At 37.4% G+C, this 72,089-nt stretch overlaps 1 protein-coding gene across 1 annotated transcript; it reads right to left on the bottom strand.

Annotated features, from left to right (window-relative positions):
• Positions 1 to 29,459: 29,459 nt before the first annotated feature.
• Positions 29,460 to 64,405, bottom strand: PAPSS1 (3'-phosphoadenosine 5'-phosphosulfate synthase 1). Its single transcript, XM_065736505.1, has 12 exons — positions 64,192 to 64,405; positions 57,994 to 58,108; positions 57,035 to 57,270; positions 55,612 to 55,750; positions 54,467 to 54,585; positions 48,146 to 48,259; positions 45,848 to 45,959; positions 43,911 to 44,116; positions 42,283 to 42,418; positions 40,119 to 40,387; positions 37,748 to 37,977; positions 29,460 to 30,271 (listed from the first exon to the last, which is right to left on the bottom strand). The coding sequence occupies exons 1-12, from the start codon at positions 64,249 to 64,251 to the stop codon at positions 30,133 to 30,135; spliced, it is 1,875 nt and encodes a 624-aa protein (XP_065592577.1). The 5' UTR covers positions 64,252 to 64,405; the 3' UTR covers positions 29,460 to 30,132.
• Between the last annotated feature and the right edge of the window lie 7,684 nt (positions 64,406 to 72,089).

The raw sequence follows: 72,089 nt of genomic DNA, 5'->3' as shown, positions 1-72,089 counted from the left end.
TATCAGCTTCTGAAAAAAATAGTATTTCTAGTTGCATTTCATCCTGTGAAAACAAAATGCAACAATTTCTAGGTATAGCATATTTTATCTCAGCCTCTCAAATGAGTTATGATAATATTAATAATAAAGTTTACTCCCATTTTCTGTTGCTCCTCTAAAATAAGTGAAAGCATTACCATCAGTCTCCCCTGAACTCTGTGGCTGGTGAAAAACCTCAAGAGATATCTCTAAAATTTTGTTTTTTACAACTGGTATATGGATAGTACTTTTGTGGTTATAATAAATAACTTCGCCTGAGACAGTTTTAATAAGAATGGATCTCCTTCCAAATTTATTGTGGTTAGCATATAGAAAAAAATTTCCTCATTTTATAGATTTTTTTTTATGGTGAAAACATTCAATGTTCCATGAAGAAATGAAGACATGTCCTCTCATGTTCTCATGAGCATAAAAGTTATGGAAGAATGTCCAAATAAAAAGACAAAATTATCTGTTTTTTTTCAATGACATTTATACATGCAAATGAATCCACACCAGTTGAGTTAGTAGTATATAGTGTCTAACTTAAAATGTAAAATCACTAGTATTCCAACTCAGATTTTTACCATAGCATTGAATGCAGCATCCTGCTCAACTAATCAAAAACAGAAAAGGAGCAAATATAACAGAATCACAGAACCACCTAGGCTGGAAAAGTCTTCCAAGATCATCCAGTCCAGTCATCCACCTACAACCAGTATTTCCCCACTAAAACACATCCCTTAACAACATCTACACATTTCTTGAGCATCTCCAGGGACAGTGACTCAATCACAACATATCAATGACTTACTAATGATTTCTAAGACATAACTGGCACCAAGCTTTAAACAAAAGAGTCACAACCAAAGTAATTGTCAGCTATACCTTGGAATTCATTCTTCTTTGTTTCAGAAGGTTTTGGTTCATCCTGAAACTTCTTCATCAAAAGTTTGGTCCCTCTTCCCTTCCCTGGGAAATAGGCTCACTAGCATCAATGGGTTTCTCTCACTATGCACTTGCATTAAAAAAAAAAATCTAAGAAATACATCATCTTTTCACAGAATGCAGGAAAAAGTGATAAACTTGTTTCAATTTTAAGTGTATAAGCAGAGTGTAAGAGGTTGTCTGAAAAAGAGATAATTCGGATTTTTTTTTATGTTTCACATTGAAAACTTATAGACTCTTCTAGCAAGGCATCCAAAGCCATTAGCCACTTCGAGAAATCAAAACCTCTCACACTGCACTCCTCTAGAACAACAGAAAAATTCTACAAATGAAACTAAACTGAGATGTGAAGATTGCACTTTTCAAGGTGCAACTCTCCAGTCTCACTTTTTTTTGTGGATTTTTTTCTTAAATGAGGAAGAATGCAATGGATTTTTTTCATAATTGGATTACAGTGACCTGATGAAGATTGCACAGTGGGTGTAGAATCAAGTATTTATCTGCAATTTAATTACACAGAAAAGCTATGCTTGTTTCTCTGTGTTCTAGGAGACATAACAAATTCACCCACAGGAAGAAAATGAATGAAAGTAATTTTGTGGTATTTGAATCTTTTTGGATGTTTACTTAACAGAAATAATGCTTTTTTATTTATATGCATACATCCATTTTAGTTTTGCCAGAAAAAACATTTAAAAAACAGATGGCCACAGAGAATGCTATGCCCCATTTAGCCATTATATTTCAATAATAAAGCCATAACATTCAGAGCAATAGCAACAAAATCAGTGCTCACTTAATAGCTTCATGTGGGATTGGAACAAATAAAAGTCATGGTGATACTTAATAGGCCTACTGCAAACAGACTAAATACCAAGCAACAAAATATGCCCAAACACAAGTATATATTTGCTCCTACTATTCACTGTCAGAATGCTGTTTCACTGCTGCATCTTTTTGTCTTCGTTAAATAAGGAACCTACACTGTGGAGTTCATCTCCTCTGTAGAGCCACTATTTTTGTGTACATAAACATCAATTTATCAAATTCTGCGGCCAAGAGTTACAAAAAAAAAGTCTCCAGTCCTAACTGCAAATCACATAATTCCCGCATTGTACTGTCTCTTCCCAGTCGTAATACCCTTTCATTCTTTTCTAGGCCACATTCCTATCTTTTTCCAAAGTTGCATGCAAATAAGTTCTAAGATCTCAATTTTATGCCAAACAGAATTCTAGCAAGACCTAATGAAGCCACATCTGAAGATAATGAAATTATGTGACTATTAAAGCAGAAGATACAGCAGAGTTAAGCCTGTGGCATATGGTAGTTCATTCTGTAGGTACACCAGAAAGCTGCTGGAGAGGAAGGAGGAAAAGGTTGTTAAGTTCTGCTGAAGTCATCAGACTTGTCAAATTCTCACCTCACATACAGAAATGTAAACATGAATAAGCGAATGACCTTTTATGAGACTCTCCTATGCAAAGGTGGAGATGGCTTTTGTTGCATCCCTTTTCCTTTATCAGATTCCATCAACAAGATGTCACTTACTGCACACTGCAGTCCAGTTTCAGCCTTATCACAGCCATATACCACAGAACAATGATCAAGCTCTATAGACCACACAGGGCCTTCAAAAGTCTCCACATCAGCAACAATTCAGCAGCATTTGCCTGAAATGCCACTTTGCAAAATTATTTCTAACTGTCCTCTATTTACATTCTGTGCTAGGGTTTTGAGACTTCTCTTCCACATTAAACATGTGTCTTCCTTTTCTTTGTATTTATTAGGTTTTTGTTTTATTTTTTAGTCTTTCATTTGGCAAAGACTACCATTTTCAATCTTTATTTCTCATTTCTTTGAGCCAGGAGAGCTGGCATTTCTAGCTTACTTTCACTTCAAAAAGTGTCTTCAAAAAATCCAGTAATAAGATGTTACCACATCTTTCCTAGGTCATTAAGAAATTTAAGGCCCAACAAGCTCAAAAGAAATTGGAAAATGTGACTTTTATCAATTTTTCTCCCAATTTCAATACACCAGCAATTAATCAATTCTTAAAGAGAAAGAATTAAAGAGTAAAAAAAATTAATTGGATGTTTTTCAGAGCTTACCATAGAATAACAAAGTAACTGAATTCTGAGACTTTTAAGTCATAAATTGTGCAAAACTGCAAGTCAAGACACAACATCCATGATATTATGTTCTCTTCATCCAATAATCTTGTGAATTTGTCAAAACTTTCTTAATGTAAGAAGCAGCTTGAATAACACAACTCAAATTCTGTACATCCACAACACACAACTTGAGTCAAACTGAATCTTGCAAGTAAGGGAGAGTTAATCTCACTCAATTCTATGAGTTCCACGATAATTAAAGGGAATTTTTAGGTGAACATAATTTACCACTAACACTAAGACACTGCGACACAAAGGTCACAATGTAAGACAAAGTTAGAGTAATCTCTTCACCTGAACTACACCTACTGAATACATCTGTAGAAGTGTGGGTTACAAGAAAGAAGATAGAAAGATGAAATAAAAGAATCTTCTGTAAACCTATCCACTTAGAAATTTCCTCACATTCTCTTGTATTCTAATGTTCAAACTTTTTCTGCAAGAACAAACACTCATGATGGAGACAACGGCTAAGAGGAACACATATCTTGAGTCACTACTGCCACATTTCTACTATCCACCATCCACTTCCATTTTCACAGGTAGTCTAGAATTTAGAACAAGATAATAATTCACAGTGCTCACTTGGCATGCATTCTGCTGACAGGACATCCAGCCACAGTGATGGGGAAGTGGACCAATCACATTTACTCCATCCTCTGCAGGGACTAATTCAGTCAAAGAAGAACAAGCCAATTACACTATACTGAAAATTATTATTCTATATTTTTCTACAAAGGCAAATATGAGAAGAGAAACATACATACCAGCTACACAGCACACGATCTCATTTGCAGTGCATTACAGAAAAAATGCACCAACAGCACACTATTTCAACATATGGGCCACATTGATTTTTTTTGGCTGAATATCATGAAATGCCAAATATGGGTACGCACAATAACATTTGCATCTTATTCTTCATCTAATGAAAAACATTTCCTAAAGGTACTTAAAATATAAGAATCTTAAAAAAAAAAAAAAGGATTTCTTGTGCGTTTTTTTTTTTTTTTTTTAAACAAAATCCTGAAGGGTTTGAATTCTGTCAGCAAGAAGCAAAGGAAATAAGATCAGAGGTGTTAATTCTGATTAAAGACCTCACAACTAAAGAATGCTCTAATTAAGCAATTACAAAATGTCTTTGTTGAACCCCAGATACTTTCTATGTTTTGTGATAATTTTCTACATTAATTTCCACATTAAATTTTAGTTTATGGAATGATTTTTCAAAGTTAAATGGAGGAAGCATTTCTTTAAGAAAAAGCAGCCTTCCAAGCCACTGTCAAGGTATTTAATAGGGATACCAGTAATCAAGTTTGGATCCTGACTGTAGGAAGATCCTGTTACTTGTTTCAATTTGTTTGCGTTTTCTTTACAACTGACCATAGTCAAATTACAATGTCATATTTTTATCCCTCAAATACTATCTGAGTTTTCTAAGAATCTGTGGAAGGCTCTAGCCATTCATTAACAGCATATACCTGGCTGGGGGAAAGGGAAAAAATGTCAGCAAAAGCAGTATCACAAATCTGCATTACAAATATTTATATCCGCCTTCTTCATGTGGTTCCCATTCAGCTCTTAAAATGCAACTCTGTATGGAAAAAAATTAAAGTTGCATTAAAAAGCTCTGCTGTTGCTAAACTAAGTCTCATTTGCATCTGCTGACAAAAAGTTTTATTAGCATAACAGTGGAAAGCCAATAAACCAAATAGCAGCAAAAGAGCAAATTCTCCTGACAACTTCACTTTTGTTAATGACAAACAGAAAGAGCTACGTGATCACTGTCAAACAAACTCTGGGGCTGATCCAACTCATTCTGATGTCTGCTTTTCAGCCTTTGACTTCAGGAAGGATCATTACTGGGCTGAAAGTTGGAATTGTAATACATGTCAGTGCTACAAAAATACAGGCATTCTCGGGAGACAACCCTATTGGACAGATGTATTAAAAAACAATTGGCAGTATACACAAAGTTTTCAAATAGACTTCTTCAGAACTCTGGGAGAAATATCATCTAATCCTCATTCTCAGTTAATTAAGATCTAAGTTGGGTCACAAATACGACCCAAGGGATGGAACACCTCCCTGCAGGAACAAGCTGAGAGAGCTGGGACTGTGCAGCCTGGTGAAGACTCCAGGGAGACCTGACAGTGGTCTTTCAGTATTTAAAAGAGATTGTAAGAAAGAAGGGGGCAGACTGTTCAGCAGGGTCTGCTGTGACAGGACAAGGAAAAATAGTTTCAAACTAAAAGAGGGGAGATTTAGAGTGGAAATTACCTTTTTATTATTTTTATTTTTTTACAGTGAGAGTGGTGAGGCACTGAACAGGCTGCCCAGAGAGGCGGGGCACACCCCCTTCCCTGGAGACACCCAAAATCAGGCTGGAGGGGCTCTGAGCACCTGACAGAGATATAGGTGTGCCTGCTCATTGCAGGGAAGTTGGACTAGACAGCCTTCAAGTTTCAGTATACTTTCCCCAAAACTGGAGAAACATGACAAGGTAACAGCACAAGAAGAGAGCAAGTGGATGGTTACACTGTCCCAAAGCATGCTTTCAGCTGCTCTTCAGCTGCTTCAAAAACAGTATCATCTTGGTATACTGAACTATGATCTATAGTAAAAGACAAAGATTCACTAATCCTGTTGACTAATAAAAGCAACCTGCTCAACAACCATGCCAAAATAAATTCTACCCTATATAGCTTACATGGTACAGACCACACAGGCATCGATATGACATACCTTCTTCCATATAAAGGAAGTTTAACTTCTGGTAGAAGACTGCCAACCAATGTGACAACCTAATTAAGTCTGTAATCAGAAGTCTCCAAGGAAAACGAAGGAAAAACAAAACAAATTCACAACTGCAGAAAGTTTCATAGCAGATAAAATGTTTTATGCCTCAATTGCATATTTAGCAATCTACTTGTTTAAATTGCTAACAAGAAGAAAAACATTGAAGATTATATTCATCAGGAATGTGTTCTAAATCCCACTAATAGAAATAAGTTAAAAATGATGTAGGCAAAGTTGTAAATAGTGAATTAAAACAGTAAACTAGTAGAGGACATCTGAAGAAAAAAATAATTCACAAGGCCAAAAGCCAGTAGGAAGAAGAATTTAATATAAAGAGAGTTACTGTTATTAACCAACGGCGCTTGGAAAGCCTCCTTCAGATCACAGCCCTACTGCACTGAGCATTATATAAACCAAAACAAACAAAAATAAATAAACCAGGTAGAGTTCAGTCTTCAAAGTCTCCTCTGACAGCAACAGGACTTAAAGTTGTATCACATCACGGACCAAAGATATGGCTCTCTGCTGTTAATTATATATAATGTTATAGCTGTTAATAAATACCTTGTTATTCCCTGTCCCTCACAGTTACGCTACTAGAAAAATGAAAGAAGTTTGAGAATTAAGAATAATTTGTGGTTAATTCACACTGAAAAAATGAGAGAGCTAAATAGTAAAGGTATTTTAATATTTGATATTAATAGAAGACAATTCAAAAGTTTGCAGTTAAAACTTGGGAATTTGAAGAGAAAAATAACACTTTTAAAAGGCAGAGAATAAGAAATACATTTAATATTTAAAATGAATAAAATGCTATCCTCAAGGGCAAAACTCCACAGTATCAATGTACCAAAAAGCAATTTGATTGCTTTCTCCTAGCATAGCAAGATCAACAACTCTATATTCAAGAATGAGAAACAATAACTACCAAATAGATGGCATTTCCTCATATAACATATCACTACAGCGAAAAGATCCTCAAAGTGTCAAAGAACCTCAATCTCACCTTACAGTAATGAGAAATGAGGTTCTCTTAATAGAATTCACATTTTTAGACCCACAATACACATCCTTAAGAGTATATTTATGTATATTAAAGCAAATAGCAAGAAATCTTTCTGTTAATTAAGTTTAGGCAAATGACCTAACTTTAGGATCTTTTACTCCTTTTGAAAAAGAAAGGAATTCTGGTTTTAGAATTTTGCTGGTTATAAATTTAGAAACAGAATTACAGAGAAGTGTGTATTTTGAATTTTACAGCTGTGATAGCTTTCACCCCCTTTAATCCAGGCCCTACTTTTTCTGCCAAAATGTGCAATTACTTGATAACTAGCAGAATCTGACTTAAACTTGTGTCCTCAGTGCTGACTTCCCAAGTGGCTATCACAAATAGTCTCTGGAGCGTAATTAAAATGACAAGACTGCAGCAAGCAGGAAGCTTACTTATCTTGTACTTGTCAGCATGTATATACTACAGTTGTCCTCTCTGCCAGGAGCCCCTAAAGCTCTGCAAAATTGGAACCTCCTGCTTCAGCTGATTGTTTGGCACGTCATTCTTGTGCTACAGCTGAGCACTGGTTTTCTGGCTGGAGATTTATTTTATTTAAGATTTTTGAAACACAAATCACTGTCATGAAATTTTTTAAACATGCCATTTTATTGCACTATTGGCTAGCTGAGTGTCTTTTATGCAATTCTATTCCAACAAAAAGATTGCTTTTACTCCAATAGTTTTGGATCTGAACTGAATGAAAAAAAAAAATCTTCCAAATTTCCAAAGATTTGACAACAGCTCGGTGAGGTGCATCCACTAATAGCATCTCTAATAGTATGAACGATCCAACAGAAGCTGCCATGATGCTACAAGCAAGTTATTTTAAGGAAAATCTGGTAGCTGGGCCAACTCTGAAGTCAGAGACTGTGGGGAGAGATTTTTCAATAAATGTAGAGTTCAATCAGTTGCATCTCCTGGTCTTCACTCAGAGACAAAGCTCCTAAAAACTCCAATAGAAGTTTTGTCTGAGAAAGGAGTTCAGGACTGGGCTTGTAACTGTTGTAGGAGCCACACTAGGATGTGTGGCAATTTTCTGCAGCATCTCATACTCCGACAAGCACTATGACTTTCTGGGGCTGTAGGCAGTCAGCTTTCTGAAGTTTTGTTTGTTTGTTCCTTATAACTAATTAACTTCCTGATTCATAAACAGCATTAATTTTTCATGTCCTTTTTAATACTATAAATAAGTACTTACTAGGCCAACAGATAAGCAGGCAAGTTATCTGGTATCTATTCTGATCTTGAACTACTTTGTATCACAGCATAGTAAATCATCTCTTCTACTTCATTTTCCTCTCATCCACTTCAACTGTCAAAGGTTTCTACTACTTTTAAATATGATTTTATGACTTGATCTGTCCATCTGCAAGATATAAATAATACCAAAGAAAATACATCTGATGCATTTAACAATAAACATGGTTTGGAAAAAAATAAATGTGATTTTACATACCAGTGGCTTCTAAAGGCCACCAGATGTAATAAGATGGAAAATAAGATGGGAAATATATACTGTAATAAACCCTCTATTTTTCTTAAAAACACTGAATATTCTTCTGACTGTAAGGGTTAACAGCACTGCTAACTAGATTTATATTAACTCTGATAAAGCAACAACCAAATTCATTCAGTAGAAAACCTCCAGTAAATAAAACATTGATTTCTTAAGATAGGCAAGGTTAAACACCAAAAAATTGTTTTGACACCAATACCAGTTCCACATCACTCTTTAGTAGTGCTTCAGGAGTATTAGGGAACGTCAACTGCCTAGTCTCTGGACAATGAGATGTCATTAGACAACTATAACCTGGTCCTAAGGAACATCACCTTCGGGAAAGCTGAGCATATCTTTGTTAGGGATATATAATGTTCCATATCAACAAGGCTCCCATCAGCACAGCAGCTCTGCTGCAAATTTTTTGCCAAGGGGACAAAACCAGTGCCAACTGTAGAGGCCAAAAGAAATGAGATGTGAAGAATCAACACACAATGCTTTCGGAGAGTTTTTGCACATGCAAAGCACAGGCAAGCCCAAGCTCTAGAAAGCAAGGCATGTTGTAACAATCGTGCTAATACACAGCTATTGAATTAAAGGCACAACGTTACTGTGGTACTGACATACTAATATAATTCACTAGTATATCATCACTAGTTCAAACTACATAATCGTGTCTATTGAATGTGGTGCAATTTATCCATTGAGGAGACAGGAATTATATAATAATTTATCATCTGCATCAACTTTGCCAGATGTATCTTCTAATTTCACCATACTGAATGATATTTGCATTACAGTACTCCCTAGCAGTTACAAGAGAGTGGGGTCACAGTCATGCATAAAGCTAAGCACTTAAATATGAGAAAACCCAATTTACGAGGAGTCAACGGATAGTGCAAGGCTAGAAACAAGGAAACATGTAGAAGGCAGATGCCTAAGATGAGGTGTGTTCTCCAACAAGGTAGAAGCAATAGCTGTGGTAGAATAGAACAGCGTGAGCTCTCCATCCTATGGGACATCTGCTGCTCACTCAACTAGGCACCTCTGAACATCTGGCCATAGTGCCTTGCTCCAGGTCACATGGAATTATGCAGCAAATCCATTTCCTTCAAGATCTAGCCTAGCTCTTAATCACAAGAGAGCCTTCCCTTCTGGGGTTTAATTTACTGGGTTTCGAATAAGAACAGCATACCCAGAGCACTAAGACAAGAATGACACAAGGCGTTAGGATACACATAAACACATTTTCCCTAGAAGCAGTTGCAACTTCAGTCAAAAGGTTTGCGTTTTGTTTTCTTTTTCTTGATTCTTTTAGTTTAGTTTTTGGGAGTAGGGGGTTGGGTGGGAAGGGTTTGCAGGTAGAGTGATAAACCACTGTACAAGGACAAACTATGGTAAATAGAGAACATTCACACATGGATAAAAAATATTTAGGCACTTGATATAATCTACTCAACAAGGTTAAGTGCTGTCCAATAAATGAGGTTAATGCTTCATCAATAAACATTGTACCAGTTGCACAAATAGTCTCCAAGTTACAGTTTCATAATAATACATCATGAACTATAAGCAGTATTCCCCCACACTACATGTAAAGTAATACGACGGCTCCATGCACATAATGGGGACAGTGGAAAAATAATTCTAGAAACCTTTCCAATGACTTGAAGAAGGGAGAGTGGGATAAAAAGGTTTCCTGGGAAAATATAAAAGCGAGTGGCTTGATCTCTGCTTTCATGATAGTCACGGTGGAACAAGAAAATCTTTCCAAAACAACTTAACTTCATTTACAACTATTTATCAGCACTGATCCAGAAGGCTTGTTGACATCAACCTGTACTTTACTGTCCAGGGAATTATTTACTTCTTCCTCACATTCCCTCTCTCTTCAGGTTTCTTACTTCTAAATTACATTGTAAAGTTCACCAGCATAACATCTACATTTAAATCCATCTCTATCAGCAGCATGCTATCAGTCTCAGTAAAAAGCGGCTGAAACTCTTTGCAGCAGCATTCCCAACACATTCTCCTTGGTTCCTCAGTTAATGACAGAATAACTGATAGCTGAAGTGCTATACCTTGTCTTCCCACGTAATAACAATCCAACTTCGCCTTAGTTTAGGGATGTTGAATACTCAACAGGTGGGGTTTTGATACATCATTCTATTTACTTTTTAACCCACCCAGCAAAAACTCAGCCAGGAAGATGATGGGCATGAAATATCAGACCACTGAAAATAAGGAAGCAGCAGACAAACCGAGTAAGAGTAAAATTATTCTGCAAATTCACTTAATGTAACTCCAAATTTTACGATGGCTTCAAGTTTGACCCACCACCTAACATTGTTAAAGGCTTTTTTTTTTTTTAAAGTATAAATCATCAGATATACACTAAAACAGTCCAACAGGATGGGACGAGTTCATACTTGGACTTCAGTCAAATATGTTGCAGAAGCATGAAAATGAACAAACAAATTTACCTTTTCTAGAAAGGCTTCACCACTTTCTGGAAAAAACAACAGACATAGAATCATACGTTCTCATTCCTGAAGAAACTGCTTCTAGTTCACTTGGTCACCTTCAGCAGTTGTAATCTGGATGACAAGTGGTGCCAAGATGGCAAATTTTTCCTCTGACATGAAGACTAATTATAAGTCTGCCTTCAGCTTTTGAATTCCCTGTCTGCGCACTGTAATGCAAGTCTGCTTTTCATAATAAAGAATCTTGAAGAGGTACATACAACTGAATTTGGAACTTCTGAAGTAAGCGTAAGAACTAATTAATCTACTGAAATTTTTATAAACATTCTTACCCTATAACTGAAGCATTACTCAGTCAAACTGCTCCTGTTTTAAGAGCAGTCTTCTTAAGCTAAATTCAACCTTCAGTTCTCCAGCTAAGAAAGAATTATCCAGAGGCATTATTTATCTGTTCCTGGTTGATCATAGATATGTTTCCACTTGTCTTGGAAGTGATCAATTAATCTATATCAGTAGATATAGAAGGCACTTATTAAAGCACTTATTCTTATAGAATAGTTATTGTTCAATTTTCTACTACAAAGAAAAAACAACCTATATTATTAAGCAGCAAGAAGGAACAGTAATTACGACACAGAACCAGATTCATTACTCTGAAACCAATTTCCTCCTATGTAATTTAAGGTATTAATAAGCAAGCTGGAAGTAAAACTTATTATCAACAAAACAAAAAAAAGGCAAGAGGAATATTTTCATTATTCAGTTAAAGAAAACAAAAGGTATTTCTGAGTCTTTGAAACAAACACTGCTCAAATGAGTCAGATAAACTCACATTAAGAAAATAAAATCAAATTAATACTGTTCATGGTATTTTCTTAATTGTTTTTCTATGTGAATTCTTTCCGGGTTCCACCCAACATCAGGATCTAGCTAGGATATTGAAATAAAGCCAGAAAGGACACTTTCATGCTCTTTCCAGCTCACAATAAGCTCCTGGCATGCAACTAATTCAGCTGTCTGTGGAACAAGAAGAAGAAAGTGGCAGCGAAAAGAGCATATGCATGACAGCAGTTAGTCAAAGTCAGCCACCCAACGAGGAGACAAATTATGGCATTCAAAGAAGCAAAAATAAGCGGAAAAGAAAAATACATCGGAGTGGTCATCCTTGGATGTGATCTTTCCAGGTTTGCTTTATGTTCTACAATATCAATGTGTACAAGACTTAAATCTTTGATTGTTCGTGCCACAAATGTGTTTACACTTAAACATTTTGAAGATACATTAGTAAAAGCCTACAGATCTTTTTATGAGATTGATTTTCACAATGCTGAGTGCTTCATCAGAAATCACAAATATTCAGTGCTGCTTTAGACTAGATGCTTTTAAGAAATGCAACAAGAAGATAAGGGAATTTGTTGAAAACAGGTAGTATTCTGACACGCTGTTATAACAGCTTATTAGTGGTTTCTTACTGCTCCAAGAAAAGTTTATACATACACGTTTATTTTGAATGGGCACATCTGGAAAAAAATAAAAAAAGGCCCAAAGTAAAATGAAATAAAACATTTTTTATACAGTTATTCAACACAGTTGGGCTCTGACATTAAATACACTTGATATTCATGCTCCTGTAAAAATAGTAGAGGTGAAAGGAGTTACTTCTGTTCCTTCCTTTCCTGAATACAATGAGTTTATAGTGGAAGATAAGAAGCAAAACATTCACTTTTTTGTATTTTAAATACAGGTATATAAACTCAGCCATCCAACAACAAAAGCAAATCTTCTTCTAACTCAGATTCTTTCCTTTGTCCACAGCTCAAGATTCTAAACTAATGCCCTTTTTCCTACTTCACTGAAACTGTATGCTACACCTCTTAATTATTTCTCATTTACTTAAAAAGTTAATTTAATTTTTACTATAGTCTTGAAGCTCAAATCTAGATTTTACATGAGTTGTTTGGTTTTCTTTTTGCAAATCACAGGAGGTCTAAGGCCTGTTAATTTTAAGCAAACTTTGAGCTTAAAATCTTACCCTTGCAAACTAGGAGAATGGGAAACTTTTCTTCTTAAAGTGAATGACTACAGCGAGGAAAACAACTGAGAGCCAGTATTCTTTAGTCTTTCCTGAAGTAATAGTAGTTGTTTTTTGACACCACTGGAAGATGAAGATTAAATGAAGAGACAGTAACATAGTAACTCCCATGGAACAGATGTTCTACAGAGGAGGCATGTAATACAGTACAATGATAAATACTTTTTCTTGTCTAATACAGGTGGAAAGTCATACATAGAACTTTTTCAGAACAAAGAAAAGTAATCCTTTTTATTTTCCAGAACATGCTTTGGAATAAAAGTGTCCAAATTCTTCCATGAAGAAGTTTTAACATCACAACAAGTGATCAATTTTCATCCGAGCAATCAGATATTTTTCAGTATTAAAACCTTTTGTAATTCTCTTTTCTCATCCAAGGTTCATGGAATAATTCAGGATGGAAAAGACCTCTGGAGAACAACTGATTCAACTCCTTTTTCTAAGTACTTTACTCAGTACCTAAACCGGTTGCATTTTGAATATCCCAAAGAATGGAGATTCCATCTCTTCTCTAACCAACTTTTTCTAATATTTATGTACTCTGACAGTATTTTGTCCTAATAAAAAGTCCCCTTCTTGCAAATGGCTTTGCCTCTTATTAATCGCTAAGTAGCTCCAAGAAAAGTCCGCCTCTGTCTTTTCCAAACCATCCCATTAAATAGCTGTAGAAAGAAAGACCGTCTCTATATAGTTTTTTTCCATCTTTAAGAGAACAGTCATCTCCCTCAACTTCTTCTTATATTTCATGTGTTCAATTCTCTGACAATTGTGGTGGCCCTCCCCTAGACTTGCTTCAGAATGTTAACACAAGGCCAGATCTCCTGACTCTCATTCTCCTTGTCCATCAGAAATGCCAGATCCTTTTTGGTATAGTTGTGATTTAACCCTAAATAAATAAATCAACCAACCAAAAAGAGTCTACAATATTTATAACATTAAGTAGGCATTCTGGTGAGAGATCCTAGAGTTTTGCTTTACCAATGTCTTAAAGCACTACTGGCTTTTGTCCTCCAGGGCTCAACTTTAGAAGCAGAGGTCTCAAATCATAAAGAAGATGAATGGGCTTAGAATTTACAAACTATAATTTAAGCTCTGCTATGTATATTACTTGTGCTGTGCTGCCATTGCATGATCAGTAATGAATCCAGTGTCTTTGCTCCTCAGTAAAATGTCAGATCTTAATAATCTCATTTTTATGGAAAAATGAATTGACTCAATGTGAGTAATAAATAGAAGCAATTTACAAATAGCTTTGGGTTGAAACCAAACTATTTAAACTGTTGCTTAAAAAGGTCAGCTAACCAATATTTATTATAGTCAAGGGACTCATTAGCTTACATAATACCAAGACACAGGAGGAATTTATAAAGAAACTCTTTTAAAAGAAAGGCTTTCTGGGGAAAAGGTTTCAGTTGTCCTCATCCAAATTGAAAAAAAAAAGAGAAAGTTTCCATTAGTTGTTAAAAAATTAGGAAGCCTGTACAATGTGTTTTTGAAAACATCTTAACTGTATGAAATTTATCAGAAAAAAATCACATAGTTTGCTTTTTAATTTTGCATGTAGAACAAATGTATGCTCTTCAGAACAGCTAATTAACAAAAAACCCTATGCATTTTCATAATGAAACAAATGGACCCAGCTCTGACCAGCTCACACAATGCATCAAGCATTATTTATCAAGATTAAGCAAATCATCTCCTCAGACGTCATTCCCAGGGTCAGTGACAGTTCGGTCTTCTTTCAAGCACCAAAAGACTAAAAAAAATACAAAAAGCTTATAGCACTGAAGACAGGATACCAAATGTTCTCATCATTTATTTTCCATCATAGGATGCCTTATTACCATCATATTTTCTTATCTTGCAGTATTTCGTTCTTCTATTGAACTGAAAATAGAGCTGTAAGTTCTTGGCAGACTGCTTCTGAGTTAACTCAAAACACAGAATCACAAAACGATTTGGGTTGAAAGGGACCTTACAGACTTTTCAGTTCCAGCACCCTAGTTGCCCCCCACTAGATCAAGCTGCCCAGGGCCTCATCTAACCTGGCCTCAAGCATCTCCATTGATGGGGCAGTCACAGCTCCCTAGGCAGCTTATGCCAGCATCCCACCACCCTCCGAGTAAATAATTTCTTCCTTATGTCTACTCTCTACCGTTTAAAGCTGTTATCCCTTGTCTTACTACATCTCCTGAAAAAGAGTCCTCCTTCAGCTATCCAGTAGGTTCCCCTTAGGAAGGCCTACACTATGCTCATTTCAGCAGGTATGTTCAATGTATGCCAGCAACAGAACAGACAGATTTCTGTAACTCCTATCATTTTTAACAAATTGACATAATAACAGCACCTCAAAATTTTAAATGTCATCTTCAGATGTCAGTTTAAAAGCATGAATAAATATAATACCACATACAACCTGGATGTGCATCCTAGCATATCAAACACAAAAAAGGGATATTATGTTAACATGCTTTAAAAGAATAAAATAGCTTATATCAATTTTTAGATCTTTTACATAGAGACTTCTATATTTTTATCTATATCCTAATACTCTAAGATTGCACAGAATATTTTATTATAGAATATTTTATGTAAGTTCATGACTTTTTAGAATGTATGGCACATGTGGGCAACTACATTAAACAATTAATACCAATCCAGAAAGACAATTTGTAGGCAATGATGTGATACATACATCCATTTGATGAGAATATCAATGCTATTTTGTACATACTGCATTTTCAACCAGCTCAAGATCTACTCTTCAAATAGCAACCCCGTGATTCTGAACACTTGTGCTAGTCTGAAAAGAACCACAAAGGAGCATGCTTAACTCAGACTAGTCCTTCTGAAGAAGATATAACTTAACATGAGGCAGTATAAGTAAGAACTTGCAAACCAAAAGTTTCCAGTGAGCAGCTTGCCCTGTGTTAACAATGCTTTCTGCTACCAGCTTATTAGTTTGCACCACTGACTTCTACAGAGAGTGAATCACGTTTTCTGCTGGAAGACATTTTATATACTACAAGTTGTCATTCAGCAGTCCCATTTAAAAAGATTAGTATCAAGAATATATTGAGAGGAAGCAACACACTACTTGATATAAAGGCCTTTTTTTTTTAAAGCCACAATGAGGAATAATTTGCAGTTTATGGGTAAGAACTTTCCAAAAAAGAGATGTTCCAAACCTTTCTCCAGCAACAAAAAAACATAGCATGCCAGCTGCCAGCTCTGATTGCTAAATTTCAGCTGGGTATAATTAGAAAAGCCTCACATGTGGGAACTCAGGAATTAAATCTGCTTAGCAAAAATGCAACAATTTTGCAAACACTTCTTCTCTAAGAGGTTTTAAAGTCCCTCACTACCACAGTTGTTTATTTCCATCTTCATAAACTACAAACTATTTTTTTTATTCAAGGGTTGTCTTAACATCCTGTTACAAGAAAGACTAATAGTCCCAGAATCTTTTTTTTCTCTGCAATTGCATCTTTTATGATCAAGTTTTGCAGAGAGCTTAACTAAAAGCTCCTTCTGTCTTCGTGCTGAAATCAAGGTATGCCTCTTCTGAATGCTGATCTTAATTCAATGGAGATCATCTGACATCCACTGCAAACTACTGGCAATCAGCGAAAACTGCAAGTGATTGGCTCTTTCCAGCACAAAACCAAAGCAGTCTATTAAGACCACTTTGCATGCGTTATGAATTTCCTATTTGCCAGACAAACACATAACTGATAATACCACTTAATAATATACGTATGTCCAAAATTTTAATATGCCATTAGCAACAATGGTGGGTGAACTAAAAGCTAAATTTAACAATAGTAAGCAGTACTGTCTTTTGAAATAAATTGAAAGACTTAAAATAGTTTTGGAGTTTTAATCATGAAACTGGAGTTCTCACTAGAATTGCCTGCCAAGAGAATCACAGTGCCTCAACTACTGCTGTTTATGATTTCCATATTCCAATAATTTTTCTGTAATAAAGCCACAAAACCACCAGACGTTTATTCCTATTGCCTTTTTGGAGTTTATAGATGCATCGAGCATCATCTTCAGGAAATACGTTGTTCCTCTTTGACATCGTTAGCCTACTTATGTTCCCGTCAACCTTTTAAGGAAAAAGAATTTGGTTACAGATGAATGCTTCTGCAAGTCACATTCCTCGATCACTACAATGTCAAAGCACCATATGCAACTGGGGAACTTCTTCAGAATAAACCAGAGAGCAAATAAATGTATTCTGTAGATACTCCTTCCTATCCACACAGTATAAGTCTGCACAGTCCTACCCTCCCATGTATTTCACATGGATATACCTACACCATGTACATGTAAACAAGAGAAAGAAACAATCACTTCTCTAGGTAATTTGTTCCAATCTGCAATCATGCCCACTAGAGAAACAGCTGCACATCTCATTTGAATTTCTTCAACTAGCTTTGAGTCACTAATTGTTGCCGAGTCTTTCCCTAGATCAAAGACCTCTGTTCATCCCCAACTTAAATCTAACCTGGAAATTTCCTTTCTTTTTTAATCAATCCAATGACTAATAAAACTAATTTCCTTTCCAATTCCTTTCCTTTGCAATGGACTAATGGACTAATTTCTAAATTTACTATGATACTCTTCTGATTTTTCGTATAATCTTTCTCTTTCTGTGGAAAGATAAGATAGCATTTGACGCTAATCTTCCCAGTGCTACAGAACAGAGGAACCATTCTCTCCCTCCCTCCTCTTTCCTACTGCTGCTGCTCCCCATTTACAAAAATTAGGAAATGCACCAGCCATTATAGTGCACTGTGCAACGCTATAGCATGATGGAAAGTACAGCAATAACAGTGCGGTGGCAAAGTCTTCAGCTGCAGCAAATGAGGTCAAACCCAAACACAGCAGACACAGAAACAAAGGAAAAAGTTCTACCTTTGGATGGCCTCAGGTAAGCAGGGATCTCCAGAGATACCCTCACCTCCACTGCCAGCCCTTAAGGTCTGGGAAGGGCAGGGTCCTGGCTCTACCCCTTCTGGTCACTCAGCTCATTGCATGCACCTGAGCTCCCCTGGATTGGCCCTGCCTCCCCACCATGTGCTCAATCACTGGTTCAAGCTGTAATTTAGCATTTCTGCTAAACACTGCAAATTAAGTCTCAATATTTTTCTCACTGCAACACCATCATACTTTTTAGCTTTCCCTCCCTACAGAATTTTTATCTTGTATTGGCCTTTTCACTGTTTGAACTGCAGCCCTTATGGAAAATAAATGACCAATTCCTAGTCCTACACAAAAACAAAACAAAGCAAAACAAAAGCAAGGCCTTAATGAAGGTATAAAATTTGCTGCTTATATAGTGAGCTTGGTAACTATTAGTTATGAAATAGTAAAGCCTATGGAAGTCATTTTCTGTAACCTAGCAACCTTGTATTTTGTCATTATTCTTAGTGAATGAAGGTAGACCTATTCTATTTTTCAGAAAGATAAAAATGTAATGGAGAGCTCATAATTTTGTTTATTAGATTCACCTTAAATGCTCATCTTTAAGTTATATTTAATTTATTTTGAAAGACAAAAGGCACTTCCTCTTCTCTTTCAAATCTCTCCAGGAGTTTCAAATATCTTGGTACAAATGGTCAGCTTGAAAGAGCAGTGGTGTTATTTTAAATTAAAAAAAAAAACAAAAAACCCAAACCCAAAGCCACCACACCCACCAGTCTTCAATTCCCTTCCCTATAACTTTTAGGGGTAGGAATTGAATTACTATTCTCTACTCAGCTCCATATTCCGTTGCCTTGAGCAGTACAGGTGCCCAGAATACAAATTGTACTTAAGAGATCATCCATGTTTTCAGAGGTCACGTTTTTTGGAGTTGTTCCTTTCTTCTTCCTTCAAGTAACCTACAAGATTCCTGCCTATAAATTGCTCCTTCTAGCAACCACATGCCATGATCTTGCCGGCTATTTTTATTCATTAATACCACCTGCTTCACAGTGCCTGAAAGTAACAGAAAAAATATGTATATATGTTTTAACCATATGGTAAAATCTGATGAAGGATGGCCTTTTATGTAGGATAATTCATAAGCCTGCAGTAAAATTCAGTCTTATGCAATGAACATTCAAGGACCTGCATCATTTTAAGTTTCTGAGACAAGCCCAGACATGTGAGTTTGCTCCCATGAAGTCAGCAGAGCAGAATCTATTTTCCATCATCATGGACTTTCTGATCAAGTAGGAAACAAAACTTACATTGACCTTCTGTACAGAGATAGATTTTACCATTGTGCTTGAAGATAGCAAAGCATCATGCTGCAAACCAAAACGTTCTCTTCCAACTCTGACTAGTCATGATATACTTCAGTTCCAAAACTGTTCTATTGCCACCGTTGCAAAACAAGTAATGTTCTCTCTAAGATTATCAATTTGCAAAGATTAACATACAAATAGACGTTCAAAAGGAAGGAGATAGCTGCAAAAATTATGTATTTAAATGACGTGTTGTAGTAGCCTAAAACAGCAAAACAAAATCAAGGATATTATGTACTAGCACTTCACAACGTACAGAAGACTACTTCAGCAAATACATTTTTCAATGCACATGAAAGTTTTCCCACCTCATAACTGCAGTAATTCTGAACACAGAATCGTAGAACACATCAAAACAAAATAACTCAAAAAATAGAGAGGAGTGGGGTAACAACAGAAGGTACAAAAGAGCTACTTACGGATTAAGAATATTAGAATCAGAATCTAAACTAATTCCAGGAAACTAATTCTTTTTCCAGCGGTTATTGACTACTGTAACATAAGTGTTATCTTTCCAGGATGATCTACTGCCAATTCAATTAATAGGTTATTTTTGTTACATAGCAAAAGAACAGAGTTTTTGTTCCTCCTCCCGCTCTTGTTTTTTTGTTGATGTTGTTTGTTTCTTTACGCACACTTGTGAATGTTCTTTCACAGCACTCTAGTATTCCCACTGTCCCCACTTCCTTCAGATTTTAAGTATTTTTTTCTCTAAAATACCCAATATATTCTCTAACATAAGAGAAATGGTTACTCAAGACCTGTGAAGGACTGAGCATTCATTTCTGCTGTAGCTAAATTAAAAAAGTTTAAATAGAAAAATATGTTTTTATCATCTGGAACACAACACATTCAAGATTTACCACTGTATTAAATAGGAAAAAATATGTAAACGTGAAACAAAATTGTATCCAATTGGAAGGTTAATTGTCATAGAACTCCTTAGTGATAAAGAGTAGAATTAATCTCTTAAAATGACAACAAATTCAATTTCACTAAGAGGCTATGGGAACATTAAAAGAGGATTTTTTTTTCACTATGCTCTCCATGAACACTGAGGTCATTCAAACCATGATTTCTCTATTCTGTGTATTACAAGAGAAAGAAACGTTAGATCTTTAAAAGAGCCTTTGTGAAACTGAACAGTAATAAAACCTAATAGCAGGGAGAATTTTTTCATCTTTGGCTTAACACCTAAGTATTGGTATTAACTACTCTTTCTTTGCTATTGTACATGTGCACCATTATATGAAAACCATTGTTATTATATTTGCTCTGTTAAATATTGCAAGGCCACACTGAGCATGCTTCTCTGAGTATGGAAGGTATTATGCTGAATGCTAAAAATCTTCTTTAATGTGCTATATGTAGACTTTGGAAATATCATTAGTCATTGACACAAAACACATCACTCATTAAGAACAAGTTTTTTCAGCTTTAGGTACTCAGAGATACCTAATTTTAAGATTACATTAGCCAGTTAACACCTTCTCATACAGACATCAAGAAAAAAACAATCTCCCTCCAAGGGCAATTCCAAGAAGGGTTCACAGTCTGAAATAACCACACAGAGAAGCCAGTGCATGTCTTTTGCTCTCTACTGAGGGTATAAAGGTTTGGTAGGGTACCTTTTACAAGTACGCTGAGTGACAAGAAAGTGCTTCAAACAATATCCTGTATTCTGCTTTAATCTAAAAAAAAAAAAAAAAAAAAAAATCCTACATTTTAAGTCTGAAAAAGATTCTATTTGCTCTTCCTCACTGATTTTCATACTACAGGTTTTTGATACGCAAAGCTTGGCTGCATGGCACAAATATTTTCCTAACCAACAGTAGACAAAGAATGATACAGGATCTGAAGATCACGTATTATTTTTGGCAGATGCTAAGCACCTGTCCCTTGCACAAAATAACCAGGCTAACTAACCTGAATTAACTTATTAAGAGATAGGGCAGATAGGTCATTTTTTCATATCAACACTAACCTGCAGTCCCAACAGGGATAATCATATGAATTTGCCACTGAAGAAAACACGAAAATCAGTGGAAGCATGTGTTGTGGTTAAGATACTTTCTCTGTTTTCACATATCTTTATGAATATATACATGTATTTATAAACAAAAATACTTGAATCTCTCTTGAATGTGAATATTAAAGATAAAACACACTTTCTAACTGTCACCTCGTAACCAGATTTGTTTCTTTTACAACAGTATTTTTAAAGAGCTCCTTTGCTTTTCACATAATCTAATTCCTATATTTATTTACATTTAATCCTACAGTTACTTACACTTAGTGCTAGAAATCTACAGAATTAATTACTGGCCAGAAAGGACCAGTAAGAGAAAACTCACCTCCTGATCAGAAGTTAGGAAAAATCTCATCTAGTAACACAGTTTAATTGTATTGAGTCCACTTTTCGATCACCATCAGGCAACTGGTCCTGTGGACAAAGCCTAGCATTTCTGGTGCACATTCCGTGTGAATGAAAAAATCACTACAACGTGAAAAACAAATACAAATTTAGTTTGAAATTTTTTCCTTCTAAAAATAGCTGAAAACTTACATCTGTTGTTGATGCTGATTGAACTATTTAAGCCACAAGTAAAACCATTTATGGATGATGAAGATAATAAAATTCTATGTATAAATCCAAAGAATCCAAAAATAACAAAATGACAGAAGTCAGAAGCAACAACTTCTTCTAAGGAGGGATGAAAAAAATCAATCTAACAGTAGAAAGATGAACATAAAATTAGATTATGTCCCTCATACTCTGGTAGAAAGAATTCCTTAACATGAAACAGTACTCTATAGAACTAGGTACATCAGAAAAAAAGTAAATCAGTATGCAAAAATGTTTGCTACAGAGTTACAGCGAGAGAAAGATTAATAATCCAACTCACACCATTTTCATTACAACAAAGAGTGCCTGGTGTCATTATGCTAAATGTTAGTTTCCGTCAGAAGGAAATGAACTGAGGGCCGACAAACCAAACATCAGAGGCTAGGTATCTCTCTCTTAAAAAGAAAAAATACGCAGCAGAAGGGAGCATGTTTCAGAAGTTTTACCCAAATAAATATACTTCGCAACTGTGTGCGTAATAAGAAAACTTTAATAAGCCTGTAATTAAATCCTATTTGGTTCCTGCTTTTTTATTTGGGCAAAAGATCAGAGCAAATGCAAATAAGTGTGTCACATATGAACAGCAGGAGTAGTTGGTATTTAATTTTGAGGAAGACTATTACAGCCCTACTTGTTCAGCAGAACTCTGTAAAATGAAGACTTTTATTTTTCCACGAACATTTAAGGGGAGCATTCATTCTTAGCAAGTCGGACAGAAGGAAAAAAAAAATCCCTCAACAACTACTGAGTTTTTCAGGTAATATTGCTACCAAGTCATTCTAACATATAAGAGAGCCAAGGCCTATTTCTCAGCAACAGGAAAAGAACAAGGAATGACTCCTGCAGTGAAACTGCAATGTCCTTTTTTTTAATTTACAAAATGACTTCGCCACGGATGGATTCACCCCAGAATTCAAGAGGGTGTCTGCCAGCACTGACTGCTGTAGAAAAAAGGTCCAGGTCACTTGAAAGTTTATCAAGGCAAGAATGCACTAAGCTAGCTGTTCCCACAGCAGCCCATATAGACTTTTGCACTGCACCCATTAAGTTAATCCAGAGCAAGGCAATAAGGGTACATCTGCCATTATCCCATTGGGAATAACATCTAATCCGTACAACAACAACTAGCCCAAAGAGATGCCATGAAAGAGCTCACAAACACACTTGTGTGTGATGGCTATCAGTCTGCAGGACTTAGCTTTTTATTTTCACACTGGATTTCTTTTCTGGTGACAAAGAAACTCTAAAACAATAACATTTCCACCTTCTGATTGCACTTTCCTATCCTCACAGAACTTACAAGTGTATTTAAAACAAAAGTAGCAGCTCTTAGGTAACTGAAATTCCATTTTAAAGTAAGAAATAGTGATAATTCTTATTATAAACTTGGCCTTGAAGTTTTCACATCATCAGCCCTTCAGCAAAGACCACTGCTTGACATCACTAACAGTGAAAATAACTAATTCCTGTAGCCTTTTCCTCTGTAGAAGTTTTTGTGCTCCCCCACCCCCCCTACTCATTACAGAATTTAAATGTTTCTATTTGAAAAGCAGCGGGCTTCCTTTTTGCTCTTTGCTTCTAATTAAGCCTGTAAAAAATATGCCCTTTATTTTTTACTATTTCCCAGTTTGTGCATCAGTACTGTGGATGTTGTTGTAACAGTTCTGAAAACATTTTGTAAATGAAGTGCTACCAGCTGCAGCCCTGACACACTGTAGACTTTCCTAACTACCATGTTTAATTTAAAATTCTACCTTCAAATCCTGAAGAATCATGGCCTTTTTCAAACTAGGTTTAAACACTTTGATCCATATTGCTTGTCATATAAATAGCAGAGAAAACAAAATGCAAACCTATGGAGATAGCAGGTCAAAGGATGAAGTAAGTAACATGTAAAGGGTAGTTAGCTCTTCACTTATTTCATTTCAGTTCAGAATTTCAGTTGCTTCCATGCCTCTTTTCCAATGAGAAAAGCAAGGAGTGGAACATTAATACTCAACATGTTTTCTTCTTATCACAAGGAAGTGTAACATTTTGCATTCATAAGACGAGTGTAGGCAAACATTCCAGCATATATCCCACTGGCATTTGCCTTGACTCCATCTCCACATCCATTGCATGAGAAAAGCAGTCCCAAGCTTCGGGGTCTCAGTTCCTCTTTTACTCCATTTCTTCAACCGAGTCTTCTAAGGCTTAGAAGTTTCTTGGAGCTGTCTTTGCCTTTCATTGGACACTCCCCTGTATTAGCAGTAGTGTACAAACACTGAGTGCCAATACCCATCAACTTTCTTCTAGATGATGAGTATAAATGGCCTCTGCACTAAACAAAAATATAGAAACCGCTCAGATACTGCCTATTCCACCTGTAATTCTTTTTTTTTCAATTATTTGCCTTAATCTTTCTTTGAATGCTTCTATGTTTTGTAATTTTATGTAGACAAAATTACTGACACTTTACTAGCTGTTATTCTAAAGCAATGGTTTTAAACTTGTGAGCTGCGCTTACCAGAAAAGCTCACCAACTGCTGTTAAGGGAATCTCACAAGACAACTGAACAATGAGATAATTGGCTAATACTTACTACAATTGAAGAGAAAAGCAAAAACCAACCAAACAAACAAACAAACTCATGAACCACAATGGTCTGCAAACTGAAAACAACTATGGGCCCATATTACACCAGCCCTGAATAAAACTAGGAACTCCAATGCTACAGCCCACTGCTAATCTCACAGTTTTCAAGTTTTTGATTGATGAAGGCCTAAACTGTACGAGTTCCTTTGTAAACTGTGATCATTCCCTTCTCAAGTCTAGAAAATTTTCATTCTGAAACAGAAAGGGCATACTTTTCTGAGAAATGGAAGAAAAGACACATGAGTGGAATGTACTATGAACACAAATCGTATAAAAATTGCACATGGAGATTGAGCAGACCTTGAAAATCCCACAGAAACTGGAAAGTAGATAATGAAGAGAATCCTCTACCATGCTGGAACTCTTCACAACAGTGCAGGTCTTCCAGGAGAAATACAAAAGCACAGTTCTTTGGGTTTCACTGGCAGGCCTTCTTTGACTTGTGCCAACAATTTTGTAATCCACTGGCTAAAAATCTATCATTTTTCTGTTTTGTCTATGGCCAACAGAGATTTATGTTTGTTTGAAACTTGCATTATCACATTTCAGGAAACAGTGTCTTACCCTTTCCTATCAAAAAAGAGACTGTTTTCCAAGTTTTACTCACAGATTTTAAAAGGGAGAAAAATTAGTGTAGACTTCTAATGCAATCAATATGAAGAGCATCATTCTGAGTGTCTCTAACTACCAAGTAAGGCAAAGAGATTTACAGATTTCAGGAAGTAGCAGTATTATTCCTTGTAGAAATAATGAACAAAGGAGTTATAAATAACTACCTCTAATGAAAAAGTGCCCATATTAATTTGCATTTTGTATTGTACTTTTGATGTTGACTCTGACAGTATGTTTATTGTTCTGCTGTCACATAGCACGACAGGAAATTTTTCTCATGTAATTATAACACTTTTTTTTTCCAGAGTGTGTCATAGTTTAAATATAAACTATAATGGTGGTGAGCGTTCTAGAGGAAAGTTATGTTTAAACATAACTGATCTTATCTCATGATTGCCTGGGAAAACGAATGAACTGAATGATCAAAACACTTTTTACAGGTGGCAGAATATTGTGCTCATCAGCTGAAAACAAGGCAGACCTCAATGACACATTATCAATCTTCCTCCACAGACTGAACGCAGACCTGCCTTCTACAGCAGACAGCAATTCTGAATCCAATGTTTGACCAACAAGGAGTTTCTTCTTCCAATTAAACCTTTGAGAAAACTGTTGATTAAATAAAATAGTACAAAAGCCTAAATGTTTTCTCCGAGTAGCACTCTTGAAATCACAGAAGTGTTTCCAAGTTAGAGGAGTAGATTTGTCCTTCTGAGTGAAATGTCACGTTTTTTAATAAGTCTACAGAGCGTTAACACATGCATAATGCTTTCTCTCAACTGTCTCATTACAGCTATTGCAATAAACTTAAATATCAATCATTACAGAAATAATTGATTTCGTCCACAGAAATATGGTCAAAGATCATCTTGGTGAAAAGTCTGGAGATCTGCAGGTCCTCAGAAAGAAAAAAAACCTCACAGCCTACACTGCAAGCCTTTTACTTTTAGGAGATGAAAACAAATGGACATGGCCAAAATGCTTATTTTCTTCTTATGAGGTGCTATTTAGACTGATGAGTGTGGAATTCCACAGACAAAATAACTTTGCAGCTGATAAAAGAAATGATACAATTTCCACTCCACTAAAGATTAGGATGAAAAGGATGTGGATTTTTTTTCCTCCTTTCATATACAGACAGGTAGCATTCTGACTACGGTTACACTTCAAAGTGTTATATCGTTAGATTTTAACATAAAGTTTGGGTGACAGTCCTTATCCTGAATCCAAGGCTCCTTGAGTTTTATGATATATTAACGTCTCTGCATTCTCTGTTTTAAGTTGGAGCCATTTATTGTCTAAGAATTCCAGATGTGGCTTTAAAGCACTGTTTCCTAGCTTTCAGGGTAGTTGCCTTTCCTCTTCAGCTTCAAAATTATATCAAGATGAATTTTCTAGGGCAAAAAGTTCTGGAAATGTTGAAGGAATAACTCTGGTGCATGCACATATACACCCTCCCATAATGAAAAAAGTGATTTAAATAAAAGAATAATGAAAATGGATACAGGTAAAAAAATTTCCAATATCACAAGAGCAGACAGAGATCTTCCAGGAGACACAAAGAAAACTCCTCAACAGGCACTTCAAAAGCCTGCTAAAAATCCAGCTATGTTCGTAGTCAAAAAGCTTCTCATGAAAGAAGAAAGCAAATAAAAATGAGGCCCTGCTACTCCAGCCCTCAGGCTTTCTTCAAGGTAAAACAGTACAACCAAGCAAAAACCTTAGCACTGACTTCCTCCCAATCACAGGTTTAGCCAACACCTGCTTTGCTGCTGGCAGGAACTCCCATATCCAGCAAAATGAACACAAAGTTTTAAAGTTACCCCTGGCAACCTGTCTTATATTTTTAAAATTAAATGTGAAGAAAATTGAACTAACAATTGAGTTTTGGTACATAAGTTTTCAAGATCAATTAATAAACTAGATCAGAACATTAATTTTGAGCTCCAGTTGTATTATTTGTAACATTCAATTCAGCCAATTCATCCAGTCTGTTAAGTCCATGTTACTTTGTGGGTGGTGCTGAAGGATTCTTCATCAGGTTTCAAGACTACAACACCATTCCTACACAGTTCTTATTACTGTTCAGGCGCCACGGTAAACTGTGTTCCTTTAAATGAATGAGCAGACATCCCTGCACAGAAACTGAATTTTCATTAAATTCCATTTCTTGTGGATTCTCCAACTTCAAAAGCAGCAATAGCTTTCCTTACCCTGCCTTTGGAGATGGTGCCATGGATGCACTAAATGCATCTTCAACTCAGAGAAAAACTAATTTATTACAGAAACAAGAGCTGCTTTCTGTTTTCCTACGATTCATTGACAAAAAAAAAAACCTTAAATGTTCATAAGCAGAGATGACAAAGCATATCATGTGTGTCAATGCATAGACACACATACAGCTGTCTTCAAAGCTGTCGGCTTATACTGGGAAAGGGAATACACTGATAATATTATACTGATTAGCACTTTTAAACCAACAGGAAGGGAAAAGGGATGACTGAAGTAGCTTTTATTCCTTTGTAGCACAAAAAAATCGTGACCAGCTCTAGTGTTTTCCATTTTGTATGTCTAAAGTATTACTGAGTTGTTAGTGTTAAAAGCCCCTACTGAGTAAAACCAGATAAAACTCAGAACCCTCAGTATATATCCAGTATTTTTCTACAGACTCTCAGATTCATACTTGAAAAGTCACCCTGAATGAAAATTTATACTAGTCAAACACAGGCATAAAATGCCTCGATAGGAAAACAGAAAAGAATAATCACTTTGAGACTATACAAACAGCACTGGAAAACAGACATAAATACCTGTGCAAGAGCAGCAGGTAAAGAACACTTGGAAGGTGGAAGGCAAGGGTAAATCACTTCTAGGGTAGTCCTTTCCTGTAAAGCACTACTTTCTTCCACAAGAGAGTAACATAAGAGGAAAAATTAGAATTCTGCAGTGAAAACATGCATGATGTGGGAAAAAAGTTGGACAGAGCAAGTCCACACCTGCAAATGTGACTAGATGCTCTTGTTCTTAATCAGGAATTCCTTGGGAATGCTATGGCTGTAACCTTCAAGTTAGAATAAACGTGAAAGCTTCGTTAACACAAAGCACTATAAGGAATGCTTTCCAGAAGCACTGTATAAACAGAACCTCAGCACTGAGCCAGTTGAGTATGAATACTGGATCTGCTTGTTATGACTGTACTAAGTTGCTTATTCTCACTTCTAAATTAACTTTAAAGGATGATTCACATTCATGCTCACCACTCAAGTTATTTTCCAGACTTCATATAGTTTAGGTAGCACAGCACTCATAAAATGTCTACTGCTGCACTTTTTAACCTGTGTTTGCCATTCTGCTAAAATACGCTATGATGGAAGTTATTTTTAATAAGAATCATACCTGGCAGTAAAAAGTCCAAGCTCTAACTGTCAACAGCGAATCCCATTTTAGCAGCTCATAACTTTTGTTCATCTTTGTAGTTAAGCATGAAGTTTTGCACAAACACATGCACAGAGAGGAAGTAACTTTTTCTTCTGGACTGTGCACAACCTAAAGGCCAAGTTTGAAGAAAATGTGTTTAATGATTCTAAAACAGTAATCTTTATGCTACCAAAATGCAGTCTAGATAATCATCATGGTTCACTGATAAACATGCCTCTTGTGTTTACCCAACTCTGTCTTACAGAAGCATAAATCCCCCCTAAAAGTTACTATCTACATACCTTTAAGGAGACAGAAAAGGAAAAGAGAAGGAAGACACTCCCAAAGCATTTGTCTTAAAATAACTACGAACAAGTAAATGAAGACTACAGTTAATATTCATCCTACTCATTACACAGGTCCTTTCACCACAACCTCCTACAATCCAAAAAAATTCTAAACAAACATATGCTTGACTCAGGTTCAGTACCAGGCCAATTTCAACGTTCTAAAAACAATTTTTTCATGTTTCCTCCTACATACACCTCTTAACAGAAGAGAGAGTTTCTGTGAAAAGGGTATGAGGAATTCCTTGTCAATAGCTAGGAACAGTTTGACTGTTCCTCTGATTACCTACAAGCACCAGAGAAGATACCAACAGATCAGTAGTACTGTATGCTTACTGTCTAGTGTAACGGGAACAAAGACCAGCAAATGAAATTAAATGGGATCAAACATTCCCTACTAGCATCCATTGCAACAAGTACACATTAAAATAAATATCTTAGTTTAGACATCAATTAAGAGAAAATTAAGTGTTTTCTTTTATTCGTTACTTGGTCATCTTTACAGGTCCACAGCAGAAGAAAACTACCGGACACAGCTCCAAGAACTCCAAAACTAAACAAAGAAAGCAAAAGAAGTTAATTATGCTGCATAAAGAACTCTACTTTTTGATTAAATATACTGAAAAGTTAATATTAAATTCTTCTGGAGATGCTGATGAGAATGAGATAGAGTACATTTTTATGGTAGTTTTAAAACTTATTTACTTTTTTCATTTATAGAGCATCTATCCATATAAGAGTCTAAATATTACACTTTCTCCTAAAAACTACTAAAACCAGAAAATATCCAGCAGTTTAAATAACATGAAAAAAAGCTGCATCTATTTAACAGCTGCAGAACTCAGAGGACAGAGGCAGTAAAATATATATATAAAAAAAAAAGTTAAAAATCCCACTGTAAGAATATTAACTGTAATAAAAGAAAAGACATTAAAACCAGCAGCTAGTTAGGTGCCAGGACATAATAGAACCCATAAGGACAGGCAAAGAATGATGCTAAGTTAGGGAGAAAGAGTCTGCTTTCAGAGAAGAACTTCCTGACAGACACCACAACAAAGCGACATGAACGGTGACTGTGTGGTCCCCTTCTCGTAAATAAATCAGGCGTCAAAGGTTGATCTGCAGTTAATAAGAGGCCTAAGCCTTCTCCAAGGATTTGTAGTACTCTGTCAGCACAGTCCAAGCCTTAGGAGCCATGAAGCCTTCTGGTGGGTTTTGTCCTTCTCGAGCCAGCTTGCGCATGCGGGTCCCCGATATAAAGTCAAAGTCTTCATGGCTGAGAGAATGGGATTGGGATTAAGGGGAGAGAGGGAGAGGAGCAGGTAAGGGGAAAAAAAGAAAATATTTTTAAAAAGCAGTAGGAGTTGTTCATATTTCTTCTGCCTATTTGTTTTTTGTATATTTGTTTTTGATACTTCAATGAAATTTCCACTTGGAAATATAGTTTTGGTAAGCAAACGTTATTTTCACACCTTTGTCCATCAATGACATTGCACCCTCTACGAATATACATTCTCTTCAACAAACAGCTTACGTAACTCCTGAGTTTAGCAGCTTTGTCCAACTGATCTCCTGCAGGTTGAATCAAGTCTGTGCTTTCATCTAGCCTGGCTTTCTCTCTAAGAAGAAACAAGGAAACTATGTGCTGTTTGTAGGTTATTTCAGTGCTGGCAGAAGATCATTTCAGCTCTACCAGAAAATGTAGAAGAATATGACAAAAAATTGCGTGATAGTTCACAGAACAGAAGGAGTCTAGAGGCAGGCTTTACAGTTTCAAAATAAAAGAATGGAGATTTAGAATTCTTTTTTATAGTAAAGGTAGTGAGGCACTGGCACAGGTTGCATGGAGAGGCGGTGGATGCCCCACCCCTGGAGGCAGCTAAGGTCAGGCTGGAGGGACACTGAGCACCTGATGGAGCTGTAGGTGTCCCTGTTCATTGCAGGGAGTTGGACCACGTGAGTCTCTTTCAACTCAAACAATTCTATGATTGTGTCCTATAGCTTTTGCGGCTGTGCCAGTGCAAGTCATGTAGCATGCCTGTACATATACATATATTTACACATGTAAGAAAGTACATGTGGGACATACAGATAGGAAAAAGAAAAAAAGCAGCATTATCTGGAGGAATAATAAAAATGCCTTCCCATAAAGATGTTTTTCCTAAAAAAGAACTCATTTGGACAAATAAAAAGAACTCATATGAGGATTCTTGATTATCACTATTAACGTGACAATCTAAATTAAAATTAACTTCTCAGGTATGAGGTGATAAGCAGCAAAAGCTCCATAAATTAAACACTACTCCTCATAGAAGTGAAACAGCATAACCAAGACAAGAATGCCAAAATTCCACCAAATGTTCCAAAGAAAAATGATTTATTCTTAAATTAAATATGGCAATTTCATTTACGCCATTTGCTCAATTTGCAACATGTAACCATTACGCACTCTTTACTTGTCTGTTTGAAATAAACGCCAAGTATTGATCTCAGATGCACAAGCCTTAGACAGAAACAAGAGCCAAGTGTGTGTATCAGAGGGCAGAACTTGGCTTTAAGTGCTGAGCTATGCTCAGCAGGGTATGGAAGCTAGCAAGATGCAGAAAGCATTCCACAGTTCCCTTTCACAAAACCACTAACCTCATAATTTTTTTATTTGGATTGTGTGCATCTACACAGCAGCAATGCCATACATGTTCTTTCTTACTGGCTTCAATTCAGGACTATGCATTCTTGAAGTGCAAAGAAAGGCAAAAAAAACCCTACTGTGCTTCAAGTTTGCAAAATATAAATTACACAAAAATAAAAACCTTTAATCTTACGTAAGCCTGAACAATTATGTCACTACCTTTAAGAACACCTGCAAAAGTTGTTCCTTAGTAGGGAGATGTCTAATTTTTCACTAACACTGCTTGAAGGTAAATTGATTTCTTTGAAGACAACTATTTCTACAAAATATTCACAATGAAATGTTAAGTCTGGTTATTATTCTAGCAAAAACAAAACATTAAGTCTCTGGATGAGTGGGAGAAAAAAAGTAAAGCAAACAGTATAAGAATTTTCCACTTTTTCCATGATATCAAAGTCTAAGCATGAAAAATACATTAGCTGATTTATTCACTCACTGCCTGTTTGTACATAAGACTCAGCCACCTCACATTTAGTAAGGAATAAAGCTGACAAGAAATTTACGTATGCCATGTAATTTTGCTTCACTAAGATTCCCTTTCCTTCAGCTTCCTCCTTCCTAGATGTGCAAGAAGCAGCTTTAAAAATTAGAGAGAATAAAATCTAAGTATCGTTTAAGAAATATAATAGGTTCAGTGTAACAAAAAAATTCAAAAAATGTTTCAAAAACACTATTTTAAAAAGTATAAAAGTATGAGGTGAGGCCTTATCATTGTCCTAGAATTTTTGGTCTAACTAATATTTCTACTAAACAGAAACATGACTTCTTCTCTGTTCTAATTCAGAACAACTCAGCTAGCAAACTTTCAGATGCAATTCCTAGGGGTAATTCACAGGCTTCTTTTTCTCAGGTTCATCCTTCTAAAAGTTCTACTTCTCCAACTTCATATTCCCTGCTGATCAGGATCTGTCAGGAGGTGAAATCTAACCTTATAACCACTCTTGGAAGGATTTCCACTGAACTTAATTTTGCCTTTGCAGCATCAAGTTGTGATTCGCACCATAGATTCATAGATACATTAGGTTGGAAAGGACCTACAAGATCGTCTAAGTCCAACCATGCTCCTATCACCATTCCTACCCACTGAACTACTAAATCAAATCCCTTAGCACCTCATCTAAACACTTCTTGAACAGCGCTAGGGACGGTGCCTCAACCACCTCCCTAGGCAGGCCATTCCAGTGCCTGACCACTCTTTCAGAAAAAAAATGTTTCCTCAGGTCTAATCTAAATCTTCCCCGGTGCAACTTGTGGCTATTCCCTCTTGTCCTGTCATTATTTATCAGGGAGAAGAGGCCCACCCCCTCCTCACCACAACCCCCCTTCAGGAAGCGGTAGAGTGCAATAAGGTCTCCTCTGAGCCTCCTCTTCTCCAGACTAAACAATCCCAGCTCCCTCAGCCGCTCCTCATAAGACTTGTGCTCCAGACCCCTCACCAGTTTTGTTGCCCTTCTCTGAACACGCTCCAGGGCCTCAATGTCCTTCTTGTAGTGAGGGGCCCAAAACTGAACACAGTACTCGAGGTGCGGCCATACCAGAGCTGAGTACAGGGGGACGATCACCTCCCTGCTCCTGCTGGCTACACTATTTCTAATACAGGCCAGGATGCCGTCGGCCTTCTTGGCCACCTGGCCACGCTGCCAGCTCATGTTAAGCTGAGCATCAACCAACACCCCCAGGTCCTTTTCTTCTATACAGTCTTCAAGCCATTCTGCCCCAAGCCTATAGCATTGCATGGGGTTATTGTGGCCAAAGCGCAGGACCCGGCACTTGGTCTTATTGAACCTCATCCCATTGAGCTCAGCCCAGCTGTTCAGCCTATCCAGATCCCTCTGAATCTGGATCCCTCAGGCAGATCAACACATCCTCCCAACTTGGTGTCACCATAACTACTTCAGCATCAGAACATGGTCCTTTCAGTGTCAGCCTTTGTTATGTCAGTGTTCACTTAGGTCTTGGGAACACTGTCATGCTGAGTGAACCAGCTAGTATCAGATAGGTTCCAAATCTAGCTGGCTATGATCAAACGCTGTGCGAGAGCAGAACATAACCAGAGTACTTAATACCAACATAAGGAGAGCAAATCCTTTCCCTGACATCCATTACACTTCCTCCTGACCAGAAGAAGCATTAAAATCTTTCGAGCTGCTATGTTACGTATCCTAATATATCCTAAATGATGCACTGATGTTTACTAAGAAATACAGTTTCACGTAACTATATGAAAGAGGACAATCAAATATGACTATTTCAGCCTCTTACTACCACTTTAAAAATCAGGCATCACATCAAGCAAGTATGCAAACAGTACTTACATGGTTGAAACAGCTAAGTATGACTTGACAGTATTAAAGCAGCTGTGACAACCACATTATATAGTGCATTTCCAGGACTTTTAAAGTTAGAAGTCACAATTATCCCTACCCTGGAAGATACCCATGCTTCATTCACATCTTACAAAAAGCATGAACAGTTTGCTCCAGTAACCTTATTTATGGGTTCCTTCTAGCTGAAGTGATCTCAATGGTTTTTGTCAAGAAGAAAAAAAACAAACCATTTCTTTCCAGATGTTGCTGTTATTTCCAGACTGTTCTTTAATTTTTTTTTTGCTTGTGTGTGTGCGCGCATTGGGTTTTTATTGTTAATTGCTAGACTAATTTCCTTTCTTAATTGAGTTTTTTTCTCAGCAGCAGGCTGTGGCCACATTTTTAGGACTGATCTTCTGCAGAAAACGGGGAATCTCTGCTCACCCAAACAACTATTAAGCCACCAATACCAAATTACATCTGCCTGTGGTAACTGAAAGGCCTTTTTGGCTGAAGAAACATACTGACTTCTGAAAGGATTTCAGCATTTGCTGGTAGTTTATGGGGTTTTTTTTGTTTGGTTGGTCTGGGGTTTTGTATTTTTGTTGTTGTTGTCATTTTGGTTTTTCTGTGTAATTTTTTTTTTAATGTTTTTTATGCTTAGTGGTTCTTACATCAGATATTCATTTGGAAGTTCTTCATTGTAACAATTCCTTCTGTGCACTTCTTCAAATCATGTTTGGACATTCTCAATTATTGATCCCCTTTCAGCTCCCTCTTCCGGGAGTTTCTTCTAACTCCTTTTTTTGTTCTCACAGAAGTTTCCATCTCAGAATGCCGTTGGCAGCCTTCTGACATTTGTTCCATTTATTTGTTGACACTGTGCAAGTCACACAGTGAACAGAACAATGGCAAAAATGGCAAAGAAATGACAGAACTTAAGCCTCTTGTTTGCAGTTACCAGTGCACATGCCACATGTCATCCAAAGGAAATTCCTTGGCCACCTGCTTAGCTGGTAAGTGATGTGGCCCGTTATGTACGACCGGATGACTGGTGAATGACTCCTCTGTAGTAGGCACAGTCACTAGGGGAAGGCAGCAGGGCAGCACTTTGAATTTCAAGGCATGAGCATAAATTGTTCTTGCTTGTAGGACAAGAACTATGAAACTGCAAGACTAACATCTCCCAGATCAGAATCTAGGATTTAAATATCTATAGTGGCTTTCCAGAGTTGCATCATGATATATACCTGCTGTTGTAAAATTAGGAAGTTCTAGGGGCAGCAGCTAAAACACGTACAGCTCAGTCTCAGATAAACTCATGTAATACATGCTTGACATAACCTTCCATGCCTCTGTTAGTGTTACAAATTCTTGAACTGGCAATTGGCTGTGGAGCTTCCAAGCCTCAAGCAATTGAGTAAGATGCAATAGAAATCAAGTTATCTGTTTCTAAAATAAGTCAGAGTAGTGTTTTTATGCAAACAAACTTCTTCCCCACATTTTCAAGTTGTGTTTTTCATCAGTTAAGCAGCAAGCTCAGGAAAGACTTTCATGAACATCATTACTTTACTCCTGAGGTCCTCCACCAGTACTGACACTCACATTTCCAGACAACTCTCTGTTCCCTACCATCCTCCTTACAGAGTTGAAACACTACTTGGTCCAGGAATCTGACAGGTTTTTGGCATTATGTAGACTATTCTGAAATACAGCCAGCTGCACCCACCCAAGCTCTGTCTGTAGCCTACCGCTGTGATCTGTCTATGTCGAACAGGAACAATACTGGCTTTCTCTTCAGTAACCCTGCATGCAGCTGCATTGCCATCTAGAGGACTGCTGTCACACTCCAGTCTATCCTGTAAATAACAGAAAACATCTAGAGGACAAATAGACCTGCATTCACACAGAAGAAAGGTAAAGCTTCATGCTAACAGCAGCATTAACATTTTTCCAAGATAGAGACAGAAACAGAAAAGAACTCCTGTTGTGGTTTAACCCAGCAGGTAGTTAATTACCACACAGTTACTTGCACCCTTCCTCTTTCCAGTGGGATGGGGAAGACAACCAAAAGGAAAAAAAAAAGAAAAAAAATAAGTAGAACTCACAGGTTCAGATAAAACTATTTACTAAGAGAAAAGAAAAAATATAATTATGATGGATGCATATAGATATAAAATTATATATAAATGTATATAACAAGTGATGCACAAGTAATTGCTCACCATCCCCTAACTGACACCCAGCTAGCCCCTCCCTAAGCAGCAGAAGAGAGCAAGATAAATTCCCACTTCTTCCAAAACTGCTTCTGCATGATGCCATATGATGTGGAATATCCCTTTGGCCAGTTTAAGTTAGCTGTCCTAATTCTTTTCTGTCCTAGTTCCTGTCCTTCGGTGAGATCACTGATAACCACTCTGAAAACAATTCCATCCCAGCTCAACTCCAACTCAAGGGTGCTCAGAGATATAACAAAAGAATAAGAGTGCACATTCTGCAGTCTAAGAAAAAACCTGTTACCAAAGATTTTGTTGGTTTCTGGTTTGGGGTTGGTTTTTTTTGTTTGTTTTTTAAATCATCTGGTCTGACTAATGACAGAGATACAGTTTTGCTCCCATCAATCTAAATCAAATCTGTCCTGTCAAGAGTACAGTACCAATAGTCACATAATCAATATGCTATAAAAATTTTCTGTTCCATGCAATGGGAATTCTACTGTCTCATACTTTTAATCCTATTCCAACACACTAGAAAGTGACACACCAGTTGACCTTGATTTCAATCGCACTTATCGTTCAAAACAGACATGTTGAATCGCTTGGATAACAAACAGGACAAATACCCATTGAATCTAATACAACAGCCTTTTGACTCTTAAGATATAAAGCATACAGGTTGGGACAAAACTAGCAAAATTTACGTCACAGTTTAATTACTGTGCACAGCAGTAAGGAATCCTAGATACATCTCAGGTAACAAATTGTGCACACACTTCACTCATGTTCAAGAGCTAGCTGTCTAAGAGGCAATAAACACAGTAAAAGACTTTAATGTCCTATATGCTAGAAGAATGCTTCCTTTCAACATTATTCCTCCTAATAGAAGTATCCCTATGTAGGTTGATCTGATGCTATTGCTCACAGCTTCATCTACTAAAAAAAACGTTGCTGCAGTGCTATCTAAAGAGATGATTCACTGAGGAGAGCCTCATGCTAGACTGCTGCCTAAATGGGAGTTAAGGACGAACAAACTGCAATGGCTAAATAAGCATCGTTGATTAGCTTCTATTTCAAAACATCTGCAGTACAACAAATCATCAAATTTGTAAACACCTATGAGCATTGTAGAGTAATACACAGTGAAGCTACTTTAATTCTTGTCAGGTTTCAACACATTTGCCATTGTCTTTCTACTCATCATTTCCAAGGAACGCAAGAACATCCTATAAAATTAGATTTAATTATGCAAAAGATGGTAACACTTTGCAGCTTTTAAAAACAAGATCAGATCAACTCAGGTGCTTGGAATTTAAAAATGGGAGCTTCTAGTAGCAACTAAAGGTGTATCGAGTAAGTTGTGCTGTGAAACTGTGCCCAAATCATCACTGAAGTCAAGCTGCATTAGTGGTCTAAAAATGCCTCTAAAAACTGACATATTTTAGCAATATTCATTGAATACTTTTTTTCTTTTTCCCTAGGGGAGTAAGAGCAGAAGACAGTTGTTGCTCAAAATGTCTTAAAACTAAAATACAACTTACTGCTCAGAGTCATAGTAGTCCATGGACTTCTTTTTCTTATTATAAGCTGCAACTCTGAAGGGTACAATTTCCAGTGCTCGGAGGCCTGGGGCCATTGTCAACACTTTGGCACCATGGGTTGGTTCATACAGATCTTTCCCAGTACTAGGGTGCGGCATCCCTGCTGGATCTCGCCCCACAATGTAGAAGTTAGCTCCTGCAACCATCCGTGACCTGCAGTGCCACTGAACCTAGAACACAGACAAGGTACAAAGTTCAAACAGCCAAAAATATGATCCTTAAAACATGAGCACATTGTCTTACTACCATTTTCCACTCCCTAGCCAAATTTTTTTTTTCACTACATCAGTTATGTGAATCACCAAACACACAGCTAAGACATACCATTCCTTGTTTCATCTGCACAGCAGAACGCTGTAAAAAAGACTTCACTACAGAGTTTGCAATAGCATCATCTGAGGACAGTCTAAAGCTGTCTCAACACTAAATTACTAATAATGGTTTAGTAAGAATTTTACACTATGAAATGGCTTGATTCTTACATTCTTACTTGGGAGACCAGCATACAGTTGTTCGAATCACAAGAAGACAAAATACAAAAAGGCTGTCAACGTCCCTGCAGCGAGATCCCTTCCATTTTCTTCTAGATCAGGCACCAACCTGCACCTTCTCTGCAGGGTCCTGCCCATTCATCTATGTGGAATTGAAAACCTAACATAGTCAGGTGCTTACCGAGGCTTTCAAAACTGTCTGAACTTTGGCAGGCACTCAGGAACCTATTCTGCAAAACTCTTTTCCTACAGCAATTAATCTGTATTAATTATTCTACATACTACTCCTGAATTTCATTTGCATACTAATACACTTAAAAGTTACGGAGTTTGGAATAGTACAATCAGGATGAGAATGAGAGGGTTTTACTTCACAGCTCAGATTTTCCTGACTTAGTATCCATCACAGCATTACATCAAAAACTGCTATATGCATTACATTTCCAGTGCAAGTTTTAGCTATTTCTTACATTTTCACAGGGCTGGAATGCAGCAATTGTAACTCTCTGTAATCAGGAACGAATCTAAATTGCTACAGGCAAGTTACAGCCAAGACAGAGAGCAAGGCTTTTCTGTTACATGTTTAAAGATATATTTTAAGTATTTTGGAAGTATTTTGCTTATAATTAAAAATTTTCTATACTTATTAGCCACTAGGTCTGTTGGTAAATTTCAGATATTTTCAACAGAAAGTTTGGTTGTACGGTATAAGAGAAGTAAAATAATTACTACATCATGTTAGGTAATATAGACACATCACTTCAGGAAATGTCAGTATGTTCTCAGAGTAGGAAGCATTCCACTGAAAAGAATGTTTATACCACCTATGTAGCTTAATGTTTGCCTGTGGGTACTCAGAGAGGAGTTTAAACAATCATAAATATGTAACTAATTTCTTACGTGTGCAGCCTTACCCTTCACACAAAAGGTGAAGGGCCTACTCAGTAACTACAGTGTAAAACATCTTGGCAAGTTGGACAGTAATAAATACCTGAAAAGCAATCTGGAAAACACTGGAGGGTAAAAAGGAGGGGGCAGAAGGGAAGAGAAAAATAGTTGCTGAGAGTACCTTGTAAATGGACAGATAAGCTTTCCTTTCATTTGGAAAAAAAACCCTACATCTTTACACTGCAAATAATTTATATTAAACAAAATCACCATCTTTCATATGTTGTTCTATCTTAATAAATTTTAGGCAAGAAGCTCTAAAAATGGTATATCAATGGAGAAATTAGTCTGCTACCTGTAAGTTCTATAACTAACTGTTACAAAAACATTGAGAAGGAGATGGTTTGCGATCAGTTTTAAGATTCCTATAAGCCAGTACTCCAATAATGGAATTAGGAAGCAGTCATGAGTAATGAGGGTACTGATACCAGTTTACATTTTGACCACATCCAGATGCTACATGTGATGGATTCAACTGCTATTGAAACATCTGGGTGTTATGGATGCTGACAGATGCATTAACTACCTTCATATTTATGTCACAAGCACAGAATGGACCAAACCCACAAAATGCCAACATACCATAGCAGTAGCATTTCCACAACTATCCCACCACACTTTTGAAATTTAAGTTTCATGTTGTCATTTGGGGAACAGCATACTCAGAATGGAGTTCTTAAATGATGCTGCTTGACTAACTTGAAGAAAATTTAGAGCAAAGCAAAACCACGTGTTTGAGATACAAAACTAGCAGCTTGTCCCACAAGTGTCAGGAACAACAAAAAACAAAGTATTTCAGTGCAGTATTAAAGGGGGTTTTGTTTTGGTTTTGTTTTGCCATTGTTGTTGATTTAAACTCTTGGCGTACTTACCTCAGTTGGCCCAGCGTACATCATAGGGGAAGGGAATATAGCCACTACGGTAGTTTCTGGATTCAAGATTCCCTCCTCCAGTACTGCAGCATGTTGTTTCATGCGCCACATGAGAGGAACATCATCCTCCTTTGTCCAGCCTCCGAGGGGATGCAGGAGCAAAACTGGACGCCTGTAGCCACGTTCCAAAAGCTGCTTATGAGTATCCTGCATTAAAAGTGCATGCCCATTGTGCACTGGGTTGCGTAACTGGAATGCAAAGACAGCATCTATGAAGAGGGGAAAAAAAAAAGACAAGACAAAGGATAAGGAAGATAAAGATAACTTACTCAATCAGGAGCTGTACAACCTGAGAAAAATCTTCAAATGGTACAATCCATCCCCTGATCTCCATTAAACAACAACAACAAAAAAAGTATAACAGTAGCAGTCACAGTTCATTATACTCAATAAATAAATATAATTAAAAAAATACTAAAACATTAATCAGCTTCCTTCATTTCTGACAATTCAGTAGAATTACTGTAGTTTCTCCAACAGCAATAATCTCTTCTTCAGATTTTTCAACAGCACAAACATATAACACAGAGCTAAATTAAACTGTAAGAGGAAAACAAACTATGCTACCTATCCAGTAACTAGCAGTATCCCCAGGAGGTCAGTACTCTGGAGGTCCAATCCTGTTTAATATCCTTCACTAATGAGCTGGATAATAAGGCAGAGAAAACACTCAAGTAAGCTTGCAGACAACATAAAACTGGGAAGAGTGACTAGTATGGCAGGAGAGCTGTGCTGTGATTCAGAGGGAATTCAACAGGCTGGAAAAACGGGCTTACAGCAATCTCACTAAGTTAAACAACAAGAAACACCAAGTCCTGCATTTGAACAACAGCTTGTACCAAGCTGGAAGGCCACTTTGCAAAACAGGATCTGGTGGTCCAACTGGACACCAAGTTGAATATGAGTCAGCAGAGTACTCTTACAGTAGAGGCACCTAATTGCACCCTAGGCTGCATTAGGCAAAGTATTACCAGCAGCATGAGGGAGGTGACCCCTACCCTCTCACTGCTCAACAATGATAAGGCCCTGGGTTCCCTGGTGCAAAAGAGACATGGACTGGAGCAACTCTCCTGCAAGGACAGGCTGAGACTCTTCAGCCTAGACATGGCTCAGGGATCAACATATATAAATACCTGAAGGTGCACAGAGGATGGAGAAAGACTCCTTTCAGTGGCACCTAGTGACAACAAAAATCAGCAGACACGAACTAAAACTAATGATGATCCACCTGAACAGCAGGAAACATTTTTATTGCGAGAATGAGCGAACACTGGCACAGGTTGCATGGACAGATTGCTGATCATCCCTCCAGATACTAAAAACCATCTGGATGTGGTACTAGGCAACCAGTTCTAGGTGGCTCTGCTTCAGTGAAGGGAGCAGATAAGGTGACCTCCAAAAGTCACTTACAACCTCAACCAGTCAGTGAAATCTAAATAATAGGTATTTTTTTCAAGGATCAAATATATTTATTTGGGGAACAGTCAAGACCTTGGTATATCTCAAACCTGCAGATCACAGAAATCCTGAGAATACTGAAAAAAATACAGGATTTCAAGACCGATCTCAGTTTGCATTCTTCACACATTTTTGCAATCTGCACTCTCTTTCCTCACACTTCAAGTGCATTGTAGCTGTCTGCTAGTTGCTGGAACTAGCTCGTTGTTTGTGATACATTCTACTTAATATCTTTACTTACATGGCTGTAATAAGATTTATTCCCCAGAAGCAGCATGTAGCAGAGTTAAGAACAGAAGAGCTAAAAGCTCAGCACTCAACCAAACTTCTATGGCTCTAGTCAAACCTGATGATTTTTAAATCATGTTCTACCATATTTTAACGTTAACTTTTCTTGCATTAATAATGTCGAGTGTGCATGGAAAGACCAAATTCAGAACCTTAGGGGTTACCAGCTTCTATTTTCATTTAGGCAAGGCATAGCCTGAACTTCTAAAAGTTAATACCAATAAAAGGCGAAGAACATCACCTAAAAAAAGATTCAAAATTTTTAGCCCTGAAACAAGGCGTATCCTTGCAGTACCTAGGCAGTAGCCATTTGGATAAATATTTATATGAAGAAACAAAGCAAGAAAAAGTTACCCACCAGCATTCATTTCCTTGAACTTCTGTCTTAGCTCAGTTGGAGTGAGACGGTACTGATCAAGTCCATCATTCCAATAAATACGGTCAAGGACCTGTAGATCTCCACCTACAAGCCAGTTCCCTTGCTCCATAACCATCTAGGAAAAGTAACGAAAATCAGCTTGTTCTAAGCATTTAGACTACTGCAACAGGGACAGGATCTTTAAAAGGAGAGAGAGTTGCAGGTTAATTGTATCCGACAGTCTGAAGTCAAACACCAACATTAAAAAATAGGATAAAATTATGACCTGCTAGGGTTAAGTGGTACTGTATTCAGAATACCTTTCCCAGAGTAAATGCCAAATTTCACATCTCACCTAGGAGGTAGGGGGTAGGTATGAGAAAGATGATTAAGATGAGAAACTTTGCCTCTGAAGCACCCAATGATTTCTGACTATTTCAGAAGGGCCACCAGATTTATGCACTGTCATGAAACCACAACATGCACATTTGTATGCTGTTGTAATGCTACTATACATGCCAGTATAGACATAATGGAGCATAGTTTCCCATCTTCTATGTGAGTTTCAGTAATGTCATTCTGTAATTGTTAATATATAACAACAAGTCACCCAAATCTTCTGTTTTTCTTAGCATTTCTTACTTTCATGTTACTTAAAAAAAAAAAAAAAAAGCCATCTTGCATTCATCAGCACAGAACACATCAAAGACACTCCTTCCAGAACATTCTTGCTTGTACCTAGCAGGAGATTTCCTTTCCAGGTACATTCCTAACTGTATAGTTTGTGTTGTGCAACTTCATTTAGTAAAATGATGTCATTACACACTAGTAAGAAAACCTGGTAAGACACCAAAAAAACATTTTTCACATATGTATACCTACTAGTGATATAGATGCTTTCAAAAGACATAAAAGGTTTTCTTCTTCAATAGGGAGCTCATAATTTGAGTTTTGTTTGATTTCTTTTCATCTGATTTTATGTCTTAGAGTAAACAAAAAGATACCATAGAGAGAAATGGGAAGGGAAATACACTTAGGGCTCTTCAGAGCTATAATGCAACATTTGCACCAGCTTTCAAAACTAAATGCAGTATTGCATTGAGTACAATACAATTAAAATACTTCAGTATGACATGCACATAAGGTCAAAACAGTAAAATGTATTTAACAAAATGGATGGGAAATAACTCCTCATAGAGTTAAATCATGAACTCTTCAGGAAGGGTGCCTGCTTCAAAAGAATTTAAACAAGGCAATTCTCACACGCTCCACATGAGGTGGAGTAAAGAACTTTTCTTGCCTTCACACTGCATATTAAGGCCATCTGGAGCCACAGAGGAATGGATTTCCTAGACACACGGTAGGGCAAAGTTCCCCCCTCTGCGGCACAGATTCTATATCCTAAATTCATTTCATGTGTTCATATTGTTATTGGGTTTTCACACCAAGTACAGACTCGTGCTGCACTTTACAAAAGAGCACCTCTGTTTCCACTCAAACGTTTCAGTTATTTCTCAAAGTTTTGTTCTCAAAATACACAAGTCACAGGCACCAACTTCAACTAATTTGCATCACCACAGAAAGGATCATTTGATTATCAGACTAGATTTTCAACTTCAAACACATACCTTTATGTAAGGATGTTCTTTGCATGTCGTTCCCCACTGCCTCGCACAGCGCTCCTCTTTCCTGTGCTCATAGAATTCTGGATTACGGAGAATGGCCACGCGGCGCCCCTCATACACCAACGCGATTGCCGTACTGCCGTCCAGCCTTTCTTTGTCCTCCTGTGTAGCTGTTAGCACTATAGGCACTGAAAGATTAATCACTCCCCCTACAGAGTGAAAAAAGCCATTATCCATATCATAAGTCATAGTCCAGATATCAAAACTCTTAACAAGTTACAGTTTAGGCTGTTGTGTGATAATACAACTTTATAATGTACTCCTGCATTAGACACATGCTATAAGGATGTGTAAGAACTGAGGTTTGGGAAAGAACAAAAACACTACTGAAAATGGCAAGTACTTATAATAGCTGTTCACGAGCATGTGAAAAAATTAAGAAACTGTTTCAGGGATCTCAAAACAATGAATATCTTGTTCAGGAAGCAATACAGTAAACTGAACCAGATATTTAAAACATTATTCAAGACTACTACAGCTATTATAAAACATCACCCTCAACAGCCATAATTTCAGTCTGTAAGAAAAGCTCATTGTGATGGAAGCAGCAAAACACATCTTCCTAGCTAGCATATGTAATTCAAATATTTCCAAAGGTGACTTCTGCTGCTTACTTCAACTTACATTCAGACTCAAACGTATCTACTTCAAAAGAAACTGTAGAATCACACATTTCACATAGTTTATTCATCTGAAAGCCTACCAGCTACTAACTTCCAAAAATAACCCCAAATATCTGAACTCAAATGTTATGTGGTTTTCATTTTTTAACATTTACTTCACATCCCAGAAGTGTTGTTTTTCTTGATTAAGATTTAAGAAACCAGTGGAATAAATACTGAAAGTATCAAACAGTGACTTAAAGTCTATTAAATACAGACATGAAAAAAATGCAAAACACTTTTCCAAAAGAAAAGTAATAGGCCCCTTGAAGTTAGTGGGAGTTTTGCTATTGGTTGTAATGGAGGTGAGACTAAATACAGCTGGTTTCCTCATTACTTGAGCAATGCAATTTTTTTAAAACCTTTGCTTCATCATATCTTAAGTGTGATAGGAAATTAAAACTGATGAAACTGGGTGGAATGGATAACAGAAAAAAAAACAGTCAAAGACAAGTGACAACTTTCTTCTGCCATTTGGTCTCCAGAAAGAAAATAGTGACAGGAAAGGAAATAGGACTCTTTACTATCCCTTTCATACAGAGCATGTAAAAACACAAAAAGTTGGTGTAAAACAATCTCCAAAGAAGTACAAATGAAATAAATGAATCAAATTTTAAACTCGATGATGTTATCAAGTAACTGTTTTAACTGATGTTTGCTCTTAGCCTATTGGTAACACAAAATAAAAGGCATCTGTTAGAACAGGATAGTTATTAAGGCATAGTCATTCAATTGCATGAGACAATCATCCACAGTCAAGCCCTCTTCGCAAATTCTGGTTTTATACTTGACACAGCTACAAGTACTCAAGACACTTTGTTGCCCCTTCCCTCATCACTATTAAAGAACAAATCTTTTTGCATTCTTCAACACAAAAATATACAGCAACTGAATTTCAATTTTGAGTTCTAAATCCGATTTCTTCAGCACAAATTAGAAATGTGGATTTCAGGTTTAAAAGTTTTTTAAAACTGAAAACATTTTAAAAGTATAAATTATTATTTGCACAGGCAAAAAGGCGTTGATTTTTCAAGCACAATGGTTGAAATAAAAAGAATTAAAAAAAAGTTGAAAAAGTAATGATTTTACAATTCTATCTTCTCACCTCAGGTTGTGCACTAATCTGAGAAAGCTTCACCACACCATTACTAAGCAGCAAAGCATCAGTAATATTTTAGAAGTACTATTAGCTCAGATTTACTAATGAAATTATTTTACCATCAAGGAGGCAGTCAAAGTGAAGGCACTGCAGGTATTCTCTCTCTCTCATAAAGCCATTCAGGGGTGTTGCCCAACCTTCAGCCAAAACTTGCACCCACTGCATATCCACCTTGAAAAGAAATGGAGAAATTGAGCAGATAAAAGGTGGTGCCGCTCAATAACTGACATTAGATGTCAATCATAATAGAATGTGATTTATGCAACAAATGCAATGTGAATGGAAGATTTCTTAGTGTTTTGGTCTTAATCATACAGAATTCCAAATCTCTATACATAAGAAAAATAACAACTTGCTCCTCAGTGTTTATAACTACTTTCCACTCCATACACTAGACTAGTGTTAAAAACAAATAAGCTTTACTTAGTAAACATTTGATGAAGCTTAACTTAGCGGAACTAGAGAGTTTCATTCATATTTATTTTGTAATAAAGCAAGATAAACAAGAGGTTTAAAAAAAAGACACTAACACATACAATAACCACAACACAGAATCAAGGAGAGAGACAACTAGTGGGTCTGATCTTAGTACAGATTAGTAAGGAGATATTTATTGCAGAAAGTAGTGAGAAAATACAGAACTAAAATTCTCTCAGGAAAGTATTTATTTTAGCTTAAGATGCATTGTCTTACAGGTGCATCATCTCTTCCTTAGCATTTAAACTTTCACACCATGACTGAGTGCATGACCTTTATTATTTTTGCATGTCTTTGCATTTGCCTTTGTAAAAGGACAAAGTCCACTGAGTTCACTTGCACAAATCTCTCTTACAAAGAGTATGACGAGTTTTATTACATCATTTAGTTCATGTTGAGACAAATACAGCACACATTTTCTTCCCTAGTTGATGTTACATATTTGCTTGGTAACTAAAAAATACACTAGTTAGGAATGGAGGCTGGTTTTGCTAGATAAGAAGCAATTTAGAGTGAGACACTACAGAAACTCAGTAATGGTGACCTCTGCAAAGCAGCATACAGTTTTACAGATGCATGTGAAAGGAATCTAGGAAGATGCAGTGAAAGAAGCTATCAAAATATATAAGGAGTCTAGGCAATTTTAACACTCTTTAGTGCTTGGTATGATGTCTAACTACTTCCAAAAGTCACTCACTGCACACGTTTAGTCAGGTCCCAGATATAATACTGAGGTTTTAATAGAACAGGAGTTTAGATGGAAGGAACATATGAACATCATCAAGTGCAACACCCTGACTACATTAGGGCCAAAAATGTGAAAGCATATCATCAAGGGCATTATCCAAATGCCTCCTGAACACTAACAGACACAGGATATCAACCACCTCTCTAGGAAGTTTGTTACAGTGCTTGATCACACTTACTGTTATGCAATCTGTCTCATGTACAGTCTGAACCTTATCAGCACAGTTTTGTACTGTTCTTACAGGTCCTGCACACAAAATTCAAGGTGAGGCTGCACAGACACTAAATAGAACAGGAAAATCACCTCTTTTGACCAGCTGACTATGCTGTATTAAACAGAATCCAAAATGCAGCTTGCTTTTTTGGCTGCCAGGATATACTTCTAAAACTGTTAAAAAGTCAGAATTCAGTAAAAAAAGTCAAGCACTGTATCTGTGTTTAGGCCTAGTTCTTCAGAAACAAGATGACGAGGAAGAACAGAAACAGTCAGAAGTAGCTTTGTCAAATTAAATTCCAAGCCGGAAAATAACACATTTATAACTGAAGTAAGAGCATTAAGTTGATCCATGCTTTTCCAAGTTTTTCATTAGCATGAATTCATTCCAATTAGAAAAAAATTCAGAACAAAAACTCACAAGGTAGATCTGGTCACCTCTTTGTGGATTTAAATTTGCAACTGTACAAGTCTGACAAACTAGGTTACTACTTCAACTTGAAGGTTACTAACAAGGAAAATACTTCTCAGTCACTACAATTCCAAATAAAATTATTTGCATAAGCAATCTTTTTAAAAAAAAAGAAATTCTAGAAAAAACTAAGCACATGAGTCATGCAAATAATGGTTTAGGGTTTGGATAAGGGGGAAAAAATTACCAAAGTTTTAATCTCCAGGCTCAGGATAAACTAAGTAGCACTACTGGAAATTCCAGCCAATACTTTTTAAGTCATTAGTCAATTGCTATCTCTAAAAAATGACTAAAGAAAACGAATGCTATTATGTTCCTCAAGAAAAGGAGGACAATGTGTATCAAGTACAATCAGTAACTAGCACAGGTGTTTTGACTATACATAGTTCTGCCTAACTGCAGATTGTTTTGTCAGCTTCAGTAATGAGATAAATGAACACACAGTACCTTGTTTATTTCCAAGGTTAACAGAGACTCAGCATCAGTTTTAGCCAACTGCAGTTTGTTTTCTGGCACATAAAGCTCTTTCACCTCATATGAGGCATCCACTGGAACGATGTCCTGTATAAAAGGAATAATCATAATTTTAATTAAATTTATTAAAAGAATAAATATTTAATAGCCAAGAAGTAAAATTTTCATTAACTTTTTAAAAAGCACTGGCTCAGGATTTGTATATATTACCAGGAAAGCTGCTGGCTTGAGTAGCAATAGTGAAACATTCTGACAGCTGTTTTTGAAACCCATATCCCTGTAAGATTTAGTAAGTATTTAACTACTGAATTAAGAGCAGTTTTTATGACTTACTAATACTTATGTTAGCTACAGCAGAAAGAGTTTATATTTTTATACATGCTAAAGAGGAAGACTAATATGCACTAATGTTCAGCCTCTGAAAACTCAAGTAATCAAGTATGCAACATGCATTAATAGTGGTTATATGGATATAAAACTGAAACTGATTAATACGTAAATATAAAGTGAATGTCGTACCCTAACAGCTAGGGAAATAATATCAGTGTTCTAATTATAACCTAAATATCATAGAATATCACTATTTTAAAAAAGCATTTTTCCTCTGTGGTTTTTAAACAAGGCATTCTCACTTCACAATACTCTACATCGTGAATTGCTTATAAGGACATAATTCCAAGGAAGAAAAGGGAAGAGAAAGGAAGGTCATCGTAACATGATAAAACTTCAAAGAGTCTCCTGACACAGGGTTGTATCCAATGTCAAAACCCAGTCAAATTGTTCCAGTGGTATTCCATAGGAAAATGTTCTTTTGAGAACAGGCTTTTAAAATTTTTGAAACCTTCTGTGGAGTAATACTTGGGGTGGAGGGAGGGGCTCACCCACAGGGCAAGGTATACACAGACCTATAACAATAATACGTTGGAAAAATAAAAATGACTCCTGTATTTGCAGTCCACAGTAAACAGGTGTGCCTATAGAAACACAAAGTTTGCCCAGGAGTGTTACAGCACTTAGTCAAGTGTTATCTGGTATCAGGCACCAGTTCCATGATAAGTTAAAGGAAGGCATGATGAAGGAGACACAAAACAACTTTAGTCCTGAGTGAAAAGAGCAGGTGAGGCTAGCAAACTGTTACACTATTTGTGTCTCCAAAGACAAATAAAAGAAAAATAAACAAGCACCTGGAAACTGTGTTGCATTAGGAAAAGCTGAATCCATTACATATCAGACTTTGTTTGTGAAATTTTATTACAGAGTAAAGTAGATAAAACCTATCTTGTATTCCCTCTATCTGAGTAGAAGAGTAACAGCCCAAGAGAGCCACTGCAGACTCTCCACAGCAGTAAGCTTAGGATCAAATCAAAGTGCTGCCTGCTGCCTGTAAGAATAGCAGCTTATAGAAGTGAAGTGTAATGTCTGGGTACACACTATATGACTTCACAGAAGATTCTGCTCTGGAGCCTAGCTTCTTACCACACTATAATGTTCTTATTTTACAAACCACAAAAAGTTTTAAGTAAATGTGTATATTAAAAGGCTTTCTCAATATTATCCTACTTCTAGTGTCCCACTAGTGGGCAAAACAATGGAAGTAACAAATGTTACAGAATGTGCTTTCTGTAAACAATCTCTCTACCTCACAATGAGGATGTAAACAGCCTGAAGGCAGCTCTAGGTACACTGAAAGGCAATAAATCAAGAGCAGGCAATTCAGCCCTGCTTGTAAAACAGCTCAAGCCCAACCATTACCTAAAGCATTAATCACAGAATCATGGAATTGCTCAGGTTGGAAGATCTTCAAGATCATCAAGTCCAACCACAAGCAAACCATACTACACTAACTCTAACAACCCACCACTAAATCATGCCCCTGAGCACCATATCCTAAATGATTTTAAACACATTCAGGGATGGTGACTCAACCACCTCCCTGGGGAGCCTATGCCAGGGCTTAACAACTCTTTCTGTACAGAAGTTTTTCCTGATAACCAATCTAAATCCCCCCAGTGCAACTTGAGGCCATATTAAGTAGAAAACGGTGACAACAGCCATAGCTATGCATGCCTTTGTATTTCTACCCAATTAGAGAAAACAGATACTGACATCTTCACAACATTTTTAAACTGGGATCATATAAGCTTTAAATAGGAGCTAAACATCTAGAGGATTTGTAAGATTAGTAAATCTAGATTCATCAGACAAAAAAGGTAAGTCAGAAATACTGCTTTAAATAAAACATCAGCAAGAGAAGATCACAGGTCGTTAAACTGAATGAATTTTGGATATATACTAGGCTAGTAGGCCATCTAGTGACAACTTTAACACGGTAAGTTCATTCAAAGGTTCATTCTACCAACAGACAAGTTGCACGGTACTCCTCAACACTTATAATTTTTCAGCACATTTGCATAAATAGCTACAAGATAATAAAAATTAAACTAGATGATTTACTAGAACGTGTGCCATCTTAGACTGTGGTGACAGTTCTTTGCTGATGCCAACGCCCTTCTCAGTCTCTAAAGAAAAAACCTTCAGGCAAGTTTCGAGAAGACAGGATTTCACAAGTGTCAGCTGATCTACAAGACCAGTCATTCAGTAAGGTAAGTTCACATTCATTGATGGGTGAGGCCACTAAATGATTTACATTAAGAAAAAGCAAACAGAAGTATCTGCTTGACTGTAATCACTGTTTCACACAGTCACTGCTATCAGGAACTTGCAGGGAAGTTTATCAGAATATTAAATACAGGGAAGAATGAAGAGTATAGTGACAGTTACAATCTTAAAAAAATGGGAACTAAGATTTTCTGCACAACACCTGTTTTCTTCCCATCTCTCCTATTACAATTTTAGTTCACCTGAGCCACAGAAGCACCCCTCTTGCTGTGCCAACAAGAAAAATTTCTGACCCCAGTCACTCACTACTATTTCTGTTGTGACTGTCTTTTACACATTTGTTTTAGTCAAAATGAGCACATTTAGCTTATATAGGTTATCTTACCCAAAACAAATCTTTCTGACCCCAAAACATCAAGGACATACACATATAACCCAATTAGTCAGCAAATCTAACTAGATGACGTCCAAATGGAGTCTCTGAAGCTCACATGGACTGAGTAAAAAAATTGCCTCTCCCTTTTCCCATTAAAGTTAAAAAAGAAAGCAAGTCATTTAGTAGCAACAAAATGACACCATCACTGTATCTAACTACACGATTCAATTTAACCAAGGTTTTGTTTTTCAATAATAACCACATTATGCATGCTTTTTCAAAACAAAGAAAGCACACTTCGAGCTACTGAAATCCATTTCAATAATGTGATTTCATACTATACTTCCAGTGGAAAACAGTAATAATCAAAGTACACCTGCTCCCATAGTAAGAAATCCATAACAAAATACTGTCATACTTCTCTAAGCACAAGAAGAAATCAATGTTTTATTGATATGGGAATTACTAATGTTGAATACTGAGGGTTTTTTGCTGGTTGTTTTTTTTTAATCATACTTGAAAGCTTAAGTTGTTCACAGCTCGTTGTGGATTGTGTATTTACTGCTGTGTATAAATCATCACTGCAGCAGTATAAAACTACTAGTATAGCCTTGCATATCTTTTGCACCAAGCATGTTTTTTCCCTGAATTCTCACACCAAATAACTACTAGCCTTAGCACAGAATCACAGAGGGACCTCTGCAGGTCACCTAGTCCAGTTTCCTGCTTAAAACTGAACCAATTACAAGAGGCAAATCAGAAGCATGGCCAAACAAGTTTTAAATATCTGCAAAAATGAAGCACCCACAAACTCTCAGGATGACTTGTTCTAATCACTTCCCTCGACCTACTGTTGCATTAGGGAGAGCATAGCCAAGTTCATTATTGGCCTTCTATACTGCAAGGGCAACTGGAAAAACTCTTATTTGCACCACTATACATCATTTAAAATCCCTGTGATTTGTCATGAATCCCAGAAAGTCCCACTCAATCATCTGTCACTGCAGGTATATGGTTTCAACATCATGCTCAAAAAAGTAAGAAATCACACTGATACAAATTTTCCACAGAAGTACTTTTGAAAGGAGATGGGAAACAAGGCTGCATGTAAAACAATTACTCAATGCCCAGCCAGCAGATGAGTATAATCAGACGTGACAAATACACTCTACCGACTATACACTTCATAGTTAAATAATTATGAATTGGGCTGAAGATGTGGAGAGTCTGTCCTACATAAATGTTAGATACTAAAAATACTAATCTGCCATGTTTGTAGGTTTCTCAAAAAAAATACTGGAAGATGTTTTTTGGCCTGTTGCAACCCAATTTTATAACAAAGGTGATCACATGGAATATTCTTCGTCACATTTTTTTTTATAAATGAATCAATGAGGAACTAGATAAGACTGAGAACTTTGATCCAGAATCATCATGTTACAGTGACAGCTGTAATATATAATTGGAGGAAAATACATACAGAGATTATAGAGAGCAGTAGAATCAATCTCTACATATTTTCCAGGAGATATTACTCTCCATTATTTCTATTTGTTCTGAATACACTTGCAAAGAACTGTTGGACATAGTTAGGAAATCAGTGCTTTAAAAGCCCACGCAGAGAACCTTCCTCCTCAAATACAATACCATGTCTTCAAACAGAAAGTCCCTGAACCCAGATAAGAATTCAATTCTTAGCTATAATCTGGGGGATGGGTGGTAAAAGAAAGAAGAGAGTAAAGGTTTATATCCACAATGGATTGATTTCAATAGTAATATAATAAGATTCCCCAAATTTGCGGTGTGATTTGCACTATTTGCAGAGCTGCATTAAGTTAGTCCCCAAGAATGTGACTTTTGTAGAAAAGTAGTTAAAACACACTTTTTCTCAGTATGTTGAAAGTTACATACTAGAAATGCAATACTTTCTTTATACATTTTTGCACTTCCTTCATTATAAAGGTGGCACTCCTGAGAGATGACTTATTGAGAAAATATCTCCCTGGTTAAATATTGAGCTGATTTCATTACTGCAAAATCCCAGCTTTGTTTAATGAGCTAGGTCAGCTACAATCGTTGACAGGAAAAATACAAACGGAAACAATGAAATCTCTGCAGCCAAATATCTGCACTAGGCTTGCTTGAATCCATTGGGCAGTAGCAGCAGATAAAGAGCCAAAGTTATCAAGCCTAAAGCCACACATGCATTTCTGACTTAAAAAAAAAATCATAATAATAATGGATTGAGCAAGGACTTATTTGTAAAGTATTGAAAGCAGTTAGAAAAAAAAAAAAAAGGACATTTTCATATGACTCAGACTTAGTAGCTTTAAGAGATACTCATCAGTAGCTCACATTCTAACTCCCTGAAAAAAACTCTGAAGTGTTTTATTTATTGCATTTACACGTAAAGAAACCCATCCACATGCTCCTCAAAACTGATTTACACTACACAATAACTTTCCAGATTCAACAGCTGCTTAATACTCCTGAGTGGCTACCTCCCTTTTCTTCCATAAGGAAAGAAACATTTCTGAAGAATACCGGATACATTTGTTAGAGTTCTTTGTGAATATTATGAGAAAGTTTTAAGAACTAAGTCATTCCATTTCCTATGAAATAAAAATGTTCCAAATTCTCAATATAAATCTGTGTATATCCATCTGCCTAGCTCAATGCAAGCACACAGTTCAGCTGTGTTTCAGCTCTTGAAATTCACAGATTACCAATACTGAGTGGACACAGTGTTTTTCTCAGATACTAAAACAAAATAAACATCCCAGATTATTTTTAAAGTACTTTTATTTTTAAAGCAAGAGTCTGGGGATCACCATGTTAGCACACTGGTTTCTAGAATTATAAAAATGCACTGACTTGGTCTTCTGAACAGGAGGCTCAGGGCCTCTCACAGTCAGGAACTGCCACCTCCCATAGGTCGGACTCAGGCACCTCTTTCCTTTTTCCCTCCCAAAAGCATACAAATGAGCACAAGGGTACGAGTCTAGCACTCTGTTGTGGCTTGCTGTGCTTAAAGCTGGCATTCACCATCGCTTCCAAGTTCCCCTTTACAGTTAGCATTTATGGGAATAAATATAAATTAGTTTCTACTTTTTGAGAGTTTATTTCACTTGATAATCACTGCTGTTTCAAGGCTGAGGTCAGAAAACAGGGCAATTTTAAAAATTAGAATTTAAAAATATGTACATCTAAGTCAAAAATTCTATCTGCCTTTTCCAGCATGTGCATTTGGACCTCACGCTTTGAAAAAGTTACTAGGATACACCTGCACTGCTGCTCACCCTCTCTTGAAGAAGTTCCACAACTTGTTGCACACAGTCATTCACATCACAGGAATCAGTTTTCAGCACAAGCTCTGGGGCTTCTGGCTTTTCGTACTCAGAGTCAATCCCAGTAAAGCCTACAAAACAGAAGATGAAGATCCTAAATGATGTCTTCAAAAAGATGACTGCATTTTAACATTATTTACATAACAGTTTTCTTGACATAAGCCAGACAAGAGCACAAAGCTTTAACTTTCTTAAGAAAGTATTTCATAGGGAAATCAACTGCTTTTTCCTTTATTGAGCCATTTGCTAATCCCTACCACATGACTGCAGCTAACTTCAGCATTCTGCATCAGGCATATTGTATGTCTGCTGATATTTGATTTATATTGTGAATTTAAAAGGTAGCACTCCTGAAAGAACTGTATACCTTAACACATTCAACTGTCTGACATTACTAGTTATTTCTTTTTTACTTCTTTTACTTCTTTTTTAAGGTTTTAGGTGTGCTTCTTTTTTTTTTTGCAAGTATATATTTAAACTCACACAAGCAATACCTTAAAGAGTAGGGAATTCAATCATCATTACATTTGTTTGCATTTAACGCAGCCATTTTAAGATAGCTAGTTAAAGAAAGGTAGATATCTGACATTTGTAGTTGTAAAGACTTTATTCACAGACCACATAAACAACTGACAAAAACTGTTAGAAATCTGCTTTGAAAGAGGAAATTCTAACTAACCATGTATGAGCAGAAATAAAGATATAAACCCAGTGGCAAAGCGGTCTTTATCTGAGTATGAGGGACATAAAATCATTCATGGGCACAAGTACAAAACCCTAACTTCAAAATGAAAGTTATTCTCTTCACAAGCATTCTCAACGTCAAGTCTTTACAGAGGGATGGTGACTACAATTTACTTTTTGGAAGAAGAAGACAGTAATTCTTACTAATACCATTTTTTATAGACTTAAAGAATCAGATCCTTTTTTATCTAGTCAATGGACACACAAAAAAGAAGTTGATCCCAGTTTCCTGCTCAATACTATCCCCAGTTCACCTGCTTCTGCTGCACACTCATAGACTCGAGCTTAGCCACTATGTGCAGTCCAATCACATGTCACTTATGTAGGAAGGATGAAACTACATCTAGGTTCACCTTTAATTTCTCCAGCTCTGGCTTTCTTATAGAGTCCCTTAACATCTCTTTGTTCACAGACATGCAACGGAGCATCCACAAATACTTCAAAAAAAGGCAAGCTGGCTCCTTCATGAATTCGTCTGGCATTATTACGATCCTGAAAGGAAAAAAATACCAAAAGATTGCACCTATATAATATTAATATATAATACTTTTATTGCCTTTCTGCTTTTGGACTTCATTTTAAAGATGCTGATAGTAAAATGTAAACAAATTCAAGTTTGGGGAAAAAAACAAACAGTATTTGATCAGCCCTTCTATTAGTTTTTCAGCAGTTCTTCACGTGCTAAATGTTGACGTGAAGATGAGAGAGATTCTACATGAATCAGTTTTGTTTTTTATTGACAGCTACAAAGTGCATAATTTTCTATGCCTGTGCCAGTAATATGAGTGCCAACCCCAAGAGCTGCATCTACCTCGTGCACTGAAGTCAGAGCACCCATAGCTGCAGTTATGACCAACTTTCTCTCCAGAACACCAGATTTTGTTCATTTATTGGATGGACTCATGCATTCCAAACACTTCATTTGCATGGCTTACAGATCATTGAAACAACTGGCTAATTTCATATATGGAGAGTTCAATAAAAGAACAAGAACGCTTTCCAAAAACCTACTACAACCATCTTTCATAAAATATGGCTACGTGGTTGGTTTTTTTTCACAGCTTAAGTCTTACTGCAGGATCTTGACTTCCACAAATTGTTATCTGAAGAATTGTTTGTTCTTCACTATGGCCAAAGAAATAACATCATCTCATGCTGTGTAGCTGAGCTACAGCCATTGGATTGCTCTTAAAGATACGTTGCATTCATACATTTTATTTTCCTCTGCTTACAAACCTGTCATACATTAAAAAAAGTCTTCAGAAAACAATGGGAACAAGCTACTCTGCAGCATTAGCAAAGGTCCTCTTGAAATAAAAAACTAAGAGCACTTTTTACTTAACTTGGTAAAATAGGGTTCACACCATTAATTCACTGAAGGAAGTTGCATTTGAAAAAAAAAGTTAAACAGGATTTAGGTTAAGTGCATGCCAAGTCTTTATAAATATAAGAACTGGCATCTAAATGGATCGAACAAAATATTGTAATTTTTTGCAGTATCTTTTGCTTTTATTCCTAATGGTAAATTATTAATTCTTCCTAGAGAACTGAAAAACCGTTCCAGCTTTAGGAGTAATCTTTTTTTTTTTTTAATGCTTTAGTTTAGTGTTTATGAATTTTGAATCTTTGTCTCTAGAAAGTAAAAACGTCATTTTAGAAGAAAGAAAGGAAGCATTTTGTTTTGGCAAAGTTCAGTGAGGAACTCCTAAACTCAAATTCCGAGTGACATTTTGCATTCTGTTTTCTTCACAATACCTAGAGGGCTTTCACAGTTACCTGAGCATAAGGAGAGATGAAACTAGTGATGCACACCAGACCAGCGTCTGCAAACAGTTTAGCAACCTCAGCAATGCGACGAACATTTTCTTCTCTATCTTCTGGTGTGAAACCCAGATTCTTATTAAGGCCTTGGCGGATGTTGTCACCATCCAACGTGTAGCACGGAATGCCGTGGCATACTAAATACTCCTCCACAGCCATGCTAACTGTGGTCTTCCCAGCACCAGACAGACCTAAAATATTAAATAAAATATGTCATAACGCACAGATTAGGGCAAATTGCAGTACATGTACAGTGCTGGTATGAGAAGTCCATAAAAGTGACAGCAATAATGTGTTTTTCTGTCTTCTGAAGATGCTTACCTACAATAAAAGCTAAATGCCTAATACAGACAACAGATATAGTGAGAATAAGAGAGAAAGTGAAGCGTGTAGTTTGAAAATAAAAGAGTTTGGCCTTAGAGCTGTTACTGCTCATAGAGGTAGTACCTATTTTCCAGTTGCTGGCAGTTATTTCTACCTGAGCAAACTAAATTCAGAAACCCAAAGAAAAGTTGAAGATATGTCACATTTACATCAGAAAAGGAAGATCTCGCAATCAAGTGAATTTCAGTCACCAAAAAGGGACCAAAACACACAGAGTTATTTCAACCCAAAGAGACAAGAAGAATATAAAGAGAGGAAACCTTTATAAAAGTGGTTGAGAAACAACAAGAATTAGAATTAAGCAAAGGATAAGACTAAGTAAACTTAATGTTCCTAAAGCACCAAACAAAAAGGATTCTCAAGTCATTGTCCCAAAGCAAGTTCTTGACAGTCAGCCTAAAAATAATAATAAAATTGTGTCAAGGGCTCGGATGCCACATTCAACTCTGGATGAAAAAAGGAGCTATAGCTAAGCAACTTTTTAGAAGAAAAAACAAAACACAAGGACCCTCAGAACTCCATAAATGTACCTGTTAACCAGACTGTGCATCCACGGAAACCACTTCTTGTTCCTACCACCTGGCCTCTCTTGTTTCGGCTGACGTGATGAGCTTGGTAGGTAACATTGGTTGCCCTCTGCATTCCCTGTAGAAACAGTAGTTGATTAAATCTTTACCTTCTAAAAGAGTATGCTGGCACAGAATGTATTATTCAAATATATCATTCACAGGCACAAAGAAAGATATAGAGACCTGTCAGCAGAAGTAAAAACAATACCTAATCCATCTCCTGCAGCCATTCAAAGGATGAAAGGAAGTTACAAAAGCATCGCAAACCACATACTTGGTGCTGCTTCTCTGAAGCCTGGGGTTAACCAGGTCAGCCAATTACTGATTTCACATGCAACTGGTTTAAGACCAAATTAACCAAAGAGAGATGAACTGCTACACTTGAATTCTACTGATGTCACTGAAAATCTAAGATCAAGTGGATTCATCTCACAGAAATTAAGGTTTCCATCATAAACAGACAAACATGAGCTCACTTTTAACTCACAAAAAGGCACCTTTTCACTGCAAACTGTGTGTGCAATCTACCTCTCAGTTCAGGATTCACATCTCTGAACTACACTGCCTTCACATAGACCTTGAGTCTGAAAGTAACGCCTCCCCTTTCATTACATTGCCTAAGGGCGTCAGAGAAGAATGTTGGTGATGTGGCAACAGAGGTTGAACCTTCCCACCAATATTCCTTTACATGTTGTTGCTGCATGACAGAGAGCAGCAGAGAGGCAGTCTGAAATGAAAGTGTGTATGAAGCAAAGGTGTGGAATTGAATTCTTCCATGTGGGAAAAATGGCATCCACTGACATTCCTTGATGCTTGCTGAATGCTTATGGAGACCAAACACTGGATGTAAGCACAGAGATGCGTTTCAGCAGAGGTATCACAAACAAGTCATGTTCCAGATAACCAAGCAAATTTTTACAAGCATGGCATGCAGACTTTTGTTCATTGCTTGTGATAAAAGTGAAAATGCATAGCTAATGGTGGTGACTATGCTGAAAAACAGCGTTTTTGTAGCTAAGAATTTCGTTTGTCAAATACCGTTACTGTGTTCTGCCTGTTGTAGTTTCCATGGAAATGAATAGGAGACCTCAGTTTTGGAGTGATCTGAGACAGTTATAGCATATTCTGAGTCTAAATCAAATAGTATTTCTAAATGAATTTTTAAAGAACTTACAAAGTTGGTTTTCTGACAAAATTCACTCCTAACATCTGGTTAAAGACTTTCTTAAAACCATCTAGTCACTGCAATGACCTGCCACATCATCTTACATAAGATGACAATGTTGTCAAGCACCTTTTTCTAATCTAAGCCAAAGGAACAGGAAAATCAGCCTCAGCATTCCCTCGAGCTTTGCTGGTATGAACCAAGTTCTTGTAACCAGGTACAAGATCAACACCTTAGACAACAAGACCCAGTACAAACAACCTAACAAAGATAAACAAAAGCTTCAAGAAAGAGTTGAGGGTGGGACAGTTTGCTTATGCCATGCTGCTTTGACTTCTCTTGCTTACAAACGCACTGTAAAATATTTGCATTATCTTCTCTTCCATCGTTATCAATGCTAGCTGGAAAAGATGGAAAAAAACTTACAAAAAAATTGAGGTAGGATATTAATCTAAGGAGTACTAGCAGAAAGCTGTTCATAGTTTTAAAGCCATCACAAAAGAGGGTTGAAAGAAATATGGTATCTACTTTTGACTTCGAGAAATAGTGTTGCATCATTCTTCTTTAGAACAGGTTTTCAAAATTTAGTTTATCATTATAACTTAACAGGACTGTATTTATTTGAGTGGTTGTATTTGTCCCTGCACAGCTGGGCTCATAGCTGATACAGACAGAAACTCAGGGTAGGAACAGATGTTCAGATTTTTAAATAAAACAACTCTGTAAGTCAGCAGTGACAGTCAGCACCTAAAATTAGAGGCAGACTAAATAGCAATCCATAAGAAACCACCACCTGCACAGGTTATAGCCACATAGAACATTCTACTTGCCAATTGTGTTATCTTCAAACAAATTATCAGCACAGATACTTTGGAGGTCAAGTGTGCCACTCAACAACACTTCTTCCAGCCCCTGCTCTATAAATTACAGGAGGGTTTTTGTTTTGTTTTGTTTCCCAGAACTAGGAAAGCAACAGTAAAACTGATCCAGGTATTCTTCTAGCCCCACACTTACAAAACATAGAAAACTCTGAAAAAGTTGGCAGATATGATTTGTAAAATGATAAGGACAGAAGCTTAAGTAGAAAATACAAAAAGGCATCAAGCAAGGAATTAGCAAATATGGCAAATCATAGCAATGAAAAGGACAAACACAAACAAAAAGGCACACGAGTGCAGTAGAACAGTCAGCAAGCTCAGTGATGGGACAACAATACCTGTATTGATACCTCCAAAGCAGGCATCTAAAAACTGAAATGCTCAGTCTGCGTGCATTCAGAGACACACCGTCATCCAGCAGGACAGGTGCACACACATACACACCAACTGTGCAGCTCAGTGGCAAAATCCTCCTTAACTTCCAGTAGAAAAGAGCTTCTTATGAAAGCACATTTAGCAAGTTATTCTCTGTTGCTGGAAAAAAAAATTATCATGTTTCCTAATCACAGCTACTTTCCTACGTCATCCACTACCAACACTGAACAGCAAAAGCTGAACAATTGATCACTGACAATTAATTACTGACACGTACACTTACTACAAACACTGCTGTGGCACAGAAGAGTACTTAGGAACAGAAATCAGTGGCTGAGATTGGTTGTGCTCTTAACTTACTTTGCCAGACTCCAAATTCCCGCACTTAAAATTTGATGAGTATTGATTAGAGAAATTTAATAGTCATCCAAAACATTAGCAGAAATAAAGATCATTTCATTTCATCCTCTAGCCAAGCATTGCTCACCTTGGAGAATCCTATAATCAGTGTAAAGGAAATGAAACATATTAAAGTGAGTAACTGAAAAGCTCAATGTTATGAGCATGAGCTTCTTTATTAAAAAAAAAAGTTCATTTAAACCTTTTAGCCTAATTACATTCCCTATAATAATCTCCACTGAAAACAGATACTAGACAGTTTGGGTTTTTTGTGGTTTATTTTTGTAAAGAGGCTAATGAAAAAAAAAAAGGGTATTAATCACAAAGGCCGTCTTGTTTCTTTTTTTTTTCACCCTACAACCATTAGTGATTTCATTTCTCGATTTGCTCACAAAATTCTTTTTCCCCATGTTAACCATTCAGTGCTTCTGCACTGCTTTTAAAAACACTGAGAACACAAAACACTCCTTGTTTACCAATGATAAATAACAGTAGCGCTTAAGCCCCCTGCTCTCTTCCCTCACTGTGCTAGTTTGTTTCCCACATGCAATCCTAAGTGCCCTCATGAGCTCATATTTTTGCACTTTAGATGAAAAAAAAAAAAAAAGGAGAATTAAAAGTTCCATCATGCTCCAACAGTCATCTATCAGCAAATCTTTACTTTTCACAAAGCAACACCTCTGGGGTAAGAAGCAAAGCTTCCAATGCCAAGTAGAGATTTCTCAAGCTGCAGCACCAACAGACAGCCAGCTTTTGAGGCAGGGAGCGTCAAGAAGGTTGGACTAACTCCATCTAACTTCTGCTTTAAGAAGACACTGAATACCCTAAGCTATAACTTTCCATAAGTTAACAACAGCAACACATCCACTATCTCCTCTCTAGTGCAGTCTTATCTTCAACGCCCTCCCCACTTCCCAATCATTCCAGACATTTTCAAGGCCATTTGCTTACTTGTTCACCACTCATCTCCTGTAAGACAGGGATATCCTGCTAACAGTACATTTGTACATTTATACTACTCCAGCACTCAAATCATGTTTCTTTTTCCCTCCAAGCCCTCTTCAACAGCCAAACAGCAACTTAAACAGGCAGAACAGTTCCCATTTTCTGTCTGCATACAGACAAGCAAAGGAGCACAGAAACAGCTTTAGCAAAATGGTAATAATTACAAATGCCACAGCAACTGCATTACAGCTGAGAGTCTGCTCACCTCTTCAGATGGGGTTTAAAGAGTTGTGAGCCACAAGATCTGCTAAGAACGCCTTCTGAAACTACCTTCTCAAATTCACGTTTGAAAATTCGTACTTTGGAACGAAGGATGCGTATAGAAGTGACAGCCAAACACTAAGATTTTTACCATTACCGAGAACCTTACAAATGACCAATCCATATTCTGCCACAGCCTACAGAATTCCATTTTCTCCTACTAGGATTTACAGCAAAAAAAACAAACAAAAAAAAAAAGAGGTTACTTTTATCCTGATACCTGCTCAGTGGAATATGGTTGGCTGCAGTGATCCCGGAACAGTATGTACCTAAGCACCTCAGCACATCATCACCCAATTAGCCAAAGGCATGTGCTCCTGCCACCTACGCAGACTAGACTGCCACAAGGCTGCCTTTGTCAGATGTACTAACACTGCAGTGGTTTCAAAAATCACTGTGACAGAAAGCAAGCAGAACATTCTAAAGCACTGTGGATATAAGCAACTCTGTGACAGCCAGATAACAAACGAGGAGATTATCTTTACTCACCAGCTGCTGTGACCCCCACCAGCAGCTCATTCACCAGCACTGAATCAAGTCATTAGCTGGCTGAGGGAGCTGAGCAAAACAAAGTACTAACAGCAAAAATTCCACAGCCAGAAATAAATGCTGGAGAAAATTCTCACTGCCCCATTTTGCGGGCACTTCCTAACACCTCAGGACTTGAAGCAGTACTAGGGAAAGTGTTACACAAGTTTTCCAACCAAGCCGGCCACAAATACTGACAGTGTACTGTGCTGTGTGCTGCTCTGTAACTGAGCATGCTGTGCTCGGAGGGAGGCCTGGCAAGCCCACGAACTCACACAGAGGTTATCCCAGATCAAGCGGTGATTGTGAAGAGCACCAGATGCCCAGACAAAGTTGGGACGATGCAGCTCTGCCTGCTCTCCTATGGGCTGCCAGTCCCACCAGGACATCAGAGTCTGCTGTGACCTCATTCTCAGACAAACACAGCCAGAAGTGCCAGGACATTCAAACATCTGCAGAGTGAATTGGGATTTTTTTTTTCCAGCAAAGCAAATTGGATTTAAGGGAGCACTTCAGCTGAGGCCTTCTGAAGAAAAAGGAAGAGGCAGAAGACTTCCCCTGCTTGCCACGTATCTCATGGCGCTCGCTGACATCCGATGAACTCAGCAAACAGCTAAAGTTTATTAACTTTTTTTAATACGCCCTCCCTAGTCTAGGCAAATCCATCACAATTTTGCTACAAATAAACTAAAAGATGTTGAGTAACTACAACATACTGTTTCCTCCACCCAGAATAGATTTGTTTCACTATTTTCTTCATAACGTTTCATTTCAACGTTTCCTCCTGGAAGAATGCAATTTACCAATTACTCTGTTATGTAAACAAGTTGGAGCTTGCACGCAGAATGGCACAGCTCTTAGTACAGAAACAGCTTCCCCATTTTCCTGGGGACAGCAACGATGCTTTTCTTATTCATTTAGTAAGAAAGCTGGGGCCCGTTCTGCTCGCAGCAAGCTTCAGTGACAGCTCAGATCTCAGTTGTCTGCTTCAATTCAGTGCTGTCTGAAAACAATCACGCACCTATTTCTCTCTTTTTCCTCTCTCACTTGGCTCGCATCACCAAACGTATCAAATGAGCCCAGTGAAGGCCCGCGATGTGCCTGCTAAATAGCTTCATTCTGGTCTGCGCCGTAAACCAATCTGCCCCGGTCTCGCGGACAAGAATGAATGCTTTGCTTCGGATTTTCTAAGCCTCGTCTCGGCAGTTTTCCACACAACATCGAGCACACAAAGAACCTCAGTCTCGGCCACCCGAGCTGCATGAATGCCCGCATTGTGCATCCCCTTCACTCTGCCTTCTGCCTGGCAGCGAAAGCGGCGGGGACGAAGCCCGCAGCCCTTCCCCACAGGCAGCCCGTGCTCCCCGGGGCGGGACGGTGCCCTCGGGGTGGGGTGGACCGCGGCGATGCCGCCTGAGGGACAGCGCGGCCGCCCCGGTAACGGTCCCGGCTCCCGCGCATCACTGCCCATCCCGTGCTCGAGCACGGCGGACACATCGCCTCGACCGTGTCTCCCTCCTCTCCCAGCTCCTCCGCCCGCCCGCTCACCCAGCTCGGCATCCTGTTGCTCAGCTTCGCTTTCTTGCACTGGCTCTCGGGTAACTCCATGGCCGTGGGATGACGGACGAGGAGAGGGCGGGAAGGCGAAGACGCGCGGTGCCCGCCGATGCTCGATGCGGACGAAGCTGCCGCCGCCGGATGCCGTGCCAGGGGTAGCGCAGGGAGGAGCCGCGGCCCGGCGGGAGGGAGGAGGAAAAGGGAGGGAAGGAGGTGCGGTAGAAGCCGGCAGCCCGGCGTGCGCCGCGCCGTGACGCGCCCGAGGGGTGGAGGCGGCCGCACGGCGCCGCCATTTCCGCCGCCGCTGCGCCGGGCGGAGGCGGGGCGCTCTCGGCTGCCCCCGGCGGTCGGCGGGGCGCCCCCGGTGGTCCGGACCTCCGCGCTTGTGGAGATGTGGCGGGCGGGAATCGTATTGAGGACAGGCTTGGTTAATTGCACTTTGCAGTGTTGTTTTACGTGACTTAAGAATAGTCCTAAATGTTATTTACAATCCTTGAATCATAAAGGTTGGAAAAAGGCCTCTTAGATCTTTAGGTTCTACTGTACACCCAACACCAACGCTGCCCGTGAAACCGCACCCCTAAGTACCACCATCTACATGTTGACTGAACGCTTCCACAGACAGTGGCCTCAGGGAGCTGCATGATTACTTCCACAAAATATCAGGAGAAAACTGATGAGTGGACCTTTTATTAGTGAAATATGCAGAAGCAGAGACACCTGTGATCCAAGAAATTATGTAATCTTGAAGGTGATAAAAAACATTTATGAAAACCCCTAAGAAGCTGACCTTTTTTGATCACACTCATTTTATAAAATTATGTATGCTTGTGAATGTACTATATATATATATAGATATAAATAATTTTTTACTGTTTTTTTAGATAACTATATACTAAAGCCACACACATGGATTAGATAGATCAGGTAATCTATATTTACCTGCTTTACTGAGCCTTATGTCACAAGCATAGGCCATGCTTCATCAGTTCTTGTCAACAGTTTCAGTGAAGATGTAATGACAGTTTTGATGTAAAGAAGGTAGATGTGTAAGTCCATCCAGAACTGCCCATGTGTTTTGCTCCTCTAACATCTTAACCTTCTTAAACTGCCTCCTTAAAATGTTGAAGAGGGAGATAAGAATAACATTCATTAAACATAGGAAGTAAACATATGTTTGCTTATACAAAGATCTGTAGAAAAAGAGTTCTTTGCAAGGTTATATGTAAGCTCTGCATGGCTATTAAGGTCTAAAATCCAACATCACCTTCCTGAAATCTTTCCCAGTGGATTGATTTAGATAAAAAAAACAGGTGTTTTCTGGACTCCAAAAGAAATTTCTACAGGAGCAGAATTAAATTCAAATTAATAAACAATAATCTCTGATGAATTGCTGTTATCTCTTAATCTGCTTCCGATCTGAGTTCGAAAACCAATCTCATGGTGTCAGATGCTCTTGCAACTGTTCTCTATCGTGCTGTGTGCCTGTAGCTTACTGAACATTGTCTGGAAAGAAAATGAGGGGCAGAAATGATAATATGACCTAAAATCTTTGGCTAGTCTGAGACCCTAAAAGGAAGAGAGCACTCTGCCTCAGAAAGAATCACCAGGATTTAATATTCCTGAGTTGAATATGATGCTGAATATTTCTGCCAAACAGCTACTCCATAAAATTAGCACAATAAGTTTGAATTTGGTATTCTTTCAGTAGCAACAAAAACTAAACATCTACTACTGTGATTCATTTCAAAAAAGTAAATAACATTAAAAAAAAGAATATGGTATTTGTTATTACAATCTAATAATTACTAGAATTTAGCATAGAGACTAGTTAAAGAAACTGTGATGGATTCTGATTTGAAAGCTGAGAAAAGGTTTAGGCCAAGTGACCTGCAGCTGGCATGATACCAGGAAGGACTAAAGAAGGACTGTCAGCCCAGAGCACATTCCACAAGCAGAAATCATAGAATGACCATTTTGATTTTACATAAGCAGAATGCCATAGAGAATTAACTGTCTACTGACTCAGCTTCTCCACGGCCAGTTACACAATGTAATACAAATCAATCCTAAACGTATGGTAAAAGTCTCCGTCTGCAAAGCATTATCTAACAGATACATGATGCCTTAACACAGATATACATTACCATACAGTTTCAATCTTCAGGAAATTTGAGCTAAATACTAATAACATTAAAAGAAGGGTGAAATTATTTGATTTTGGATGTATTCTGAAGAAATGCTGAGAAAATAATCCAATTACTTTTAATGACTTATTTAGTCAAAATATTGAAAATATTTTTAATGTAGTGTTTCAGGAGGCAAACTTTCCCAAGATTTCAATGAAGCAACACAGCACAATCAGTCTTTAATCAGTCTTTAAAGTGTCCAAAATTAGAAGATTATTTTGAAAAGATTCCAGGTATCAATTGTAACATGAAATGTACGTCTGAATTAGGAGTGACTACAAACTAGAGTCAAAACATTCTGCTGTTGAAGACTGACCATTTACTTGTACGTGACTTATTTACAAAACTAGAAATGCCTCATGTAGAAATATTATCCTTTAGATGCACATTCCCTTAATTTTGGGAAGAAAATCATTATTAATGAAGCATTCTGTAGAATCTAATGTCACTTTCAATAAACACAGAAATTAGGGCAGAAGTTCCTTATATATTAGAATTCCTTCCATAGCAGTCATCAAGTTCTGATGACATGACATGTCCACGTAAACATGTGTGCACTCAATACCTTTTTAGTATGGGGAGAAAAAAACCAAACACACTACAACAGTATAACTCAGGTAATAATGCGGACAGCTTGTCCTTATGCGTTTTATTTGAGAGGGACATCTTTAATGTAGATATAGCTGCCTGCAAAGAAAAGGCTGATTGCTGTTCTGTCAAGTTTCTTTTTTTAGCTTTGTAAGCAGGACCGGAAAGCAGCCTCTAACGGCTTTTAACCATCAGTTGCTTATTTAGTGGTCTCCGGTTGGAGGCGCTGTTATTCTTCTGCCAGGAGGTCCGTACATTAGAAAAGACGACAGCCTCAACAGTTGCTGAGATGAATCAAGTTAATGTGTGGATAATGCAGCTCGTGTTTGTGGACAACGTTTGTTCATCCACTTACAAAATACATAAATGTAGGAAGTTCTTCATATATTTGAGAAAGATGGTAATATGAGAGATGTTTCTGGGAAGCCACGGTCCATCTCCAGGAAAAGCATTTAATAAACTATTTAGTGTCTGAACCTATAAAAGTACCCAGCAGAACAATCCAGCTCAGCTTTTTAAAGAACCTACAGAAAGATCAGCAGAAATGCTAATCAAAATCCTTGGTGATGAGAATGCCATTTGCTTTCCAGTGTGCTGCTGAATGTTCAACTGAGATTTCTTTTCATGTCCTACAATGCAGAGGATTAGAGTTCTTTGTCCAATTATGTTGCCAGTATGCCCTCTGCTGCATTTGCTCTTTGGACAGATAAACTCCATGTTTAGAATGAAGTGCTCAGCCTTGATCTATTCTGGCTAGTGGTCAGAGATTACACTTGCCAGCCAGTGCCATGTGATACCACAATGTTAGAAGAAGCTAAATAGATGACATACATGATAAAAGGACAGACAGCAATTCCTTCTGTGCTAACAGAAGGCCATCTCCATAGCATACCTGAGAAGTAGACTGGGGGAGGTATTGGCCTGCAAAGAGAGACAGCAAGGGGCAGGAACAGCTACTAGAACGGTAGCTTAAAATTCCTCTAGAGGTAGTAAGTGCCCTCTTTGTAAAGTGAAATAAAATGTGACTTTAACAGTACAACAAGGAAGCCTTCCAGGTGTAAAGCAAAAGCACACAGTGCACAGGTTTGAAAAGTGAATGTGCATGCTCCATATTTTGCAAATAAAAATACACAACTCCTCTAGAGAATGACCACTAGGGGTCATTCAGTGAATAAGAAATATTTAAAGGCAGCTGCTCTTCGCTTTCTACTTGCAGTCCATTTGTTTTGTTCATCAGTAAGAACATAAAGAGTTAAGTGTACAAAAGAAAAACCTAAGTACATGGTTTCTAATGATAATTGCCTTTTGAAGTGTATTTTATACACTATTTTATGCACAGAGTACAAAATGCTGATATTTTCAGGAGCACTGCTTAATTTGATTGGAACACAGGCATACAGTGTGATACCTGAGCTGTGTACTTCTGTGTCTTTAGCTAAGTAATAGCCCTAAACATTCTAGTCTTCATTCCAACGTTCAGGAGTTCAAAACTATTCAGCTGTTTGGCAGGTGTCTGTTCTTTCCTTATTACACTGTCTATTTTAAATTGATGTAGTAAATAATTCCACTCTGTTTTATCAGTCTTCAGGCTGATAGAGGTACACAATAGTTCTTACCTAAAAGCCAAGGAAGGAAGAGTTCTTCTGAGCTATGAAACTATCAGGAAAGACGAGCTGAGAAGCAAAGCAAACCTGAACTAACAGCTTGTTTTCTTAGGGAAGAGGGCATACAAAGGACTTTCACTCTTGTCAACAAGTCTAGGACATAATGTCCTTAGGAATGTTTTGCCAAATCAGTTTTGTTTTCCCTGTTGAAAGGGACGTTCCTCCCACTAGTAGTTGGTTTTCAACTGAAGTAAATATAAGAATCTACTCTGCAAATTTGCATGTACAATACATCTCTCTACTACTGAATTGCTTTCCTACCAGCTTTTCTCATAACCATTCTTTCACTTTCCTGTTTGCTATTCACTACATACATCATTTTGCTTTTTTTTTTTGTCATTGGAATACAAGCATTTTCCTTAATGAGAGAAGACTTTTTCAGAAATATTTTAATTTCTTCCTCAGCCATTTGAGTTGTTGCAAGTGGAACTAGAGCTATTAGAATGCTTTTCAATAATTTATTAGTTGCAACATACAAGTCCATCTCCTAAGTATTTAGGAGCAAAATCTCCAACCTGAAAAGATCTTTGGGCTGCTAAATAGCAAACTGTACCAAAATCATACTCACCTGCTGGAAACAGCCATAGCAGCCTATCTATTTGCCAGAGCAAAAATGGAATAAATCAGGAACGTAACTTAACTGATGCTTACCCCTGAAATTATTTATTTGAAAGAAATTTTATTAAAAGTTGTCTTAATCAGCTTGGCATATACACAGACTTTCAAGCTTGAAAGTATTCTAAATGGAGTTAGCAAGTCCCTGGATAATTCATACTCAAACACTGCTTTAAAAGACTGAAAAACATTCTGCATGAAAATTTTAGAGCCACAGGTGTTGTGCACAAGGATTCTAGTAGGTCAGCGAACTACCAGAGTCACTAAGATTTGAAAAGCACATTCATAAGAGTCACTGCTGAAAAAGTTCATTAAAGCTTCCAGAGGAGCGTGATCTACTTGTTAGAAACCAGGGCAAGGATCATGGAATGCATGATGCAGGAAAAAAAGACATTTATATTTTGTATCTCCATTATTTGTTGTTGAATATCAAACCTGTTGATGTAAATTTCGAAGAAAAGCCTAGAACCATTAAAAGCACTTAGATGTTAACTATTTTTGAAAAGCAAAGCACTTCAAATAGGTCTGCAAAATTGCTACTCGACTGAAAAGATTTTGGGTTTGTCTTTCTGAGTTTCAGTTTCTTGTTATGTAGCATATAAATAATCATTCTTTTTAGGGTTTTGCATCTCCTCCGAGGAAAATGCTTTGAAGTTGAATATAATTTAACCTAAATATTATTCTGTCATGTACATTAAATAAAGTTATTGCACTGTGATGGCATTTATTAGTATTGAGTTGCAAGATGCATTTCAGTGGAGAAAATCCAAGGGCCAAAACTAACAGAGATTCAAAACACTACTAATTCAGTCCAAAAGGTGCATAAACACAGCAATTTAAGTGAAGAACAGACAAAACCCTTCCATAAAGCAGTATGTTTACTCAAACTAGAGACTTTTCCTAAGGGTTAAAAACACAAACGTATTTCCCAGATGTGCAAGCTCGAAGCAGCTTTAATTGGAAGTCTTTCTTCAAGACATCTCTAAGGAGCTTAGAATTTGTATTTTCCCAACGTGATTGCCTGCACTGCAAAAACCAGGGTTGTTGCAGAACCACTGCATGCTGTTTTGGTGTTACTTCATACCCAGATTTGGTCACTTCCTGCAGCCCTTCCACCGATTGAGGGTGCCAGCAACAACTATTGGTTAGTTAACTGACAGCTAACTAGTTTCCCAAGTGGCACTTTTCTCACCTCTCTGCTTGACCTTATTGTGGCTGTGACCAAAGCAATAGCAAGAGCAGTCTGTGAAGCATTTGTGCCCAGATCTCTCACCGTGACTTAAGCTGGAACAGATGATTAGTACACGTAATCAAATCAAAAGGAGCTGAAGGCTTTAGCCTCTTTTAAGAGGCTTTCGACCCAGTAGTTAAGGATCAGTCTCTAAATGTTAGAGTAATGATTTATTTTCTTTCACTCCTTCTAATGTCCAAGATACTCTGGTATGCTGACAGACATGTGAGCAAAACTGAAACTGGAGAAAAACAACAAAATAACTGCTGGCAGTTTGATTTTTCTTCTTGAGGACCCAGTTGGTTTTGATCAGACCCATTTACCTAGTTACCTACATTCCTCTGTCTCCTCAGATGTTCTCTCTTACAACTATAAGCAAGGTAAAAACTGGGAGGGAGCATTTTATAAGCGTCTCTGAAAAGTGTACCTTTCAATCCTTCACAGCTTTGCAATCTCATTGGAATAACCTTTTCAATCACTAGACATTCCTAACCACAGAGCTAAACAAGATCTGCAAGGGTGAGTCCTGGGAAAAAGGTCTAGAAATTGTTGATACTGTCCAAAATAGACTTAGTAATGTTTTGGACAAGCTATTCAGGCCAGATAGGATTGCATCCGGAATCTGACATTTTGTTCAGAGGCAGCAGATAATATCTCCAGGCTGGTACATGTCTGTTCTGCAAAGCATCAACTTTGGCAGAAGAAATTCTGAAAAGCACGGCCCCAAAAAACCTTCAGAACAGCACATACTGAGGTGGGAAAAGAGTAGAAGAAGTCCCTTTCATTGTCATGTGAAGAAGGGAGAGAGGGAAGGACACAAAGAAACTGAGAGAAAAGGTGTATATCTGGTTAGAAAGTTCTCATTTCACAGTCTGATGTTTCACAACTCAGTAAGAACAAATCATTACTCCATAAGCACCGTGAACATGTGTCCTTATTATTTCCTTGCCGTAATGCTTTCCTGCCATTTCTAAGCCTATCAGGCCTTCTCCACAGCATCAAATGGATATCTGCTGCAGAATTATTCACTGGCTGCAGTCAGAATGGAATTGTCCTTGTCATGAATATTAAGGCAGCAACTACAGTGAGATGTCTTTATGTTCATCTTTTGCTCTTTTTACCATTCAGAATGTATGAAATAGAACAATTTCAATTAGTTGCCTTCATATTAGTTCACCAAATCATTATTTACATACTTTTTCAAAAAAATAAACCACCCTGCACAAAATGCTATAGCTTACTTTCATATCAAGAAGAAATATCAAGAAGAAAAGAATAAATACAAAATGCTTAATCCTGGGAACTTAAATTTCAGTTTCATTGTCCACGTAAACCCAATGGGCACATACACATCTCCTCTTACACTCCAAATTGTGAAATAAGAAGCTCAGCTTCCTTCCTTATAGAATCCAATCAAGTAATCTGGATGACTGTTAAACATAATTATGAATAAACAGTGTCTGTGTAGAACATATCTGTACTCATGAAGCAGTTGTGAGGATTTGTATAGACTGTCTGATTATAGGCTGTGCTTATCTTGAACTTCATACTTTGATGCTAAGCCAATTGTCATTTCATTACCTGCTTTCAGAAGCAGAGTTC

This window comes from Cyrtonyx montezumae, unplaced genomic scaffold, assembly GCF_038088225.1.
Source record: "Cyrtonyx montezumae isolate F1298 unplaced genomic scaffold, pur_monq_1.0 scaffold_2, whole genome shotgun sequence".
Taxonomy (NCBI): domain Eukaryota; kingdom Metazoa; phylum Chordata; class Aves; order Galliformes; family Odontophoridae; genus Cyrtonyx; species Cyrtonyx montezumae.
This window is presented reverse-complemented; position numbering and strand designations above follow the sequence as displayed.

Excerpts from the sequence above, each read along its gene's own strand:
- PAPSS1 (XM_065736505.1), bottom strand. The coding sequence starts at position 64,251 with ATGGAGTTACCCGAGAGCCAGTGCAAGAAAGCGAAGCTGAGCAACAGG. Across the intron at positions 58,109-64,191 it reads GCAACAGGATGCCGAGCTGG|GGAATGCAGAGGGCAACCAA; the intron begins GTGAGCGGGCGG and ends CTGTTTCTACAG. Across the intron at positions 45,960-48,145 it reads TAACCTTGGAAATAAACAAG|GTGGATATGCAGTGGGTGCA; the intron begins GTACTGTGTGTT and ends TTTCTTTTCAAG.